The sequence below is a fragment of the Pagrus major genome, chromosome 8 (genome assembly GCF_040436345.1).
Source record: "Pagrus major chromosome 8, Pma_NU_1.0".
NCBI classification, from domain to species: Eukaryota; Metazoa; Chordata; class Actinopteri; order Spariformes; family Sparidae; genus Pagrus; species Pagrus major.
The window spans coordinates 18,856,464-18,928,032 of NC_133222.1; the positions used below are offsets into that span (position 1 = coordinate 18,856,464).

Consider the following 71,569-nt stretch of genomic DNA (forward strand, 5'->3'; position numbering starts at 1 on the left):
CTGGAGATGCTGTCCTGTCTCTCCATGTGTGGTTTGGACCGGTAGTGCACATTGGGGTTGTTGGACAGGGGGCTCTGATGGGCATGCCCATTGGCCCCAGGGCTCCTAGTGTGGTCACCATCGTCCACCACTGTCGATCTGTCATCCCAGTCGTCCCAGTCGTCGTCGTCGTCATCATAGTAACTCTGCTGCGAATGCAGCGTGGTGTTTGGGGTCGAGGGGAAATAGGAGGAGTCATTTCCTAAAGATCCTGCCGGGCTGATGGAGCAGTCGGTCACGTTAGAGTTGGAGCGGGTGCGAATAATTTCCACATAGGAGGCAGGGAAGAGACCCCTCTCCCCTCGGCTGTTCTCGCCCCGAAACCAACCGTCTACTGATTTCTCGTCAAAGATAACCAGTTCCTCATTCTCCTGGATACTGATCTCCTCTTTGTTTTCACTTAGAAAAGTGTAGATTGCTTTGGCTTTCACTGACATCTTGATACTCCAGTGGGTCCTAAAGCAACAACTTCTACATGCACATAGTGCCTAGATGATACTGATGCTACTGTGTTGCTGCATGCTGTGCTGGAAACATCTGACACTAGCTCACTGTAATATTTAAACTCATCTCAAATTACATGGCAGCTGTGGGCTCGGGTGTGTGACAGCACAGGATGTAAATTAATGATATGACAGTAAGTAAACACAGGAGAGGTGAACAGTTGCTCAAACGGTGACTTCTATCTGCCACTAAAATGAAAATGTTCCTCCTGTGACCACTAGCATCCTCAGCCCATGGAGGCTCTCACTCTATTGTCTTATTATCCACTCTGCCTACAAGTCTTCACAATAACTTCAGGCTTTAAAGGCTCTGTAACACACAAGCTCTCTCATAACAGACTCTCTGCCTCTTTCCACATCACAAACACAACAGGTTCCCAAAAAAGCAGAACTGGTTTCACCAAAGAGCTCCTCCAAAAGCACAGGCGGTGGTTTTAATCCTCAGAGACTGGACTGCGACCTCGCGTTGTTCACTTCTGGGACACTTTGAGTCTTCATTGCAGAACCTCAACACGATCCTTGATGAAAACACCTCCAAGACAAAGTGCCATGGCGTGAGGAGGACCGGAGGGATGAGTAATGGTATCCCTGTGCGGTTCGAGCCCGGTTCGCATTCCCTCAGACTGAAACTTGCTGCGTTTTCCTTGTAAACAGGTTCCTGCGCATCTCCAGTCGATCCTTTAAAGAAAACAAAGAAGCACAATGAGCATCCGAGAAAAGTTTCCTCCTCCAGGGCATCAGCTCACATCACGGCTCGGTGTTGTTTCTTTGGGTTTGTTCCTGTGCGCGCTGCAACAAAGTAACTCTTTCCATGACGTGAGGCTCGGACAATTGAAGGCAACATCGCCTCTTTTTTTTTTTCATCAGCTCCTTTATACTCTGTGAGAGAGGAGAAGCTCAACACCGCCCCCAGCAGGAGGAGCAGAGTACTGCCCGCAACACAGATTACAACATCAAGGGGCCACTTTATGTAATCAGGATTTAGATGGAGATGATGTCATGGCACTTGGTAATAATCCACTATATTACAGAGGGATATATTGAGCTTTTTACTGCATTATATCTATCTGACAGCTTTAGTTACTAGTTACTTTACATATGAAGTTTTCCTGCTTTCCTTCTGATAACGTTATTTTCAGTCATTTGTAGTGTTGGTGTTGGTGAGTGTTGGTTGGACAAAACAAGCACTGTGAAGGATGTCACTTTTGGTTCTGGGTAATTGAAAGCATTAAAGCATTGATTGATTAATGGAAAAATAATCAGCAGATTCAATTCAGAATGTAAATAATCAGTTCAACTCAACCAACTCTATAATTTAAATGAAACATGTTTTCAGGGCTCGACTTTTACTTGTAGCAGAGTATATTTTACGGGTAGAAGATTATCAGCCCTGGCTGATTGTCGGGGCCGATATTCAGCATTTTTCCAATTATCAGTGATTTTTCTATCAGATTACTAATTTAAAAATGTGCTACTTTGGCTCTGATGCAGCATCCTCTCACACTATGTCTCGTCCACAACACTATCTGATCGGTAACACGTCACAATAAATAGTCTGTATACACTAAAATAATGTGAATCTGCAGTAAGTAGTAACTTAATTTATCAAATAAATGTAGTGGAAAGGAAGTATAAAGTAGCAGAAAATTAAACTACTCAAGTAAAGTACCTCAAAATTGTACTTAAGAACAGTACTTTGTAAATTGTTCTTAGGTTAATTTCATCACTGGTTGTTTGAAATATCAACACAGAATTTCATTTTCACTGCAAATGTTTTACAAGTTCATGTTTTCAGTTTCCTTGATTTTGAATAATCGGTATCTGTATCAGCTCTGAAAAAGCCATATCGGTCGACCCCTAGTGTAATTACAGTGTAGTATAAGTATTTTTACTCAAGTAAAGCATCTAAATACTTCATCCACCACTGAGTAATACCAGCAGTTGTAGTAGTAGTAGTAGTAGCGGTAGTAGTAGTAGTATTCTGTGTATTACTTTGATATATTTGCATATTATAGTTTTGATAGTGAAAAGTGAAAGTGAAAGCCACCACCAGTTCCATTATAAAGCTGTAATTCATTTTTTAACATAAGATGTTTAAATCCAATCCTCAAATTGTGTTTGCATTGCACCATTTCATATAAAAACAGTTCAAAGTGCTCTACAGAGTGAGAGGATTATTTCAAGTGTGTACTGCTTTACTTACTCCCCTACAAATGTTGCTGGTTACTTTTAACTCCACTAAAGTTTCAGTTTAAGGTTTTACACATCATGTGATCAGGCAGTAATAATTATCATTACAATTAATAATTGTTATGGCTATGTTTTTAAAAGAAAATTTTTATTATGGCTATGTAAACTCAACCGAGTACATGAAAGTATGTCCACTAGTGACTCTCAGGGGCCATTCCACATAATGAGTACTTTTACTTATCATACTACCAGAACCTTTTGTTGAAAATAATAATGTAGTTTAAAGGCAGGACTTGTAGTGTTTACAGTGAGGTATTGCATGTTTTACTTGAATATACGAATACTTCTTCCACTATTGCAACTAGGTATTCATACACACACACAGAGAGACGTGGGCTGCTGAGTTAACTCCGGGATAGTTTGCTGTCTTTACTCGGCCAACTACAAATCGCAGGCCTTCACGTCACGCCCACTTGACTTCACGACACGCCCCCTGAGATTACTTCCTGCATTAACATACTTATTTTAACTTAAACCATGATATTTTCCTAAACCTTACTGATTCGTCGTTGTGCCTAAATCAAACTAACCAGTTTTGGTGTGTTAACCGAACCAAACTGTGCCGGTTTCGAGGCTGTATCATGCAGTAGGCGTGTCCTGTAGTCCCGTGAGTCCGCAGATAGTCACCCACTTCGGAGGGAAACATGACAGCGTGACGTTTCAACATCAGCGTCCCCGAATGTCCAAGGTATGTTTTCAGCTAATGTTACCAGTTATTGTGTTACCAAACGTCCTGTCCAGTAGTTTAGCTTACACCTGATAATTATGTGTGTCGAGTAGGAAATTAAAGCGGTAACGTCCCGTTCTTGAATCAGAGTTTCTAACGGTTGGTCGGCCCACATGATGCTAGCAGGTTTAGCGCAATGCTAACATGCTAATATAAATGACTAGCTAACTAAGCTTGGTGAAGCACTTTGACGTAGTCCCCGGGCTTTTTCCATGTCAGACCCACCAGACAAGGGTTCATCACCAGTAATAGAAGATGTTTGTCCCAGTGATGTGGGTGAAACGTCCTGTCAGTAACAGTCGACATTACATTTTGTCATACTTTTAGCTTAGTGCTGTTATTTGTGTATGTTAGCATTGAAATTAGCTAACAAAGTGAAGCCCTCTCTTCTTCTTCTGTGGTGTCTGGAGTCCATTTGGGGAACCGGTGGTGTAAGGTTCAGACAGGCGAAGGAGTTTTGATGAGCACAAAATCTAATGTTGACAGTCACCAGTAAATATGTGTTTACATGGTGACTGATACTATCAGGAGATAATGATGGTATCCCACTACAGACTGCAACAGGCAAACAGTCATCTGTACTGATGCTGGATAAGTCTAATTACTGATTTGTAAAGACAATGCCACCAGTTTTTATTATCAACTTATTATTTTACTCATGTATCAAGCAAATGTGTATATATTATCTGTATATAAGATTATTCCTAACAACCTAATACTGGTATCTGCATCACCCCCAAAAATCCAGTATCGGTCGGGCTCGAAAGTTAGTATTTGTGGGTGTTAAACTGTTGGTTAAAAAATTTAAGCAATCTGTAGGGATCACCTTTAGGGGCTGCAACTAACATTTACTTCACATTATGATTAATCTCATGATCATTTTATCGATTAATCAGTTCGTTGTTTGCCCAAGCCCAAGGTGACTTCCTTACATATCTTGTTTTGTCCACAGATAATGTATACATATACATCAGGACATCGATGTAAACATGCACCTAAAAGGGCAAAATGGTCTTTCAATAATCCATTTACAATTATATTCTGCAAACACTGCATCTTTAAAGGCTTCCTGTTTCACAGAGGTTTACAGGCGGCACACAAATACACACAGCAACAGCAGCTATGAACTGCCAGAATACACAAAATGTCTGCTGTAAATGATGGCAAAACCTTTGCCTGGGAATACGAAACACAGCGTCATTTTTTTATTTACAAATTAAAATTAAAGTAATCCTAATTTACCATTTTTTAAAAGGAAGAGGCCAGTCAGCCTACAACAGAAGAAAAGACTAACAATGTTACTGAATCTCAGACCAAAGTCTGGCGCTAAATGTTTTATCACTAATTTAATAGATGAAATCACCTTACCAATCAAGATTCTGGCTCACGCAGAACACTGCAGCTGCTTGGCCCACTGTCCCCGATGTGATTTTCCACAGGGCTTATAAATCACCAAAGCGTAATGGTGAGGGAGATCAGTTGCAGTCGTCCCCTCATAGGCAAAGAGGCAAGGAGGTTGGCACCTGGAGGAAAAACAACACAAAACACACACACGCAGACATGCAACACTAGGGCCGTAACAGTAACAAGTGTTGTAGCAAACAGAAATGGAGCCAATCCTGCAAGATGTTCATAAAGGTTCTGAATGTTCTGTTCCATTAATTTTGCCATTATTTTCATTTTCAGGCTTGCATTTTATGATTATTCATGAATTCATCAAACACATCTCCTTACGATAAGAAAAGCACCAGTTGTCTCAGGGAAGGGCATGATGAATCCAAGAGGAAAGGGGGGAAAAGAACGTATATAACCATATTTGTATTGATTGAACAGAGTCCCCATGGATGACCTGACCAAAGCCCTCTCGGCCAGCTTCGCTGTGTCCAAAGAGCCCAACAGTACGGCCGCCCCCCACCCTCGGCTGGCGCAGTACAAGAGTAAATACAGCGTGCTGGAGCAGAGCGAGCGACGCCGGCGCTTTCTTGACCTGCAGAAAAGGTAAATGTCCTTAAACTTAAGTATTTGAACCTGCAGTTTTTAACTGAAGAAGGGACGTTAGCCTAATAAACAGGTTTCTCTACTCCTCTATGACAGTAAACTCATTATCATTTGGTTGGGGACAAAACAAGACATTTGAGAACATCGTCTTGGCCTTTGGGGAAACTCTGATCAACATTTCCTGACATTTTATAGACCAAACAACTAATCAATTAATTGAGAAAATATTCAACAGATAATCATAAATCACAGCTCTAGTTCAGTTCAAGTATCTGAATGTGCCTTTTCTCCATCACCTATCTCAGTAAAAGGTTAAACTACGTCAACCATGCGCGGCGTCTGGCTGATGGGGACTGGACCGGGGCAGACAGCGATGGAGAGGACGACATGGAGAAACAAGAGGAGGGGGAACGGGGGCAAGACGGCACCACAGAGGAGGAAGAGGGGATGGAGGTTGAGAGGAGGAAGCTGCCAAAGCATTACGCAAACCAGGTCAGTGCTTGTGTTATTACCCAGAGCATCTTATTCATGTGTGAATGACAGCACATTAACCTGTGTGCTGTCTTAATGCGTTCTTCATCTTGGCCAGCAGAGGGCGCATGAGTTTCTCGAATGACAGCCCAACAACAAGCTTGTTGACTTCCAACATTTTACCATTTTTGGACTCTTGAATCCAGCGTTGATGAAGATGTAAAGAAAGTTTTTCTTCCTCCGTAGCTCATGCTGTCAGAGTGGCTGGTGGATGTGCCATCAGAACTGGACACTGATTGGCTGATGGTGGTCTGTCCTGTGGGGAAAAGATCTCTCATTGTTGCCTCCAAGGTAAGAACCCATCACTGCTCTTCTACACACTCTCTCGCTGCAGTCCATGAATTTTAGAAGTCATGAAGGAAAACGATAATTATTTCAAAGCACCACATAAAGACCTGTCTGGTTGTGTGAGCTGCTTCTTTCTGGATTTTGAACTATTTTCCACCTCTGCTGCTGTTGATGTGTCATTTCAAGCCCTGATAGAAATTTCGATTTTCGAAATTGAATTAAGATGAACAACAGTAGTCAGAATCTTCTCTAATCTGAATGCAGTGTCACGGCTTTACTGAATCAATATTTTGAGAGGATTGTTGTGCTTTGCTCATAAATCTAAAACTGTTGTAGGATGAGCCACCTTGTCTGGTAAACACTACAAAGCAAAGTAGTAGTAGTAGTACAGTAGTAGGCCAGAAGTGATTTCATTACAATACTGAAAATATGTCGATTTGTGTATCTAAGACGCAAAAAGACTCCCATATGAGTCACAAAATGAGCTTAAATCGAGTCTGAGCTTCAGTGTGAAGTGGTATTATCAATATAAAATACGCAGCTGCATAAATTATCGTCATGCTGATGTAATGCTAAACATGTCGTTAGATTATAACATGGGAACAAAAAGATCATCAGAAAAGATGGATTGTCTTCCAGGTGCCTGGTGAAAAAAGAGACACGAGGGTTGTAAATTGTGTGATGTTTTCCCAATTTTCTCCCACTCTGCATGCCCTCATATTGCCAAAACACCAAAGGTTTTTGTGTGTCATTTCTAAAGCAGTAGTATCATGATCAGATCTAGGGTTGTGGACCGGTAATATCTACAATATGCTTGTTTTGCCTGATCATCACATTTCAAAAACGTTTGACCTTTAATATATTAGTAGAGGCCCGTGAACCAACACTTTTTATCTGTGAATCTGAAGATTTGGAGCCTCTTATCTACAGAAAATGTTGGGAGCCTGGAGATTAAACTTACACTTATCACAGTCTCTTGAGTTGTTGGTATCGATAATCGATTCTGAATATTTAGAACGGCTTCAGTACTGATTTTCTGCAGTATCGATACACAGGAGCCAGCTGCACTTTCTTTTCTCTCTGACACACAAATTATTTTTAAAGGCCTATTCTAAAGAGGAATAAACAAATGTTTCTTGATTTAAAAAAAGTTATATTTATGTTTACCACAGTCTTTCTACTGTTTCCTGCTATCAACCAAGTAAAGACAAAAGTTTGTCATGTTTAGGCCTTGTTAAATCTTTTCACAAAACTCTTTTTAATCTTTATTTAAAGCCCTCAATGTTGTGTCAATTTTTGCACGTGGGATTGAAAATGCTATCGAATATCAATAGTTTTCAAGGTATTGTATAGAAGTTAGAAATTCCAGTATCATGACAACACAACAAAAGAAAATATCTAAATTTGATAGGACGTTTGGATCCAGCGTGACACTGAGTGTCAGTCATCAGAGTTCTGTGTTAATTCATGACCTGTCAGTCAAATTAAACAGACACTCAAACAATCCCATCTTCATGCCTCATATCATCTAAATATCAAGTGAAGTAAAATTTGCTGTCAATAACTTCTTGTGAAGAAAAATCATCTCCATCATTACTTTGGGGATTTTCCAATTTACTCTCTTACAACATCTTGTATGTTATTCTCTGGTAGTGTTGAACGGAAGGCAACTGCCTCATTTACCCCGTACTGTGTCAGTTTTGTGGTTATTGAGTAATAAAATGGCTTATCAGCTTGAGCTGCAGATTACTGGTAACTCTGGTAAAACATGCCTGTCCTGTCATTCTGGCACTAAGACTACAGTTTTCCTCTATTGCCAAACACAAATATTTGTTGTACGAGTGTCACATACACTCCACACCCTGTGATGCAACCACCTGCCTCATCATACTGACAGTCATCTGGTTCCTCAGTCTTTATTTCAAACTTTGACCTCATTGACGACAAAACTGAAGATTGAAAACATGAACTGAAGACGCTTTGAAAAACAGAAACAGCAGATGGTTTCTGGTGCTTGAGGAAAACTGAATGCGACATGTTTCATCTCCTTGCGAGCATTCACATTTATTTTTCAGAGTTACGTAATGTGACACTTTTAGCTTTTTATCTCTCTGAAGTTCCTGTGCAGCTCTGTGGGAACTCTGTGGCACTAATTCTATCAAGAAGTCTATCAAGTTAGAAGTTCGATGTCTGCTGGGATCGACTAATACAAAACAACTCCAAACTTTGTAACTGAGGGAGTCATGAGAATAATGGGAGCTATAAATGGGGTCATTAATCAGACAATCATCAAGTTGTCCTGTGAATTTAAGTATGTTACACTTTTCTATTTTAGGTGCATTTAGGGCAAACAAAATAGAAAATGCACATCAGTTATGAACTATTTCAACCAGGGCTGGGCAATAACTCAGACGTTGCTCTCATATTTCCAGTGAAATCGTGTTGTGACGATTGTCTGATCATCGGATAATCATTTCAGCAAGGATATGATCTGATGTGCATTATATATATCATATTACCAAACTATGTTGTTGTTGTTGTAATGATTCTAAGTAAATTATAATCTAAAAAAGTGAGTTTTGTATCATGTATCATAATAGTGAAACACTGTCAATTGCTTTGAACATCATTTTGATATTTTTATGTGTGATTTTTGCCAATATTTCTCATAGTGTAATAGATAGCAGCCCTACTGTTTTTGAAAGATTCATCCAATCCAATCATAGTGTCACGATGCTATTATGCACAACTGCCTTCGTAAGTAAGTAGAAGATAAGGATCGCTAGAAGAAACCAAATTATCCAATGTTCTGAACCTTTTCTCTTTCTTACAGCCAACAACTTGGCAAAAGAAATTTCCGTCTGAGTTTAACAGTTACAATGACAGCGAGGAGAGTAGCTGCCACTGTGGTAACATCTCCCACATGTATCGACTGTGTTTGTGACTTTTTGTTTCTGTAGGGTTCCACTGCAGCGTACACTAAAAGCGGCTACTGTGTGAACCGTTTCCCCTCCCTGCTGCCCGGTGGGAACCGACACAACTCAGCCATGGGAAAAGGTAGGTGGGTCTGTTGTATGTGGAGCGCAGTGGTCAATTATAGTGGAGAGCTCGGGCAATTTAGCATCACAGGAAAGTTATGCACCAACAGTAGGTTCTACCACTGGCTCCCATTCACCTGTTCAGCTTATTTTCCGGGAAAGTCAAGCTTAGGTTTTATTGTAATAATCACAGATATTAGTTATTTATCCTCTTACACCCGTCTACCTGCTGGTGGGACAGTCAGTACAAAGTCATACCATGGAGTGAAGCTTTGTTCAAACTCACAGAACTTTATTATGAATTCTAGGTCAGATCCCGGATGTTACAAAGCTACCAAATATGATGTAATTATAGGTAGATGTTTATAAAATGATGATAAAACATAGACTTAGATCCTCGACTTCCACTTGGAAAGAGATTTTTACAATCTTAAAGCTAGTACTGGGGAAATAAAAGGGAAAAACTGGACATTAAGGAGGTCAAAAATCACAGGCTTTTTTTTTCACAGCCGTGTTTGTTGCCAAAAGGTCTTGCAGCACTGTTTGTGGTGGTGGGCGGGGGTTGGTCAGAGTATTTTGGAAATCTCCTGGCTACTTCTTGTTCCAAAATATCGAGCAAAAAAGTTATTTGCACAACAGAATATCAGAACTTGTAACTTTTGTGCCACTTTTATCAATCAATAATCCCATCAAACCCCTTGAAGATACAGTATGTTGAGGGTACTTTTAAAAGTCTTCTTATGGCTTTCTATTCAGTAAATAATGGCTAATACGTGATTATGAATGAGTTTTCCACTGGTGTATGCTGTAAATCTATAAATAGCCCTGTGTATGTTTTTCTTTCAGACTACACGATCCTGGACTGCATTTACAGCGAGGTGGACAGAACGTACTATATCCTGGATGTCATGTGCTGGAGAGGCCACCCGGTCTACGACTGCCCGGTAAAACTGACTTCTAATCCTCCAGCAATCCAGGAATGCTTGTCTAATTGCTTAAGTAGCAAAGTCTGGGCCACAGATGTGCTTTTTTGCCACGTTGCCCATCTCATTGGCTCTGGATTCGCAAAAAAGTTTTCTTGTTTACATCGCTTGTTCTCTCATCAACAGACCGAGTTCCGTTTCTACTGGCTCCAGTCCAAAGTTCAGGAGGCGGACGGCCTGTCAGAAATCGCCAAACGCAACCCTGTGAGTAACAGCAGGAATAGAGCCTCTTCATGTCCCAGTTTTCCTTCCTAGTTTTCAGTTCTCAGAATTGTTACATAAGACGCTGTAAAATGTTTATTCAATCTTTGGTTTTCTGCATTTTGTGTTTGTTGTGCTTTGTGCCTCACTGCACCTTGTTTCCACATGTGGGATGAATAAAGACCTCTACTTGAACTTAAACCTCCTCAGGGGAGAATGAGACAAAGGAAAGGCAAACTCCATCCTCAGTCCTTCAGTCTAATTGGGCTTTTAAGTGATTATTACACACAAATCTGGAAGATTATGGTGCTTTTAGGATGCCTGAGTGAACTTTGAGTTCAAGTTCCACCTTTTAATCTTCTGCGTTCACGCGGCAGAGCCCAGTGAGGCTAAATCAGGCTTAGTCCTTGTAGAGTAAACTCGCCATTGGAAAGCAATTTCTCACATTTGACAAGAAGACAAATTGTGTTTGGAACTAACAAGGTGGTGCTCTGGTTTTGTTTGGTCAAACAGTTCCGGTTTGTGAGCCTCCAAAGCACTGACTGCACAGCGGAGGCGATTCAGAAAGCCCTGGCAGCTGAGTACAGCTTCGGCGTAAGAAAAGTTCTCTTGTCCTTCAGCTGTTTTCTGCAAACACCTTAGTGTTGCACACTGCAAGTAGCATTTGAAAATGTGCTAAAATGCTAAGTGTGAGGATTTTGGAGGAGATAATTCATTATCTTTTATGAAACACAAACAGAAAGACATTGTGTTTGCATCTCATCTGGCTGTAGGTGGATGGACTTCTCTTCTACCACAAGCAGACCCACTACACCCCGGGCAGCACCCCTCTTGTGGGCTGGCTTCGCCCCTACATGGTCACCGACATCCTGGGCATAGAGGTTCCCGTAGGAGCCCTCACCACCAAGCCTGAGTACGCTAGCCACCAGCTGCAGCAGATCCTGGAACACAAGAAACCATCCAATGAAGTCCGGCCGGCCAACAGAAGCGGAGGCTACGAGCTAGAGTACCTGTCCACCCCGAGCCAGGACAGCGGGGACACTGTGAACTTTTTGAATCAAAAGCCAATAAGGGAAGCACACATGGAGCTCTGAGTGGGAGGCTTAACGAGATGCAAATTGCTAACTCAGGGCTTCTGAGTGGTGGCGGCCCACATATGGCTCTTTAGAATGTCTGCTGAATGGTTTTGCAGATCTGACCAATTGCAGAGCATGGCTAATTCTAATCCGGCACTGCACAGGACGCCCTCAGAGTGCAGATTAGTAGAGCTATGCTACCTACGTATGTGTTTTATATGGCTAAACAAAAAATCAAGTCTGTCTTTGACATCTTTACCTATACCTGCTGCAGAACTCTGAAACTGATTAGTTTCCTTGAGAATAACTGCACAGTATTTAGCCACTATAATTACTTAGTCACGGTCTTTTCTGCAAATCCCTGTCATCACACCACAGACAGTCATATAAGATCAAAAAAGAGGATGAGAGGTTTCTTATATGAGATCTGCTGCAAAGTGCTGCGCAGTTAATGTTGTGGTCAGGTTGTTACTCTGCTGCTCTGCACATCTTGCACTTGAAACAGATCTCACATAAGAAACGTATTGAGTGTCGTCTTCAACTATCACTGATGCTTACTGAATTTTTGAGCAGATCATTAGCTTGAGCAACAGTAATGGAGAGTTTGTAGGATGTCCTCTGTGTTTCTGAAGTTAAGGTGTTGCTGACCGCCCCGTGGGTTGCGATCATCCTGATCAGCAGCAGTGACATGGACTTTTACAATTTAATGTTAAATTTAGAATTGCTTAGAGATGTTTTTTAAAGTGTATGTTTCTAAATAAATGTTTTTTTTAATTGGCTGACACTGTCTGCATTGCGTTCCCACTGGTTGTTGGATTTTATGCCATTATTTTAAAGGTCTGTTTGAATCAAAGCAGGATGTGTCATGAATTTCTGTAGCTCACAGTGATGAAGTCACAATGACATTATAGTCTAATCACGTAAATGTGATTAGTTCACACCTAATAGATCATCAGTTACTGGATTATTAATCCACAGTTACTTCATGCCTTGTGATCAAGTTATCTTAGTTTCTGTTAAAGTAATGCTCATAGTTAAGTGTTACCAATTTTCTTTATTAGACTTGATGAAGTCGAACAGAAATTCATGAAATTTGTAACATGTTCATTTAATTAAATTCTGCCACCATTCACAAATATACGGACGCCAAGAAGAGCCATGCTTGCAATTATTTTTTAAATGCCGTTATCTTGAGATCACAAGTGAATTATTTTGTATTCAATTTCATTTAAAAAATAATTATTGCAAGCAGGTCTGTACTTCTGTTATAAGGCAGTGACTATATAAAAGCTAGAAAAAAGCTCAAAGTTTTATATAATTTACATTATTTATAAAAGTTAACTGGAAGTAAAGAAACTCCTTTAAATGTAATCTTAAAAAGTGCACAGCTCAGACTTGACTTTACATGTTCTGTCTGCTACATATAAGTGCATGTAGCTGATGTTCCAGTGGTGGTAAGACATGAGTCATTCTGCTGCTGATCAGCAGAATTCATGAGTATCTCTTTCCCTCTGCGCTGTGCTTAGTGTGCCATTTGCGTAACTGTGAAGAGCTGGGCGGAAATTGACAACAGGAAAAGACGTGAAAGCGTCTGGCAGGGCTGTGAATTTGGTTTTAGCGACCTGTACCAACACATCTGAGAGAGAACACGCAAGATCATTTCCCTCACCAGATCGTGGCTGTATGAAGTAGTTTACAGTATCTTAGCAGAGTTTCCTTTGGTGAGAGTAGTTTTTCAGCTAAGTCTACAGTTACTACTGAAAGTCTCCAGTTTTTAAACTCCTTGGATCTGTGTCCCCTTTGACATACTCATTTGATGCTAATTAGCAAATGACAGCATGCTAACACTGGATTTTGGGGCTTAAAACCACGAGCATTAATCTCCTTTGTTAATAAAACAGCATCTTTCTTCGGAAAGATTCTCCCACAAGAAATATGTGTGAGTACAGGGACCGATGTTTGAAGAGAGGGCCTGGCCTGTTTGATGGGGTTGAGGTCGGGGCTACGTGCAGGCCAGTCAAGTTCATCCACACCAGATTCATGTAAGCATGTGTTTATGGGGCACATTAAAGGGGCCGTAACTCCATGTCCTCCACTCTGTGAGTTTGCACAGTCAACCATTTTGTGTCTAATCTGTTGTGGCTCCTAGGTGCTTCCCCTTCACAGTAATAGCACTTACAGTTGAGGTGCAGGAGCAGATCTAGGGGGAAAAAAATCATAAACTGGCTTTTGATTTGATGACGGTGTTCCACGTTTAAAGTCACTGAGCTCTTCACAACCCAGTCTAAGTCTTTGTCTGTGGAGATTTCATGGCTATGTGCTGAATTTCATGCAGTACAGGTGCCATATATTGTATATATTGTGTCCCAATTACAGATAACAAGACATCGTCACCACATTTCAGTATACACTACTATCAATCAACGAAAACTCACACTGTTAGAAAGACAGAGCAGCCTCACTAGACCAGCATGCACTGCAGCCAGAAGACATGCTGTGTCTTGTGTGTGTGCCACTGCTCACTTTTTCTACAATGGAAAAAAAAATCTTGTTTTCTCCTGTTCTTGCTCTTACGATGATGGTATCACTATTGCTCTCACCACCTACACGGAACATCGACAGGTGAAAACAACACGTTCACAACCCCTCTGTGGGGATTGTTTAACTTATTCCTGGAAACATGACTGAGGTGGAGGAAGGTGCACAATGCAAGCAAGGAAAATCTGTATACCACAAATACAATATCTCATCACGCGATGACTCCTGGAAAGCATCAAACATCACACACTGACAAATGATAAGAATAAGTGTAGATAACTGTAGTTAATAGTGGCTGACTATGATATTCTTTTCTGCTTTTTGTTGAGATTTCCTTTCTCCCTAAATGTAAACGAGGAAAAAATGATGATTTGGTTTTGAAGTTTAATGATGCTCCAGCTTGATCTGCGGTCAAATGTGCAAATGCAGTATTTCTGCAAAAATGTCCGGAGTATTGGACTCTTCCACGCTTGTAGTATTTCAGAAGATGTTTGTTCATCGAGTACAGTCGGATGTTTTTTATTTCACATTGAGTCACCCCTAAACCGAGAGCCGTGTCACAGAGAGCAAAGTCAGGCATGTGGTTTCTGCAGGAAATCCAGCTATTAGTCAGCAACACCGATCACTTTCCAGGAACTGAGCACCTGTGAGTCCACAGTTAGACTTCTCAGAGCGCTCCGTCTCCCACACACGCACAAGTTTGGTTACTTTAAGCCTCTCTGATCTCTATGAAAACCATGTCACCAGACTTCTGGGGAGGGGAGCTGAGTTTCGTCTCTGCTGCACCTCTGCAGCACCTGTCAGACATATGATGTTTAGCTTATATGGTTGGTAAACACTTCCGGTGTTAATGTCTGAAATGACATTATGTTGATTAAAATTACACCACTTTCGGTACCAGAGGGAAACAGCTAACATGGCCGGTAGCAAAATCTACTCACAGGCACCTAAAGTTTAATAATTAACATATTAAATCTCACGTCTTTGTTAAATACTTAGACCAAAGTGTAACCTGTAAAGCACAATGTGTTTTTACGCGTCTGTTTTTATTCATTACTGAGTTTCAGAGGTGTTTGTGGGTGGATATTTGTACTACTTGGGCTACTGTACACGCAAACATGGCAGTGCTCCGTGGAAGAGGGCCGCTCCCTCTGTAGATATAAGAGACAAAAACACAATGATTCTTAGTTTCAGGTGATTATACACTAATGAAAACATAATTATGAACATCATATCATATTTCTGCCAAAATATCCACCTCAATCCTCCACACTGGACTTCTGATTCCTTTTCTTACGTTTTATTTGAACTTCAATGAGTGTGAGCAGAAGTGCTCAGTGTAAGAGGACATGACCTCCTTGTCCTCATTAGTAACAGCATGGCTGGGTCCAACATGTGTTTCCCAGGACATTTGTGATTCTTATCAAATCCAGTAAAATCTGATTTTCATGCAGCCTTTTCGTCACTTTTACGTCACTTTAGAATTATTACATGGGGCCTAGAGTTGCTGATGTTGAACCAGAGGTATCTGCCCACTGTATTTTACAAAATCTTGAAGAAAACTGTTTTTGTTTTCTTTCTCTTTTTTTGGAAACTGTAAATAACTTTATCTTCCTCTTCAGCTTTTACCAACCGGTCTGATGGGTTATATCATCCATCTCTTAAACATTTGATGCACTCGATTTTTTTTTCTTCTTCTCTGAGTTGACATGACGTGGGCAGTCCTCTGGCTTTACCAATCACATTTTCCCAAATGACATGATGTCAGCTGGTTTGACAGGAAGTCTATTGTTGTCCACTCCCTTTTCCCTTTGGTTTTCAAGTCAGACTTTCTCACGCCTCATTATTTACAGTTCGCCTATTGTGGGGTCTGGTTATTTGTGGGAAAAGAAATAGACACAGCATGTGAACGTACCTATAATTTCCGACCTTTCCTTACCAAAACACTTGAAGTCAGAGAAAGGGATAGCCTAAGTGTCTTTATCTCCAGGTATAATAAGAAATCTATGATGTGAAAGTTAACACAGCCTTGAGAAATTCAATGCGGTCCATGTTATACATAAGAATACTTTTAAAGCCTCATTAAAAACACATCAAGGTATGAATTAAAGGCCATCAATAGTCTGGCAGGAAATGCAATCTCCTGCCTGCACTTGAACTAACCTCCCTGCTGAAAGATATCTGCAGGCTATAATATTCCTGTCGAGACCTGCCTTGTGTTTGTGGGTCATATTACAGTGACTTTATCGTGCTGTCGGGTATTTTCTGTTTCCTATGATGTCATGCAATTCCTGTAAACTGTACCGGGTAAGAATGTAGCCAGGGGGATGCATGAGTCGAGAGTTTCACTAATTAAATTGCTATTCTTGCAACAGACTATTACGAAAGGGACCTATTAGTTATTTCCTCTCACTTTATTTCATGCATCAGTAATGTGCAGTGATACTGTAGTTTGGAGATTGCTGCTGTGATGAAGACTAATAGCTAACACAAAGATGTACACAGATAAGAATGTTTCAAATATAGGCTACAGTGACAGATAAGCAATATATTAAAGGAATGGTTCACACAGAAAAGAAAATTCAGTCATTATCAGCTCGATTCCCCCATGCCGATGAAAAGTCGGGTTAAGTTTTGTAGTTTGTAGTTTGTAGTGTTGCAGCATTCTCCTAAACAACTAAAGTGGATGGGGACTTGTTTTAAAAAGTTATAAAACAACTGAAAAAAAGATCAGTGGCTCTGTACAGCTCATCCGGTGTAAACCAAGTCCCTGGAAGCCCCGAGATCTCAAACTGATTTTAAAAGTTATTATTATTTACACCCTTTCTTCACTGTAGCTGCTGAGCTAAAAGCGTTAGCATGCACAATGTCTGGAGTGGGTGCACGAGCACGAACATGCATCAGGGTGTAAATAAGATAAATAATATTTTAGCTCAGCAGTTACAGCGAAGATTTGGACTTAAAAAGGGTGTAAATAATATCTTCCAGAGACTTCTTACACTGAAGGAGCTTTATGGAGCCATTTTATGTTTTTTGTTTTAGTTGATTTTTGCATTTAAAAAAGTCCCCATCTACTTCAGTTGTTTAGGAGAATGGCACAATGCTGTTTTGCTGTGAAGCTCCAGAAATGTTTTGTGAACTTCAAAAGCTCACCCGACTTTCCACCGGCATGAGGGTGAGTAGCCTAGATAATGACTGTTTTTTCATTTTTGGGTGAACTGTTCCTTTAAGATCCGCTCCAGACATGAAAACATTCAAAAATAAACTCAAATTATTAAAAGTGTGAAGAAATAACAGTGTTGACCTTATGTCAAAGGTGTGATGTATTGTGTTGCAGAGATATCTACTGAATTTAGCATGCTAACAAGCTAGCACCAGCCCTTTCCGCTACAACAGTCCTGTGCTAGTGGTGTAAACACCAGTACTCCCCTTGCTAACCCAAGCACGTTATATTAATGTATTGCATCACATCATGTTGTAATTACATGGTTTGGCCTCTACAAAAGATGGCTTTGACTCCTGGTGCTCTTCCTGGAGGCTTTGTCTGACCACTAGATGCACAGCTAATCAAGCTCACTAGCTAACGGCAGCTACAGTTAGCAGCAGTTAGCGGTCACTCGGGATAGGCCATATGCTGCCCCCTGTTTGAGTATGAATTCGACAGGTGGCTAATTCTTACATATAGCAAAAGCTGCATTTTAGGAAATACACTTATTTACTTTCTGTTAGCATGAGAGAGCTAACAGTCTTCGTAACTATGCTATCGCTATATTAGCTAACTCTTGGCAAGAAAGAGAATAAGCATACAGTATTTCCCAAAATGCCAAACTTTTGCTGAAAGGTAAGTGCAGATAAACTTTCATTAAATGTTTGCTTCCCAGTGTCAAACTCATAACGTTAAATTAAAGGTCTCGTATTGTACAAAGTGAGTTTTCATGTCTGTTTTTATTATAGCATAGTATAAATACTGTGAAAGTATCAATACACAAGCCACAGAGAAACGCACACACAGCATGTTTTCAGAAACTGTGCCTTTAAACGAGTCAACAGGACTTCCATAGAGTTGTGATGTCACAACTATACAGTCACCGCCCCCAGCAGAGCTGTGGTTGCATAAATACTGTCAGAGCTGATGCATAGATTTATACAGAAGAGCTAGAAACCAGATGGAAAGTTGGCATCCATTCAAACCACTGAGAATTGCTCGCCTAGCGCATACGCCCAAGAACTTTTCAAGCTTCTGCATTTACTTCCTGGTTATGTGGCCCACTAAATAGAGCAGTAGAGTTTCCCCCGCTGGCCCAGCCCACGAGGTCCTGCTCAGCCTCAGCCAGACTTTATACTGTGATGACATCACAGATTCTTAAAAAAGTTTTTTCTCAGCTTGAGGGAAGTTGTTTAAATGTTAAAACTCCATGGATCAAAAATTCATAATAGAAAGAGTCATAATGAACCTCGCTTGCAGTTCTTGGCGTTCTGTCAACAGTTTAACAGACATCTTTGGGAAAAATGCTTTTTAGGCCACATGGGGAATTTTTTGGCTGCAATACCGCGAGTGGCCACCAGGGCAGATCGGAAGCAAAGCTGAGCAGATGCAGCAAAATGGTGGGTGGTGCCTGCTCAGGCCTGTGAGAGCTGACCAATCAGAGCAGAGTGGGGCGTTTCTAGAGGGGAGCCTTAAAGAGACATGCACTAAAACAGAGCGCTCACAGGGGGTGAATGGAGGTGCACAGTGGACATTATGAGAAAAACACTGTGCTTTTTTGAACATTAAAGCACGTAAACATTTTCTAGTCGACGTCCAAAATAAAAAGTACGAACCTGAAAACGAACATAATACGGGACCTTTAAATTAAAATGACAAACATCCCAGTGAAAAAGCAAAAACACATTTTGAGTAAAAGGAGAGTTGAGTTTAATAAGAGTTAAGTTATTTTGTTGTTCAGGTTCACACTGAGTCTAGATTTCCTCCTCCTGCCTCAAGACGCAAACTGACACTCAAAATGGTGATTTTCCTGTTTGGTTTCCTATTTTTATGAATGAAGGCGGAGGTCGTGGGCTCCTGTCATGTTCTCCTCTCAACCACCAGGGGGTAGAGCGACATGCAGAAAGAATAGCCTCCAATCTCTCTCACTGTTCAGGGCTGTGTGTGTGTGTATATGTGTGTGTATGTGTGTGTCTCCACAACATAAAGGCGACGTTCAGGGCGAAAAACTTGCAATTCATGGCATGGAGGAGTCAGCGGGCAGCCGCAGCCCTGTGATCTGTGCTCGGTGAGGTGGATGAGGAGCAGATCATGGTCTGAAGACACTTCTCATCGAGCCTTCCGAAGCACAGCCTCGTCTAGCTGCTCGAGTCGAGAACTGTCCTCATTTTTCCCCCCTCCTGCTCCCCTGTCTTCTTTTTCGCGTGAAATCTGACCCAACATCCGCGGGTTTTCTTGTCTAGTTCGGATGGCAGATTGAAGCGACTCAAACATTATCCAGAGAGAGAGAGGAGGGGGACCAGAAAGGAAAAGAAAGAGACATTCAGGCTCATACTGCAGCGTTTCAGATGCCTTCAACTTTGAGCCACAGGGACAACCCCTAACCTCTGTTTTTACACGAGGGACAGACGCACAGACATCTCCGTCATCTTCCACTTCATGAGAAGGACTCGTCTCGGTTACAAGCTGATCGGAGACTACGCGGGGACCATGGCAGCTACTTTATCGGCGGATGAAGAACAGGTAGGCCTAAAGAGCTTTTACTGCTTCTTCCTTTCTGTGTCACATCGCCCTGAACGCTCCAGCCTCGGCCCCACCTGGAGGTACTTTGGCCCTGTGCGTTGCGTGTGTGCGCACCGAGGCGAGCGGCGGTGGCGCTGCGCAATGGATCCGTTGCGAAATGGTCTCGAAAAGCGGAGCGGAAATATTGTATCGATTTCTGGCGCTTTATTGCTCCGGTTGCATCACTGCCAGTTCCTCTCCAGCGGCTCAGCTCAAGTGTTGCGAAACAGGCCGAGTTCGCCTCCATCAGCCCCCCACCAACAGATGTAAAATATCCATGTCGGCTTTTTTGGAGTAGATTCGTGGGTACAGACCGTGATATGACAGGGGGGAGAGCTGGAGACGCTGTCTGGCTTCCACATTTGGCCCATTCAGGAATGTATACAGTAGAAACTTGGCTTGCTGGTGATGTGGCTGTGAAAAACTTAACATCCAAGTATGTTTTATGAGGCATTCATTCACACGTTTACGCCAGTATCAAGGATGGGAAGTGCATTTTAAAGGAGCACTATGTAGTTTTGGAGGAATTTTGATATGTACAATTTTAATGAGGTGAGGCTGAAAACATAATTTTTCTGCCATTTTTGCATGAAAAAAATCTATAAGTCGATTAATCGTTGCAGCTCCGATCATTAAATATTATATATTTCTCGATAGTTGCTTGTTAGTTCGGTACATATTGCTTAAACTAAATACTGCTTTAGTTTCAGCTGGGTGTACCCATTAAAATGGCAACCAAGGCTGCAACTAACCATTATTTTCATTGTCGATTAATCTGTCGATCATTTTCTCAATTAATCAATTGGTTGTTGGGTAAATGGCTTAAAATGTCGATCAGTCCTGTATTGTTTTGTCCACCACCCAAAGACCTTCAGTTCACTGCGACAGAGGAGCACAGAAACCAGAAATTATTCACATTTTAGAAGCTGGAATCAGAACTTTGACTTGCTTTTTCTTGAACAATTACTCAAACCGATTTTAAAAGGTTGTCAAAGTAAGTCAATAGCTGACAACTAATCGATTAATCATGGCACCACTACAGGCAACCCAGTGTAAATGATAGCATTTATCTTGGTTTGTAGTTTAAATGTTGCCAGTCAAACCTATCGTGGCATAAACGTTACCAGACCATAAGAAAATCTAACCTGAGCAGAGCAGATAGACTTTTACACATTGTTCATTTTGCTCTGTACACAGAACAAGTTACTGTGGGAGAAAAACAGTCAGTTTTCACTGGTTAGATTCTGAATCCATGTATGATTTAGTTTCTAGTCTTCTTCTTCAGTGCAGGTCAGGCTCGTGCCTTCTCTTCCCGCTGACTCCTCTCATCATCTGGCCAGCAGAAAGCCTTATCTGGCTACTCCATTTCCTGTGTGAGCCAGGGCCCCCGCTAGGGTACCGGACGCCCTCATTACATCCACAGCCTTGTGGGGGGTGTTTGGGTGGATTGTGTGTGTGTGTGTGTGTGTGTGTGTGTGTGTGTGTGTGTGTGTGTGTGTGTGTGTGTGTGTGTGTGTGGCAGGGTGGCTCTCGGGAGTGTACACGGGTGTAGTGGAACTTCATTCTAAAGGCAGCTGTTAAAAGCATTTCCACTAGACTCGGGGGAAGGGGGAGTTTATGAGTTACAGAGTGTGTGTGTGTGTGTGTGTGTGTGTGTCTATCATGTGCTTTAGAGAAAATGTGTGTGTATGTGTGTGTGTGTGTTGAGTCTACTCCCAGGAAGCAGTGTAGTGAGAGAAATTGGGGAATAAAGAGAGTGACGTTATTGACTTCCTGTTTTGGTATCGACCCGTGCCAAATGGAACTCGCTGAAGTGAAGTGAAGCCGCTTGGCAACAACAGTCCTATATTTGTAAATAGATTAGCGTTGCATCTGTAATCAAGTAGATACTGGAAAAGACAATGTCTGGGGCAGCCATGACTCGTCTTAAAACATTATAATGAAGAAATGCATCGGCCCTGTCTGTGGGATCATGGCGTAATTATAATGCGCAGTCACCCTCCACGACTTCCCATAACCCTTCAACTGAATGTCTTTTAGCTGAGACATTAATACAGTCACCATGTACAGCGTGACTCCGTATGGCTGGAATGTGAATATAATGGACAGCATGTCAATACTGAGACATTAATGACCAATTCTTGTAACAAAGCATCATGGTGGTAGTTAGTAACTAATAAAAACACATCAAGCGGTATGCCAGTAAGCCAGCATGTGAAAAAAACCATCACCCTGACATTGACGCATCCAAATGAAATGCAGTTATAAACCAGAATGGCACTCAGTAGAGTGCATACCTCCACCAAGGCCCAACAGTCCTCTTATATAGTCACTCACAGATACCAGATACTTTAATACGTCTGATATTTTTCATCAAGATACATGCATTATTCTCTGAGAAATTAAAGAGAATAAAAAACAACGGCCTATCTCGCAGTGTTAAAGAAAGTGAGAAAAAATTCCAGGACCCTTTATCCGGAGCAGCACCAAAAGTTAATGGGGTCTATTCTGGGCCGAGACCCATCCTCCATCCAGGTTTTGTTGAAATCTGTTCAGTAGTTTTTGTGTAATCCAGTTCACAAACCAACCAACCAACAAATGGACACAGGTGAAAACATAACTTCTTTGGACGGTCTATAGAGTTTTATCAGTGGTCGGAAATACAGATAAAATTTGTGAATTTCCCCGGTAAGTGATCAATTAAATCTTACCATAAAAGCATCTATTACAGTAAAGGTAGTTTTTTAAATCGTAGAAAAAACCCAGTAATTTAGTGATAAAAATATTATATCATGTGCAGCTGACACAGCTGTTATTGTATTAGGCTTTGGTTTTTGCATTTAACTCCTAAAACACTTTGCATTTTGTATATTTGCAAAGAAAACACATCCTGCAGTGTGCAACATTGCACAGTGAACAAAATAATAAAAACCATCATCAACATGTGTGGTCATGGTTAGCAGCATGAAGCTGGAGGATTCAACAGTGTGGGCAGCTGTTGCATAAAAAGCCTGAATAGAAGATGGTGGGATGAGGCTCAGCACGAAGGTTGTAGGTGGAACAGTTTCTGAAATGGAAATGGATGAAAGCACAAATATGATTAAGAAAGATGACCCTTTGATTAGCCAGGGCTAACATTTGTAATTGAGTTATGATTCTCCTGAAATATTGAATAAGTGAGGGTGAACAGCCCACAAGACTACTCGACTAAAGTAGTCTAAAATACTGCCTGTGATGGTAAAATTAATCCTGTTCAGCTGTTGCCTTCAAGCAAAAGTGCTGAACGTTGATGGTTCCAGCTTCTCAAATGGGAAGATTTGTGCCCTCTTCTTGTCGTCTATTACATCAGATTTAACATCTTTTGGGTTCTGGACTTTTGATTGTACAGAAAAAAGGCTTTATGAAGTCATCACTTTGACCCTTTCCTCTATTTTCTGATGTTTTATTTGAGAAAGTAGAGGCTGGTTATACACACATCTCATACAGTAGGTGCAAGGCTGTTAGGAAATCGTGAACAGAAGTTAACGCTTGCACATTTACTCCATGCAGCAGAAGTTTAATGAAAACGACATTTTGATCACACTTAAATCTTCATCAGGTCAAACTGAAAAACTTTGTCAAACAAAAAAACATATACACCCACGCTCTATGATGACAGGTGTGGTTCATCATCCAAACTGCCCTGAATAATAAACATCCCGAACATTCAAAAACACCTTCGTATATAATACATTAAAAACAAATACACAAGGCACCACAGAAATACAAAGCCTTATATCAAAACATCAAACATAAATGTTGTATATAATTAAATGTTTTATCAAATCAGAATCAAATTGGTCTTGTGAATCAAGATCCAGGATCACCTGCTCCTGCAAATATATTAAAGATACTGTTTGAAGCTGGAAAGGTGGCAGAGTCCGCCAAATATAAACAAAGTAAAACAGTATGAAATTGTGTCGTCCTTAAAGGTCAGTTTGTTCATTCAGTCATGAAAACAATGAGTTTGTTTATTTAGTTTGTTTAAGCATTAAAAAACTCAAATTAATGAAGATCTTTCCTTTCTGATAAAAATTTCTACACAAAACTACATAGTGCACCTTTAAACGATGATCTCACTTTCGTTAACGAGTAAATAAATGAATACGGGAATGATTTCAGATGCAGCCCCCGTATCCCTGTGGGAGCAATTTTTCTCCAATTCAATAGTTTTTCCTTGTAGTAGCAAGTTTTCTGGGACAGGGTCAACATATTTGGACCTGTGGACTTGATTTAAGAAGTATTTGGCAAAGAACCAACCACAACTTCATCCACTAACTCACTGCAAAGCAGGTTCCAGCCACAGTGAACCTAATCAATTAGTTATCGACGGTCACTGTCAACACCACCGATGAAAAACCCCTGACAGCAAACAGGATTACATAATGTCAGAAACCATTTGTTTACAGTGTCCGCACCAGTATTTCAGAACAAACCGAGGATGTAAAGTCAACAGAACCAGTAAAGAATAAAAAAAAAAGAATAATTGTGATCAGAGATGCCCTCTTTCTGACCTCTCAGTCTATTTAGATTCTTGTCAGGCAGTATGAGCCAGAATGAAGCATTTTAAAATCTGTTATCAAGAACTTTAAGGAAAAACTCTTCCTCCATATCAGAGCTGGAGCGAGCCAAGCAAATATTTATGCATCCTCCAGGAATTAAATAAGTCACTCCTCCGCAGTGAGTCTTCCAATGCAGTCTGGTGTGCTATCATGAAAACAAACCGGTTCATCCTCAAATTCCACTCTGGCGGATATGGCCCCTAGTGCAGAAAAACCAAACAAGACCGGCTTCTCCAGGAACAGAGGGTCACTGCCTGGAGTTGGCAGGCTCTCCTTAAAAGGCTAAGAGAGAAAGAGCAGCTGTCAGAACAGTGAAATCTTGGAAACCCGAGTGTACCTGACAGCAATCTGACAGGAAGTTGTCTTTGGCCAACAGCGAAGGATTAAGGCTTCGCAGTACAACAACAAAGAGCAGACGGCTCATGTTCAGTGGGACTGGTGGACTTTTTGTGAAAAAGGCAGGACCAGAAAAGTTGATTATTCTTTCGGTAAAGTCCAAAATATTCTTATGATATTATGACATATTCTCAAAATATGCATTTTTACCCCCAGAAGTAATCCTTGGTAATCTTTTCACTCAAAACATTTTCTGTCCATCTGGTTTAGTAAGCCGACAGTTTGATTTTGCAGCAGTTCAGCTTTGAACCAACTTGAACTGAACCCACATTTAGAGGACAGAAGATTTAAGTCAGCCACTCATCAATCTTCTCAGGCCCTGAGCCATCATCTTCTTTGTGATTTCCAACCAGATCAATGGCTCCATTAACTGCACACCCAGCTAGCTCCGAAGACTTGAAAAGAACGACAGTGAGTTCACCCAGTGACCCAGTGGAAGTTAGATGAAAGGGAGAGAAGAAACTACCCAAAAACATGTTTAAATAACACTTCTCATTTGTCTTCTTCGGGGAATGGCGCTGGCTAAGCTGCAGGGCCATCATGGAACATTTAGGTCATGTGGTCAGAGGTTGCCTGGGTCCAGACCTTTCAAGTCATATGTTCAATGGTATTCTCTGCCGGGGGATGTGGATGACCTCCCTTGATCTTTCTCTTGCCGTCTACAATGATTTAGACCCTCTCCGAGTCAATGCTGTGGCTAGTTCTGGTCTGGTGTTCACATACAGATGATGTCAGAATGCTGTATTTGCTGAAGACCATGACATGTGGTTAAAAACACTGGAAAGCTTACAAATACTGTTCCCTAAAGTAAATAATGACCTTCTTTCCTTCCTTTTTAAACTAAGCATAGTTGTAGCCTACTTGACTAAAAATAGACACCTAGTTAGATATTAAAGTACTGCGAGTTTTCTCGTTGGGCCATTGAAACGCCCTGTAGATTAAATACCAGACTTAGAATAGCCTATGAATTTCTCCATTGGCACCTTTAAAACACAATATTGCATTAAAGACAGAGTTCTTTCTTGGCACAAGCTCATCATCCACCATGCTGGAAGTTTGGAAACAGAAGTGCCAGGACATTAAATACCCACAACTCAAATATGTCATTGCAGGAGCAAAGCGTGTCTGAAATAGGTCTGAAATATTCACAAGTCAACTGAAAAAGGCAATATTTTATGCCAGTATTGTTGAATCAGCTCAGAATTATCAGAGATCCGTTCTCTACTTCACTGAAAAGCTCAGAAGTCTGAAGAACGCCCCTCCACATTTCTCCCCATGAGAATCGGATATGAAACGACGTCAGCCCTGTCAGGTGCAATCATCCCTCATCCCTTGCATGTTAAGGCATCTGAACAGAGCAGAAGCTGCAGGCCCTCCTGTCTGTGAAAGCACTGGCTTTCCTGAGGGGAGACAGTGGCATCCTGTCTTTAGGCTCAGCGCTCGTCAGTGATCGTTTTGTATTCCTAAAGAGCCGTGGACTCCCAGAACTTGACTTCCTGTCTCCCTCGCCTGCCCCTCCGCTGCTGTGGCTCGGCAGAGAAGCGGAACCCTGTGTTTAAAGTGTGAGCTTTCACTGCCTCCTCTGTCGCCTTTTGACGATTCACTGGGTGCTGACTCGCTAACTCTGCGGGTGCGGAGGGTGGTGGGGGTGGGTTCCTGAGGGAGAGTATAATAAGAGCAGAGGGGACAGGAAGCCTCTGAAAGACTGCTGGCTACATGCATAAGTTATTCACAACATGGGGAGAAGGCCTTTATGGTCAACACGATTTCCAAATGACAAGTGCAGTGTATGATATGAATTTGATCAGTAACATTATGTTCGATTTAAAAAGTGTCAGCTAGCAAACTTTTCTTTAATTAACTAACCTAACTTTACCCTTACAGGTTCTAATTTTGGCCACCGCAGGCAGCTGTTTTCATAGTGAAAGCTATATGAACTGATTGTATGCTCCCTTACGCTACCAAATGGCAGACAGACACAGTTAGCCACTTGCTGGTGAACAAAGAGGTACATTTAGTGGCTGAAGAGCCCGATTTGGTGAGTTGGTGGAGACCAAAACAGAGCTTAAAGAAGAGTGAAAATTGGATTATATTCACCAGGTGGCCAGAAACGGAGCCTAAATGAATGCTAATGTTGTTGTATATCTGCAGGAAACTTTACCAACACTGGTATTTTTTTTTACTTACAAATATTAGGTTTCTGCTGCCTCCATATTGCAAAAAATCTTGCTAGACTTAAAGCTGGTGTTTGTAGAAACATTGTAGAAACTAGCAAGAAAAAGCTAAATTGTGAAAGCTTACTGCCCTGTAGCTCTCACTAGCCAACTGGGAGATGTGTCAGGCTCAGTCGCTAACTGTATCCAACTACCTCGTAATCATAGTGAATGTAAACAATGAACATGGCTATTGTTAGCACTCACCACTGTCCAGTTATTGCCACATAGTCATCAGTAATGTTTTGCTTTCCTGAGGCTGCAGCCAGATTTCACAAGAAACTCATTAGCATCTTCATCCTGACACGTGAAAGCTTTACCATCACAGGGTTTAATGGCCAATTAATCATGGTCGTCCAGGTGAAGAGGAATAGAAAGCCAGCATTGTGTTCTGAAAACAAATCAAACCTACAACCCCATTAATTTGTGTCATCCTTTCAGCAAACATAACTGATGTTGTTGCCAATGAAGAACTGCTTTATTAGCTGATGCCTCAGCACTTGATAGCTGCATGCGACTTGCTTTACTGCCAACTACGATTAACAGTCTCAGGATGATGCCCTGTCATTATTGCAGCTTCAAGTCATAACCAGCAGTCCAGCAGGAATCCATCTTCTCCCCCTCTCTTGATCTTTCACTCGCTTTGTTCACTCTAAACTGGAAGTTTTCTCTTATTGAACAAAACTTCCATTTACATGTGTCACTCCTTGTTCATTTCAGCTCAACCATTCACTGGATTTTTTATTTTTTTTTGTGCCTTCATGGCTTCCAGAAAGTGCCCAAACTTTCCCCAAGATAGCTGCGGTTAACACACGAGATGAACCAGCAAAACTGAGAAATAACTTGTGTGAAACCCATCGTTATGGATGGCTGCACAAATTATAGTTCACACATTGTGAGCGAGGCTCCGCTCACCCCTCAGACTATACAACAGCATATGAAACGCCATCATAGACGTCTCACCAGGCCATAAAATGATCAAATATTCTGCGAGGCTTTAGATAGCACTTCCTCTGAGGATGTATCGAGTTTAAAGCCCAGTTTCACTTCCTTCCTGTTTGACCCTTTCGATTATGTGAGTACAAAGTTTGTGACCACATCTGTGTCTGTTTCAGGCTACCAGGCAGTTTCTGGAGGAAATCAACAAGTGGACCAGTCAGCATGGAGTGTCGCCATTGTCCAGGGAATTGGCCGTCAAGTTCCTCATGGCTCGCAAGTTTGACGTCCTCCGGGCCATCGAGCTCTTCCACAGCTACAGGGTAAAAAGACTTAGTTTGTGCACTCCGCATGTGGGTGTTGGATTTTGCTACTGATATTTCATTTTTAATGTCAGCATAGTAATTAGCTGACCAAGTGGGCAGCTCGCACTATTATCACTTTATAAACCCCTACGGACTGCACACTAGGTCACAATATTTAGTCGAGCAAATTTTGGTAATTATAAATATGCAAATGTGTCCATCTTTGAGAACATTAGGCCTCGTTCTCAAACTCTAGATCATTCCCACCGGGTCGACACTGGAAGTTGGAGCTTTTAATGAGACAGTTCAAATTAATAACCAAGAAAAATCTGCTTCCTGTGAAACCTGGGTATCTTTTGAAACTTTAGCATTTTGAAAACAATGCAATACTTGAATTTAGGCGCTAATATCAAAACACATTTTTTTAGCACCTTAGTTTTGGATATATAAACATTTTAAATCTGTTTTTGTCATTTGATAAAATGTGAAGAAATCAGTGCATCATTGTTAAAAGCTTGTGAGAGAAGTATTCAGATAGTGTAGTTGTGTGAGGTAATAGTAACCTCGTTATATACTGTTGGGTTGTTTAATCTACAGCAATGAATCATATTCTATAAAATAATCCGATGTTCGGAGGATCACTGTCTTGTGAGAGCCACATATTTCTAAAAGGTCAATTCTGCACGAGCTCAGAAAAACAGCATGTTTTCAGTTTGGTGACGATGCATTTTCCAGCTAATCCGAGAAGGTTTTTAAATAGTTTATCTAGCTCAAGAAGTAGGAGAATTTTCTCAACCCATAAAAAACACTTCAAAATCACCAAATTTGGAGGTTCATGGTTTCTCCTGGACAAAGAGAGAATGGAAAATTCTCGTAACTAAAGCTATTCTTCTTTCAACTAAATGTCAGAGGGAGATATAATAGTAAAAGTTATTCAAAAGTCAAGTAAGCAGTATCTCAAATTTGTACTTAAGTACTGCACTTGAGTAAAAGTACTTAGTTACATTCCACCACTGAAGAATAAGTAAACAAGCCTAAACATTCAAAATAGTCGATGTTACCAACACTTTTCTGGTTGTACTCTTTGTTGATGTTAAGATTTGATACTCAGCTCTGTTAGACTAAAATAGTGAATATTACAAAGCCAGAATACATAACTGTGTCACTGTGCAAAAAGGTGTTGTTTATCTAAGACTTCTACCTTTTTTCTTTTTCATAAGTGGGTCAAGGCAGGGAGGCCTCGGGGACAGTGATGCTCAAGGCACAAGCTCTGGTTTCTGTCCACAGATTCCACCAAAGCTAACAAGCACCCAAAACCTGCTTGCTTTGATATCTTTGACCTATCAGAGAGCCAGAAGAGGCAAACTCATCTCAGCTATAACTCGGGTTATTTTGGTGAAAACATAGTTTCCAGTTTTCTGGAAACACATAACTCATCAGTGTACACATTTTCTGATTCAATGTTATCAAACTAATCTACACCCACAGTGGAACAATCTCTCTGCTTTGTTTTTCTTGCTTATCACACTAAAAGTTAGTCATTATTTCCACAACTTGTTGTAAAATAGGAGCCTCTTGTTTGGACGATTGTGACATGTAACTGCAGTCTACTATCTTTCAAATTATTTCAGATGAACAGAGATAACTGGTGACATATTACAAAGGACAATGACTAAAATCAAGACGGCATATGATGTTACATCCTACAATCCTCATTATATCCGCTGCATTTGGCATTTAAAATCTATTTGCACCAAAAGAATAGCAGTCGAACGCCACAGAGGCCGACCCAGAGGTAGAAAGGTAGATGTCATGGAGACACACTTCACTACACCCACAGCACAGTAACACGAGGCCTTTTCATTGAATACATGTCTTCAGAAGCCAAGTAAGAGATTGCTGGAACAGATGCACCAAAACCCTGGAGCCAGACACACACACACACACACACACACACACACTGAATTAAACACTGGGAGGGGATGTCTCAAGAAGCAGCATGCAGGCTTATTCAGCCTCCCAGAGAGCTCAGAGCTTATCACGAAATAAGTGTTCATTGGTTGGTACAGCTGAGGTTATGAGTTATGAGGTCAGACTAAATGAGGAACATGAAGTTTCACAGCCTTCGTACAAAACAAAATTAAACAATGATAGAGTCGATTATTTCTAATATATGGCTGATAAGAGTTGAGATGTGGATGTTCTGTGCATAAGCTTTTTTAGTTTTGGCATTTTGATGCTTTCTTTGAAGAACTGGAGCTGCTCAAACATTAAGCAACGTTCTTGAACATTGTTCTTCTCCTTTTTTGTTTCCTGTTTGTTTGTTCGATTGTTTGTTAGGCTTTCAACCACCTCCCTTTGGAGAACAGAGAATTGAAACCATTTTTAAAACGTGCATTAGAGTTTATCTATAGCATCCAGCTGTATATCTGCAGTAGGGTCCAAAAGGCTGTTAGTTGAAATACTTGTATTTTGCATTACTTTTTTCATTACAAATGATAATGAAAGCCTAATAATTTGATTGAACTGTTTAATTTAATTTCGGTATATCATAGTATTTGGTATGTCCCACTTTTGCTTTAATGACAGCATGCACTCGAGCTGGCATGGACTCCACAATATTGTACCGATTGAACCACATTGAACATTTATGGGAGCACTTGAAGACTGAGAAAGCAAAGCATTTTGTGACATAACAAGAAGCTATATGGAGCACTGTCGAATCATGCTGGGATAACATGAGTCATCAAGTTTCACAGATACTTGCGGAGTCCATGCCAGCTTGAGTACATACTGTCATTTAACAAAGGGGGAACATACAAAATAGATATTCTGAAATGTATGGACATTTTTTGAAGTTGTGAAGCTTTTATCATAATTTGTAATAAAAGAAATAGTATTATATTTGAAACAAATGCAAAATAGAAGCATTTTGACTTATGATGTGGTATTTTGTAATTTCCCCTTTTGCTTTAATGACAGCATGCACTCCAGCTGGCATGGACTCCACAAGACTGTGTAACTTTGTCATGTCATGCTGGGATAACATGAGTCACGGCAAAGCCTCTCGTGATGTCACAGACAGCCTGGCTTTCTCAGTCATCAAGTGCCCCCATTAATGTTCACTTGGGTTGAGGTCAAGTGACTGTGGAGTCAGCGAGTTCTGTACAAGCTTGTGGAGTCCATGCCAGCTCAAGTGTATGCTGTCATTAAAGCAAAAGGGGAACATGCGGACTACTTAGATACTCTGAAATTCATGGACATTTTTCAAAGATTCAACTTTTCACTCAACCTCTACGGTCATTTGTAATGGAAAAACTAGTATTACAAAGTATTTTGACTTGTGGTCTCTCTGGTTTTGGACCCTACTGGACCTTGAGAGGCCACCTGATTGTGCACCACAGCTGAGACCCAGATAGGTGCAGTCTGAGGACTCACTGAGTACAGATTATAATCAAATGTAGCAGAAAAAAGATGTCTGTTCCCTAAATATCACAGAAATAGCAGTCGGTGACCTTGGTGATATTATTACCATCAAACCGGAAAACGATGATCAAGATGAAGCCTCGGGGGCAGGGCCTGCAGGTCTCATTTACTTTATGATCTCAAAATAACATCTAGATAATAACATAATCAAGACCTTCTCCTGCGAGTCATTTCATAACTACCAGGGAGTTGAGGATAATGTCTCATTTTCTCCCTAAATGGTCTACGCTGCTCTAAATTGCAATTCTGGCCAAATCTGAACATGCAAAATGGGATTTATCTGCTCAGATCTGCTCCGGTTTATCCACTGCAGCTAACGGAAAGTTCCCAGACGTCTCGCACAGACTCTATAATGACCTGAATAGCTTCAAGACGTGGCAGGATTTTACCACCTACCTTTAGAGCAAAGGCGCTTCAATCACCAAGGTGGGTTCTTATTTCTCCAATGAATAGTTGGCCTGCATAAACGCGACTCATTTATGAAAGCCTTGAATTTGACTTTGAAAAGGATTAGTCTCCCCTGCCACGCCACAGTTCATTTAACTCGGTTTAGTGCTATGTCAGCACCAAGAACAGAGGCTGGGCACAAGTAATTTGTCAGAACAAACTAAGGAGGAAAGTTTCCAGTGAGGTGCTTGTTTGGTGGTGGGGGACGTGCAAACAGGCCAAGCTGGCATTCAAAGTGAGGTTGTTAGTCATGTAAGCAGGGCCTGACATGAAAAATCTGTGTTTTGTTTTGTAGTCAGCAGTTAGCCAATTAGCTCAATGCCACAATCAAGTGCAAAAGTCTTTATGAAAACCAAGCCCTCACCTGTTTTGGGTTTCATGACACCTCCAGGGAGGTCAGGTTCATCCTATATTTAGGGTGAAGTTTGTTTAATCACAGTTGAGAGCTCATATTGTTTTAAAGAAAGAAATAGTAAATCCAACAACGTCCTCCTCCCCATGTTTGGCCCTAAAAATGAGTTCAAGAAACTCCCACACAGCCTCAAGGGGGGGAGAAGAGGAATGGAAACCTTGCAGAGAGGGGATCCTCCTGGCAGGAAAGGGGGGCGTGTAACTCTCCATTGTTCACAGAGAGGAATTCACCTCAGAGTTGACAGCCTGTTATAGTGACTCCACAGCCTGACTTCACCTGCTGTGATCTGTTTTCTGCAGGAAACACGTCTTAAAGAAGGAATCGTCAGACTTCAGCCTCAGGAAGAACCTCTGCGCTCGGAGCTGCTCAGTGGGAAGTTCACTGTGTTGGTAAGAGACTCCTATAAATCTCCTTAACATTTTGCGGCCCCTAAAGATATAACATGTAACACTTTCACAATAAATGTCCAGACCAGGGGAGGCCAAAATGGGGTCTGGGTGCAACATTTGGCCAGCCTGATGAGCAAAAATCTTTGAAATAACTATAATATAAATCGGTTTATGCCATTTAATTTGTTTTAGGTAAATATGTAGGATCCTTTTAAATGTATTAATTATTTTTCATAATCTGAGCATGGCGGGCAGAGTGACCCTTTAGTTTTAGTTTGTGCCCTAAAAGGCACAGTGTTTGGGCACCCCTGGTCTCAGCAATCGTCGCATATTTCGTTGAGTAGTGTACTTAAAATGTCCCAAACGTTTCCATCAATGTTCAAACCCAGAAAAATCAGTAGCTGTGCGTTTAATTTGGTCGTCTGCTGTTATAACTTGCGACATATGACAGATGATATGTCGGAAAGTGAGGAAGGAAGCTGGCAGTGTGACTAAACATATTGTGAATAAAACTTTCCTCGTCCGAGAAGCTTTCTGTCTGAGTTATGTCAGATAGCTTTTCATCAGCGGCGGCGGTTGTTTGACAATGAAGAAAATAACTCCCATAATCCCACACTACTTCACGACATCATCGAACTGTGTCTTTTGTTTTCATTGCTTTGATGGGGGAGACCACAAGCAGAAATGACATGCTATGCTTTTTAAAAGTCTAGTCTGATGTCATATTACAGAGCAATTACAGAATAAGGAAGGCAAAATTCTATAATCTCCTTATAATAAACAAATAAGATTAAAAGACCAAAGTCAACTGAATTAATCCTATTAATCTGTGTATCCAAAGCCTGATATACTTCCTTTGTTCTCTGTTGCTGTCCAGAATCTTCTGAAAACACAACAAACAAGACAGATTATATGCCAACTAGAGAGCCAAAATGCACTATTTACTCCTGTTTGAGTAACATTTGCTACAAACTACAGCGCCCAGCTCTTTTAGGAACCCAATGAGCCTTTCTTAAAACTGACACTGTACACTTGTGACCTGTTTTAAAGATTTACGCTGCAGGCATGGTGGGACAGGCATTGTTGGTTTTGGTATTTCTACCGTTTCAGCTTACTATCCCTTATTCAGCTGTTGATCCTCAGCTTTTATGTGAAATGTTAGTTGTAAACGCTGCTTCTGTGATTGTGGATTTAGTACAATTCAGTCTTTTCTGAATGATGGACGATGTAGTTCTATACTGATAAACGTTCCCTGTTTAACATGTTGCAGTTGTCTTGCTTTGGATGCGTTTCCTTTTCCCCTTGAGTTAAATATAGCTTCTTCTGGACCTGTCAGGGAAGCAGCCTCCTTTGTGGATCAATAAAATTACACTTCAAAGAACTTGTTAATGTAATGAGCTCATTGTTTATTCACAAAAAGTTTTAGGGAACAAAGTCTAAAAGCAAGCTCTCTTAATGAAGAGTTAGAGGTCCTTTTTAGGTGCAAGTTATTGACAGACTGATGTGCCATGTGGATATCCTGTGCCAGATAAATTTAGCCTTTTGTCAGCCAAATCACAACCGTAAATGATGCCCCCCCCTCCCCACTTTCAGCACACACCCACACAAACACACTCTCCTGCGCTTCCCCTCTTCCTTCCCCATTGACGTGCCACAGTGGCATTGATGCTGCACATCCTCTTGTCTGACGTCGGAGTTCTCCAGCCTCAGCAGCGGGCTTCATATCCTGTCTGAGGTATTTTTAGCCCCTTTGCCCGAGAACACAGGCTTATTTGCTTACAAAGGGCCGTGTCGTTGTGTGTTTGGTCTGTGGCTTCATTCAAGTGAAGAGCCTGCAGTTGCTTTGACACCAGCAGCCTTCAAACTGATCAGGTTTGACATGAAATATATGTTCCGTCTCAGGAAGCAAAAAAGAGCCGTAAGACCTGCAGCATCATTTTTTGACAAGAATTGTTCCTCCTGTTGAATTGTCGACAGCCCTTTTTGGTACCGTGCCAGTAATCAGCACATGAACTGAAGTGCCCCCCTGTGGTCATTGTTCATCCTTCTTTTTTTTTCCTGAACAGCTTCCATTTGGCTGCCTCGTTGTCACACTTTAAACTCAAGTCAAGTGGTTAAAAGTACCACATGACTTCTTCGAAAAACACGTCTCCTTCTGGTAACATTTTCTTCATAGAATTCATGCATTTAAGGAGAAATTGGGTCATAGTTACTGGGAAAAGAGAAACGGTGAAGAAAGATTACACCTTCAGAATACAAAGAAAACATTTTTTTTCCTGTTTTTACCAGAAATGTGACGCATTGCACTAGAGCTGCAATGATTAGCAGATGAACCACTTAATTTCCTATTATTTCGATAATTGACTAAATCGTTTCAATTTTAAAGCAAAAATGTTAATACATTTTCTGGGTCCAGCCTCTTAAATATAAGGGATTGCTGCTTTTCTTTGTCAGTTGTGATAGTAAATGAAAAGTCTTCGAGTTTTTTGACATTTTATTGACGAAACAATTAATGATTATGAAAATAATTGTTAGTTGCAGCCCTAACAGCCTCCTTTCTCAGGGATTTAACCCACTGCTGATATTGTCAACAGTTCTGTACAGACAGTTTGAGCTGGAAGTGAAAAGCATGTAAATTTGTAACACCAACTTGAATGCTGGTATAACCGGTTAGTTTTGTGTATTTCAGAGTGTAAGGGACCCATCAGGGGCTTCCATCGCCTTGTATACGGCCAAGCTTCATCACCCAAACAAGACAGGCAACCACGTGGTGCTGCAGGCCCTCTTCTACCTCCTGGATCGGGCGGTGGAAAGGTGAGGACAGAGGGTTTTTGTAGCCTGAATATAAAGGAAGTTGAAATAAAATAGCTATCTGTTATCTGATCGATACTTGGCAGCCATGTTTTTCTAGAATGTTAAATCCTCCTTTAGCATTGGAGTCAGAAACTTGCTTAAAATATTCTCCAATTAGTTTTCCATGAGGGAGTCCTAAACATCCATGGCAACTATGCTGTATTTGAAGTGTTCCTGTATTTCAAAATGTTGTCTATTTCCTGTGTTGCTGCATACTTTAGCTGTAATCTGACCTGTTTGTTAAGAATAACCAAAACATTAACACACATGCCTTAACTTATGTTCGCCCACAGCTTTGAGACCCAGAGGAATGGCTTGGTGTTCATCTATGACATGGCGGGCTCCAACTACACAAACTTTGAGCTGGACCTGAGCAAGAAGATCCTGAACCTGCTCAAGGTTGGAAATACAGACACGTTAAATGTTTTTACACATGCACAGTTAATGCCAAACAAAGAAAACGAGATTAATGTTGCTGAGAAACGGTGTATCATTCACAGGGTTTGATCTACCTACTTATTTACTCCTCTCCAGGACCAGGTTAATACATAACTGTGGAGTTATGTCCTTATATCCTGAGGAAGCAGATTGATTAAAACAGGGTTCATGTCTTCCACACTACAACATAAGGTGTAGAAAGCATAAATATCGTTTGTTTTCAAGGACTGATTAACTAAAAGAGGGTGAGCTTATGTGAAACCACTGGCCACATTGTATTTTGAGGATCCCCCTTTATCTCAAACCAAACAAACTGGCACATGATTGTCTAAATCTTGATTTTCAAAGAAGAGTGAAACAAATTATAGGACCTGCAATTACCAAGGGAGGTTCTGTGAAGTCTGGTCTGCTTTTTTGAAGCACATAAAATAAAAAGAAACTGTTCTGTTTGCTTCGTCAACTGTTCCTCACTCAATGCGATGTGTTGATCTGCAGCGCATTTGTCTGTTTCTGTGGTAGAAAACTTGAATTACGAAAAAGGATGAAACATATTCTGTTGATGTGTAATGAAAATTATGGTCTGTTCTAAGTTGTGCTGTCCTCTCTCCACCAGGGGGCGTTCCCTGCCAGGCTGAAGAAGGTGCTGATTGTCGGGGCTCCTGTTTGGTTTCGAGTGCCCTACAATCTGCTCAGCCTGCTTCTCAAGGAGAAACTCAGAGAGAGGGTAAATCCAGGAGCTCGTTGCTCATCTTCTAACACTTGCACTTATCAAGAGTTCTGAAAAAGTCTGTCTAGTTTATCTGGAGTGGTATACAATGAGTTGAGAAGGCAATTCAGAGCCATTGATTGTTGTAAGTGATCATTTGATAGGGTGAGTGTCTCTAACCACTAATCTACGCTGTTGCCTCATGTGTCCCCCGGATGTTCACTGAGGTCGATCACACTTCCACATTACTGTCCCTGAAGAATTTCATTAGTATGGATTTCTGTAGAGACAAAGTCACCTGATTGCTTTCTGTAAATTATTACAAGAGTATTAATGCAATCAAGAATAAACTAACAAATACTCTTTGACATAAAGTATTCACATCTTAGATACATGTTGAGCACAGGTATTGGCCTGAAATTTACCCATATTGGCTCCTGTCGCCCCCTTTCTCTTCCAATTCCAGGTCCAGATGGTGAAAATGGCCGAGCTGCGCCAACACCTCCCCAGAGACTGTCTCCCCCAGCACCTTGGAGGCCTGCTGCCACTGGAAACGTACAGCTGGAACCAGCAGCTACTGGCGGGCCAGAACGGCCGTGTGGATCCAGTGGACGAGCTGGTGGGCATCCCAGTGGAAGATGCTTCCATTCATGTCCCCGGACCCGAGTCCATGCGCCCGCAGGAGCTGCTGACACACCTCGGCAGGCTCCAGCGCACGGGCATCCATCTAGAGTATGAGGAGCTCCGCAAAGAACCGCCGCCTGGAACCTTTCACTGTGCACAGTGAGTTTACAGCAGCAGACATGCAGTATATATCAGAAATGATTCAAACCTGGGACATCAGGCTTAATATTAGTGGATTGTCATTTTGAAGTATTGGATACAAGACTTAAGTGTCATTGGTAATTTTTTCTCTTATGTGTCTACAGATCAGTCTACAATCAGGAGAAGAATCGTTATGGAGATGTGCTGTGCCTTGATCAAACAAGAGTTCGTTTGAAAGCCAGAAGGAACGAGGTTGGTGCTTTTTAAAATATTACATGTGTCATTAATATCAAAAGAAAAAGACGGCCAGTTCCATTCATGGTCACTCTCAGCTGCCAAGGCTGCACACTGCCAGTACTCCAGCTTCACAAGCGAGCTGGTAAATGTCCAGCCAGGGAGAGTTTAATCAAAGGATTTTCAACCTGTTGTTTTTTATTATTTAATACCCCGTCAGCCCCATGTAGACAACTGAGACAATTTCATTCATATCTTAGCACGATTCACTTTGAGTGATTTCTTTAACATGATGATACACTTCAGAATTTGAAAGGGTTCCTGCCATCTTTATGACAAAGTTTCATTGTTCCCACAGAGATCAGACTACATCAATGCGAGCTTCATGGACGGCTACAAACAGAGGAATGCATACATTGGTACTCAAGGTACAACAACTGCCAGATATTTTTAGATAATGCTCTTTGGATGGTTCTCTGGAAACCTAAATATTCATTTGTGTGTATAGATGGACACACAGATGGTTACGTGAATAGTTTGCCAAGAAAGTCCGTAATTTTGCAAACAAAATGTACGTAAAACTTATGGAATTTAATTTGTGATCATAAGGCTCAAAAGGTAAACACAGGTGTGGGTTTGGGTTTCCTGAAACCTGTTGATCCGCACAATATTTAAAGAAGGAATATTTAATGGTCATTAGCAATGGACCAAGTACTGAACCTTGTGGTACACCATCATTTATGAACATTCAGAGATTATCTGTGAAACATAGCAGAACATAAACTATGAGTGTGGGTCCATAAATGCCAGTATCTTCTAAGTACTGTTTTTACTGAAGATATCAAGGGTGAACTTCTCAGTCTGACAGAAGAAGCTGGTGGATGTACAAGTGCTTGAAGGTACATACTGCAATATTGACTGACGTCTCTTGTTGAACTGTGTAGGACCACTGGAAAAGACCTACAGTGACTTCTGGAGAATGGTGTGGGAACAAAACGTGCTCGTTATCGTCATGACAACCAGGTAATTTCAGTAGATTTTTGTGAAAATCATTCATTCTTGTTTGTTGAGTGAAAAAGGGTGCCTTCATGTGATTGGTAAGGATTGGAACTGTGACCTAAATATATTGAATCGTCTCTGTGCTGCAGGACAGATGAGGGCAGCCGGAGGAAGTGTGGACAGTACTGGCCTCTGGAGGAAGGGGGGCAGGAGGTCTATGGCCATATGGCAGTGGTTAACCAAAGGGTTGATCACCACACCCACTACAACCACACCACCCTCGAACTGCACAACACTGAGGTACAGAGATGGACCACTGAGAGAATATGTGGGGAGGTTTTTCATACAGCAGCAATATTCAGTTTGTCAACAAACAACGTGGGGAAAATAGAGTCAAAGATAGTTTCAGTGGAAGTTGCTCCAGTGAGATTTGTTTTCCTCTCTTTATCTGGGTCAGATGGAAGCAGGATAAGTAATGTAGCCCAGACGTCCTTCTCCTCCAGGAACCCTGCTGGAACTACTTCTTGACTTCATGGTGTCTTGTCATCACCATGAAGTTGCCAGGAATCCAGCAAAGACGTCAGGAAGTCCTCGTTTAAAGCCAAGAAATAGTTCTAGCACATAACTCTCTATGAAACTACAATGTTTACCTTTCTGCGTACAGCGTTAATTAGTACAGTTTACAGGTGCCATTCGGTGGGATTTCTTTAAATTAGCACAGAGCCAAGCTAGCCGATTCCCCTTGTTTCCAGTTTTTATCTTATGCTAAGCTAAGTTAAGCTAATGGTGCATTCATGTGTTGTCAGAATTATCAAAAAAACATCTTTCTGACTGGGGAAAATCACTATCAAGCCAACTTTTTAAGGACAAAGCAACTAAAAGTGGCAACCAATGTAAAACAAGCTTGAAACTAAAAATATTTTTGTATCCATTCAGACATGTGAACAGAGACAAGTGAGTCACTTCCAGTACCTCAGCTGGCCTGACTACGGCGTTCCCACCTCAGCAGTGACTCTCATTGACTTCCTGGGAGCTGTGAAGAGGCAACAGAGGAAAATGGTGAAGGCTTTGGGACCTCAGTGGACAGGCCACCCACTGGGACCCCCAATGGTGGTCCACTGCAGTGCAGGGATCGGGAGAACAGGTGAGGTCCTGAGATTGTATTTTTCCACAAGCTTGACGTATGATTATTGGCATTATGTTTTCATCTACGGATTGTTTTGAGACTTTTTTAAAAAAAAGCTGCACATATTTCACTTTAAAATGTTTAACACCTAGTTTTGAAATCCTATCATGAGCTTCGATGACTAGGGAATATGGTAAACACAGAGATGAGGAGATCATAAAGCTTTACACAAAAAGCCTTCATTTTAAGATGAACATTTGTGCTTCATTGTAAAAAATCCTTTCTTTTTTAAGTGTCACTGCTAACGAGCCCTGTTGTCGGCAGGTACCTTCTGTGCCCTGGACATCTGTCTGTCCCAGCTACAGGACGTAGGCTCACTAAATGTGTGCCAGACGGTGCGACGCATGAGGACACAGAGGGCCTTCAGCATTCAAACCCCGGACCAGTACTACTTCTGCTACAATGCCATTTTGGAGCACGCCCAACGGCAGGGCCTGCTCCCGACCAATCAGTGAGCTTCAGCCCTGACTTCCCAAACCAGTCCATGAACCCTGAGATCTCTGCAGTCAATCTGTAAACCCCGAGCTGTGTTGTGTGACCAATTAGTGAGCCCAGGAAAGTTAAACTTCCTCACAGAAGTGGTCTTTCGAAACTATGCCATTCTCCATTTGCAAGACAGGACAGTGACAAGAAAAGCCTTGAGTGTTGACATTAAGATGTTTCAACGTGATAACATTCTCGCTTCCAACAATGTGACATTTAGTTTCTGTCGCTGAACATATCTCGTAAAGTATGCAGCAGCGAGAACAAACTGCTCTTGTGTTGTGCAGTTTTGTGGCTCTGTGGTCAGGCACATTGGGCGAAGTGATTGAGATCATTTTCATCTACCTTTTTTTTTGTTTATCTGCCACTTTAAATTAATTGTTAAGGGGAACTTATTTCACCCCAAAATAAAAGTTCTATCAGTATCTACTCATCCCTTATTGGTTAAAACTCCACTTAAAGGTGCAATATGGAAGAATTTTGGTTGAAAACATTCAAGACCTCACTAAATGTATCAACAAAATATGGAGGAATAGCAGTTTTGACATTATGATGTATTGTGTTGTAATGTTTAGCATGCTAACCAGCTAGCCCTGGCCCACCCGGGTTCAAAGCTCTTGTGTCAGCTGTGTTAACACCAACATGCCTGGACGGCTAGCCGCACGGCTAACTGAGCTAACGGCAGCTACAGTTGGCAGTAATTAACAGTTACTCAGGTGATATGCTGCCCAGTATTTGTTGTGAGTATGAATTCAACGAGTGGCCATTTCATTGATATTGCACCATTAAGCTTGTAATACTGCATAACAACTAATTTAATTTTAAATTGCATTTCAGTCAAATCTAATCAGTCTAATCAAATCCTGTGCACGTACGGACGGATATCTCGGTCAGATGCACGAAGTAAGCATTAACTTAATTTTGAAAAGAGCTGAAATGGAACTACAATAGTAAACTTTTATGCTTTTTTGCATTTATTGGAGTTTCAAGTAACATTATGAAAGAAACTGACTCAATTTTAGTTTTGGGGTGAAATGATCCTTTAACTACTTGAAACAATTTTTATTCCAAACAGCAAGCTTGATCTCCACATTCACGCAACAGTAATAGGTTGAACTTTACTGGTAATTTTTTAGGTAAGTTGGGTAAGTTTTTACACCTCCTGTGTGCAGGAAATACTGTGGTCACTGTAGTGCGTTTTCAGCATACGGTATGGGTCACGCGTAGATGGTACGAGCTAGTTCTGCATAGTCTCAGGAGTGTCGTACTGAACACAAAGAGGTGAAACTTTCCAAACATATCGCCAAAAAAACAATTCAGTGAAGAAGTATTTTGCCAGGAGGTTGCATGATTCGTTCTCCTCTGCCTCAGTAAATACCCCTGAACGGCAGGAAAGAGGAAGCAAAGCACATCCAAAATGATCAGGTTGTACACTCCCCTCTTTGTGATCACTCATTAAATCGCTGTCCATGTGAATTCATTTTTAGTTTTTTAGTTTTATTTTGTTTTCCTAAATGTATTCACTGAACCCCAGACCTTCCATCCCTCTGGAATATTTTAGATTTCCTGACTCGCAGTACAGATAGTGACCGGTGTCTGGCCGCCTTTGCTCACTAGCAGTGCCATCATGCTTTAGCGAATGTGGGAATGTATTGCTCAGTGCCCACACACATGCACACGCACACATTTAGAGCAGTCTAAAGTGACTATGCCAACTGAAGCGTACGTCTGTGTACATCTGTGGAAGTCATCAGTTAAGACCTCATGAGTAGTGCAATACTTTTGTTTATTTTTTTTTTACATAAATCATGTCTTAGCACTTTTAAATAATTATTCCCGATGTGATCTGAGATAAGACTTCATTGCGATATGATGGGATGACAAATAAAAACTTAATAGTAATTCTGTAGGTCTACGTGTGATGCTGGGATAACTTGATTGTTAAATTTAGTAATGCTTAAATATAAAACATTTAGCAACGTTTTGGACTTACTGTAAACATCTGCATAGAGCTTTACTGAGACAAATCGAGAGGATTTTACAGGGGAACCACAAATTAAAGACAGAGTAGCTGAAGAAGCATGCACAAATCTGTGCCTACACCCGATTAAGTCCTTCTTGGGCACTTGAGAGTCAGAAATTTTGTCTGAATTATATTTTCATTATTGTTGTGTTTCTTTAAGTTCTACAGACTGTGGTTGTAATCCGTGCTTTCATCTGGTCCCAGTATCTTGCCATTATTATAGAGTACATGTACAAAAACTGAGTGTCTGTGTCATACGTTGCATTATGTTGTTGCTGGGTGAAAAAAAAAAAGTGTTCTTTACTACAGAATTCATATTGAATTTGCTTGTAGTGAAGCATTTTTAAGTCTGCCATCCTCATGCACTCTCATTTTTTCATTAGAATTATTTTTCCTTTCAATGATGGACGCAAAATGTGCCCTATTTTATTTTTCTATTGTATTCAACAACTGTTTTCATACGATTACCCAGGATATACAGTTATCTACATTAATTTTATATTTGTTTTATTATAACCTATTACTTTATCATTCGTATGACTATTGAATCAAGCTATACTGTATTAAATACAAACTGTCAACATATACATTTGTTAAGTGTTTGTGTGTTTTTAATGACATACTGCACTGATTTTAAATGTAATGTTTCCAATCAAGAGTTTGTTGATTGAGGTATTTTTAATTAGTCTTTGGTCGTACACTTAAAGGTGCAGTATGTAAGAACTGGCCATCTGGCAATTCATACTCCAAACAAATATACTACTACGGTGACTGCTAACTGTAGCTTATCAGCTCAGTTAGCCACGCAGCTAGTGTTACAGACTGGTTGGTCTTGTTTACATCACTAGCTAAGAAGTATTGGCAGGGGTTAGCTGGTTAGCATGCTAGCTTCTGTAGATATCTCTGCAACACAATACAATGACATCTTTGGCCCAGTGGCGAGGACAAAATGTGACATTTCACATTTCTGCAAAACACGGATACATTTGAGTTTGCTTGTGCCATGCTATATGTGTCACATACATTTCTATAATACGTTCACATTACATGTATATGAGCTGACTTTCATGTAGGTAGGTGGGGCATTACAGCAAGGTGAAAGGAGCTGCCAAACCAGAGAGCACTGTTTGAGCTGTCATTTCAACATTTGTAAACATGAAACCATGGACATTTTTGACGAGGCGTTGAGACAGTTTGCAGCCATCCAGTGGGGGCAGAACCAGGTAAGCCAAAATATAGTTGTTTCTCAAACAAATCCAAGTGGGGTTTTTTGCCTAACCAGGTCATAATCACAGTGTTGTCACAACATAAAATTGAACATTGAACCTGAAGAAACGTAAAGTTGCAAAATAAAGAACCTTAAAGTTTCAACACATCCGTGGCCTGCAGGAACATACATTTCCAACATTTATTCTGGTGATTCGGTTCATTATCCATATCAGCCAGATCAGCATAGCGTATATGAGACAATGGATTTCAACCTTTCAACACATCCTACACCGAATGTTTCCTAAACCAATTTTAACTCTCATTACAAGGCTAGCTAATGGTTACCAGTCATTTCAGCTGACAGCTAAAGTTCATAAACATCATTTTTCTCCTAAAATACAGATTTGGTGGTTGCAGTCCCACTCCTAAAACTGCTACAAATACAGTGAACTTAGCGAGACTGTGGGGTTCACCGCCACATCAAACGGTGTGAACCGTAAGCAGCAGTGATGAGAAGGAAATACCCACAAAATGATGTGTACTCCCAGTGTGTTGAAACACTGCACCCGTGAAGCATGCTGGGAGTGTGGGTATCTCTCTCTCTCTCTCTCCCAACAATGCTTATTTTTGGGTGTGGTATGACGTCCTCAGGGCAAATTATTGCTCTCTATATTGCAGCAGTAAAGCTGACTGAGAGAAAGATTCAGTGTGTGCATATTTCTTCCATTTAATATTGCTCTCACTTTACCCTGAAGCTGAGTAAATGTTTTTTTGGCAAGTAGACACTTTTTTTTTCTCCCTCTTTAACAACTTGCTTTTATGTTTTTATCTAAAGGTATCATCTCAGTTGAGACTACCGTTTATCATCAGCCTTGTTAGACTGTTAGTGTTCCACTTGGAGCTCAATGGAGCTCCTTTAAAAAGGACCGTTTTCAAAAGGTATTTGTCGTTAAAGACATGCCAACATTCCTGTATTACACGTGTCACTGCATCAAAAGCCCTGAATCCTGCACCTGCTGATATGGTGACAGACTAAACAGTAACAAGAACGATTCATTTGAGATCTAAGACCGCTAATCCTCCTCCTTATTGCATCAAACGGGGATGATGAAACCAAGAAAACAAACAATTTTTTTTTTTTTTTGCTGCAGTCTTTGACATCAATGTAGGAACGAGTACACAGAAAAAGGCTGAAAATTATCGAAACGATACATTTTAACCATCATAAGACTTAATTTAGTAGATTTTAGTGTTTAACAACCTAATAAAAAAAGCCTCACGGTCGCCTTGTGAATTCCTCAACTTCAGAATTTCTAATTAGACAGAAACGTATAAAAGGTTGAGCCAAAACTGAATACACCAAGTATTTCTTTGTGCAGGCCTCCCTTCTATAAAGGACTGGGGGCAGGTTTACAACAGAATGAAGCACTCTGGAGTGTGAATGCAGCCTCATGAATGAAGCTGCTCCATCAAGTATAAAATCCTGAGGATGAATTTACTAACCTCACTTATTAATTGTGCGTTTTTCACACAAGTTTAGTCTTCAGTTATAGAAAGTCAACCCATTCATAGAAATAGGCAACTTTAAAATAAGTTTTTAACATGATTGTCTTAATGCATTTATCCAATTTACCATAACTTTGTTAAGTTTATTTAGTGACTGTCACGTTGTCAGTAGGAAAAATTGACAAACAAACCTGTAGGAAGAGAGAAAAGCGTCATTTTGAGGACTCATTAACAGTATAACTAAGCAACAATCGTTCCAGACTATTGTCAATTAATTACGCTACAGATGCATGTATGGACCCACTGCCTGAAAGGCCCCAGCTGTGACGTGTATTAAGATGTGTGTATGAAACTCAAATGAAAAGGTTAGGATTATAATACAGTAACGTCAAAAGTAAAGCCACAAGATGCACAGTTATTTGAGTCAGACCAAAATCAAATAATAAGCCATTTTATATTTATAACAAGAAGGAAGGTATAACTCTATTAGACATAACAATACAAGACCATAATGTTTATTATGGAGATTTCCTGGGGAGGAGCAGAGGAGCAATATTCTCTCAGGGGTCCGTCATTTTCTCCTCACGTCTGAGGCGATAATTTGGACAAATACAAACAGAAACACATTGCTGGTAAAAAAGTTACTTTATGTGACAAGTTCAATAAAAGTACGGACAGTTGTCACAGTGTTATGAGCAGACAGACGTATGCCAATTAAAGAAATTCTGCAAATAGCATTCGAAGAAAGTACTCAGATCTTAAAAGCAGTCATAACACAATATAAAAAAAAATACTTTGTAAAGTAAAACTCCCCATTTGAAGGTTTACTTATGTAAAACTGAAAAAGTATTATCAGATAAATACACAAAAAACAAAACAAATGAAAAGCAGGCTACTTATATTATATGCCTTTTATTAATACAGAATGACCCCTTTCAAAATCATTGTATACTAATTTTAATATATAATATATAATTAATCATTAATTATATTATATATATATAATTAATATATATATATAGTTTTAATACATCTGGAAAGTAAAACAGACTCATTCTGTCTTATCTTATACATCTCATTATTTCTGATCCATTAACATGTTCGCAGCAAATCACTTCTTAAAACCCACTTTTACAGACTTACTTTTATTTGAAGTCGCCCTTTTAAATTGATTTTTCATCTTTCTGTCTTTTTATTCCATTCCCTGCTCTTGGTCTAATTATGTTTTTAATTCCTCTCATGTGACGCCTTTTTTCTTTTGTCCTTATCTGCTTTTATTTGTTTATTTTTAATCTATTTATTATCCTTTATTCTTTTTTTTGCTCTTAGTCTATTTATCTGTTTTTATTCCTCTCATGTGATGGTTTTCTTTTGTCCTTAATTGCTTTTGTTTATCTATTTATTATCCTTTATTCTTTTCACTGCTCTTAATCGCTTTCTGTTTGTAATTCCTCTGATGTGATGTCGTCTTTTAATCTCTTATCTCTATTTCGCATGACTTTTCCTCTCTCGTTCTTTGTTTTATGGCTTTTATTACTTTTACTTGTAATGACTCACATCGTCTTTTTGTGTTTTTTACATTCTCTGCTCGGCCTTCCTGTTTTAACTCACCTTAGACTCGGCTTCCTTGTGTTTGGCTCGACTGTTGAGTGTCTATTTCTGTAATATTGCTTGTCTGTTTGTAAACTCTGCTTTTAGAATAAACTCTATTATTGTTTTAATGACGGTCTAGGTAGAGCCAACTGAACTACTTATACAAGCTTACATTGCTGAGAGGTTTAATCATTGCAATGCATCATATTTTATCTGCTGATCACATCGTTTGTGTGTTAAATCTGAGTGTGCCGAGTCTCCTGTAGCTGCCAGAAGGAGCAGAATAAGTATTTAAGTACAGAACTTGAGTAAATGTACTTAACTTATCTCCAGCACACTCCCCAGCCACTGTAAAGAGCCTGAGTTCAGATGATATTCACGCCTGCACAGTTTTGATGAAATGGAGACAGACAGTGCTGCTGCTCAGCTGAAGCTTCCTCTGGTTTTAGCGCGCTATATTCAAAATAAAATGACGCGTACTGTAGTATGCGCCAATGCCAACGGAGGGGGGCGTCTCCAACTATTTTGTTACAAACACGAATCCGGAGTAAGGAGTCTTTTTCCTGGGTATGTAACAGCTGCTTAAACTAAATTATATTAACAGGATTGCTGCTTTAACAAGCGAACGGTGTTTGTATTGAATCTGAAAGCGTTTAGTGGCCAGCGGCGCCTTTTTGTGCGCGTAAATGAATCGGAGGGGGCTTTTTATGGTCGTAAACGTCTACAGAAGAGGCAGAAACATAACGTGGTAGATGGCCAAATCTGCAGGACGTCATTTTGTCGGCTAGTAAACAATCTCCCTCAGGGCTGTGTGCTGGTAATCGGAGGCATCCCGCTGTCTGGAAGTCGAAACATTTCGTCTGCAGCGTTGTGTGAGCATGTAACGCCAGTGGATCTGTAGGGGGGGGGGAGGGAGTTGTTGTGGTGAGGACAGGTTAGACATTTTACTCGCGACTATTGAAGTAAACAAAGAATATGATTTGTAAAGGAGCGCGGTCGTCCTCTCTGCGGGGAAAATGGGGCTGCGTGTTTGGAGACGAGGAGGGGGGGACGCGGGGAATGGCGAGGCTCCGATGTTTCCATAAAGCGACGCCGTAGTTCCCGTTTCGTTTGACTTTGGCATTGTTTAGTAAGGGCAACCCGATCAGCTCCCGCCGCCTACGAAATAAAAATAAATAAATAAAAAAGATGCAGCGTTCAGCCGTCTAGGCCCACTTCTTCACCGTGCCCCGCCAGCGCTCATGCAACGCGTCAATTACCAGATGATGCGTTTTAGTGCCGTGAACCTTTTGTTTGGAGAGTGCAGCCCTGCACACGTCGACCGACGCTGGCTGCACGGGGCCGGCTGATCCTCTCCACAGCCCGCACTGCGTTGTCTTTGCATGCTTTTGCACAAAACTTGGGAAAAAAACATACTTAAGCTGTCGAAAAACACCCGTGTATTGTTGGTGTAAAGGCGTCAAAATCAGCTGGGTTCAGTCTGGATGGTGTGTTTTGTAAAGAGGCACGCGATTATGTGGGGAAAAACAATCGGGGTAGTGGAGTACTGTGTATGTATGTGTGTGTGTGTGTGTGTGTGTGTGTGTGTGTGTGTGTGTGTGTGTGTGTGTGTGTGTGTGTGTGTGTGTGTGTGTGTGTGTGCGCGTATGTGTGTGTGCTGCAGCCTACGTCCGCTGCTGAATCCTCCACCCGGGCTGGAAGGAGGAATCCCGGGCTGGTGTAGCAGCTCCGCCTGTCGTGGGCGATGGTTTATTTTGGAAGTTCCACCTTTTTGGGATTTGTAATGATGGTTGCATGCAACGATTGGCTGATGTGTCCACAAAGAGGAGGGACCCGAGCGCACAGGCAGACTCCCTCCTACAAAGTCACGTGTCTGCAAACTCCAGGAAGTAGATAGTTCAAGTGGATCTGATACATGTAATAGGCAGGGCGCTCAAACTGTGAACAACCATTTGGTATTTTGCATGGTTAAAGGTGCGCGATGTAGTTTTGTGGAAGAAATCTTCCACCTGCCCCCCATTCGGTTTCATATAAACCCCACAGTGTTGGAAGGATATTAACAAGTTGATTTCATAAGTTGTTCAAAATAGTAGAGATAAGATTCAACTTAAAAAGGAGCACTATGTAACTCTGCGGACAAAATCTTAATCAGAAGTCAAAGATCTTCATTGACTGATTTTTTTAATGCCTAAACAAACTAAATAAACAAACTCTCTTCGCTTCCATGACTGAATAAACTGAATAAACTGACCTTAAAGGAGAACTCAACTTCATACTGTTTTACTTTGTTTATATGTGGCGGACCCTGCCACCTTTCTACTTTCAAACAGTGTTCTTGGGACCTTATTTTCCTCTGAGAACAGCTTGTTTATTCACTTATGGAATAAATAAATATTTCTGAGTTTGTATTATTACCTCATTAATACTGTAAATATTAAAATTCTGAGTTTGAATTTCTCCTCCAGAACGTCATAGTGCCCTTTTAATGCAAGTCTAGTCGATATTGTGTATTATGTTGTATTCTTGTATGCTTTGTTGGACTGTTGGAAGTAACTAGAAAGTGAATTTCTCTCTATATACAGTAAGCTATATACATGTATGTAATATACACAAAGCTGGATCACCAACTGGACAAAGTTGGCAACAGGGCCCCAAATGTCCCCGGAGCTCAATGTGTGCATTCATTCTTTTTTAAAATAGATCCCCTGAAAATGTCTTTGACTTGTAGAGAAACACTGTGTTAAAATATAGTTGTAATATCTGCATTAGCATTTTTCCTAAATTAAATTGTGTTTCCTCAAATTGCCACAGAACAACACACTGCAGAAAACTCAGGGCCATGAGATATTTCAGTTTAAGAGTAATTGTTTTGGGGGTCTTTGTGCAGAATATTATGAAGCTGCCAAGTAATGTGCACGTTGTACTTCATGGAAACTTGAAGGGAACGGGGCCCAGCAGTACGTTTTTGTCGAAAGCTCCCCCATAATGTTAGTTCAGACATGAAAATACAGGGATACACACACACAAAAAAAAAACACAGTTGTGGCTATGGTTTTGCAAGTAGACAGTATTTATTCAGTATTCATTATTGAGTGAACAGAGATAAACAGATATAATTAAAATCACAGAATGTACATGCATGTTAACAGCTTCTCTGTTAAAGTGGGGTATGTAAATAAAACTGACCTTGTTGCTTCACCGTCAGAGGAAAGATCTTCTCACTAAAGCCAAACACAATGGTAACAGATGCATGACTACAATTATTAACCGTCACCGCTGTCATTATTACATGGAAAGGCGGGGGGAGGAGGCACAAAGTGTACTTTTCCAACACAGTTTTGATAAATAAATGTTTCATACACTGTTGCTCCCAATACATAATCCAACAATTTTCTATTGTTATTACAGAAACAAAAAAAAAAGTCTCTCTGGAATATGTTTCAGTTGTGAAGGAGTCTTGTTATGCAGATATTACAGTCCTGGAATGTCAAAGATGAAGTATAACTTAAAGACAGGACGCATTCACATTACACCACAAAAACAGTTAACTAGTGTCCACACATACCGCGTTACAAGCGGGACTCCTCTGCTGGCATTGTCGCGCTTCAAGTCAAAATGGGCGTGCTTGGTTGCTGCGCGATGAAGCCTTGATTGACAGCTCGAAGTCACAATCCAGATCCATCGCCCCGCCCTTCTGTGGACCCTCTGAACTAACCGACCAATAGCATCCGTGGGGGGCGGGGCTATATCTGAAAACCCCGCCTCCCTCCACAGCTAACCGAACGGAGATTGTTTTCCTCGCTCGGGGGGAGATTTTCACTTTGCAGCCAACAGCTTGAATTGTTTATTTTAATTCGCACGCCACTGATAAGTTGCTTTTAGCACATACGCTACTTTGGTACCTTTCCCAGTCAGAGGTGTAGCGATTTACCCACAGATAACGGATTATCAAAGCATCACTGGGATCTTCTGCTTGGTCTTTAGGAGAGGGGTGAGTTCAGCTGAATTCATTCAGCAAGCTAACACAGCTAGCTACCTACCTGCCGTTAGCAGACGTTTTAAGTAAACCAAACGGGGAATCGACGTGTCTTTGCATGTCAGTCACTCGTAACTAGACCTGATACGGGCACTCTAATAAATCGATAGCTAATGCTTGCTTCTTAAAGCCTGTTTCAGCTACAGCGGACCAGATCGCTAATGGTTAGCTGCATGTGCTTCCCTGCTAGCCCCGGACGGTGCTCGGTGTCGGGCTACTCATGTTGTTTACATTAGCTAGCAGCTAACTGGCAGCTCACAGCCCCTGACGACAAAACAAGTTCTCGGCGTGGATAATAGAAAAAAACCGCATTGTTATACTTTAAAGATAGGTGGCCACTCAGACGGCTGGCAAGTCAGCTACTTTTCGTGCTTACCTGCTTGAAATGGAGTGTAATTTGCTGCACTCCTGCGCCACGCTCTAAATGGCGGGCGTGGGGGAAAGCGTCGTGCTGTAACTCGAGGTCGGTGCTTGTGTTGCCAGGCCATAAAGGGGATGGTGAATCGCTGTTGTCGGCTAACGACTGTTAGCATGTAGCAGACATAACCGTATTTGCCTCTACTGCGTGAGCATAACGTTACTACACCAAGTGAAGCTGAGCTATCTATAGATACTGCAGCCTCGCTTGCTTTGGCGGAGGGTTTTTGTTGGTGAACGGCTCAGTAGAGCTCCGCTGGCGGAACACGGAGCGATACTAGCACACGGGCACTTCAGTTTGACAGCCATCGTGCCACTTTTTGCTCGATATTTTGGTTTGAAACGTCATTTATTGTCCCTCTCGACGAGTTTCGAGCTTTGTCTCTCCGTTCATTCAGATGATTAGGAGTTGTTGCTGTCTCGAGGAAGTTGTGAATGGCAGACCGACTCCCACGTTCCCACAGCACCTGTTTGTTGCATCGGTGACGTAGGCTGTCTGTATTTCATTGGCTACGGAGACTGCGAGTTTTACATTCAGTACATGTTAACATTGAGATGCATCAAGATGAGCCTCGCATTGACTCCTCGCCTCAACTCACCGACGTTATAAGAAAGGCGTTGATACACAGAAATGCAGCATTTTAATAATAGTGCAGAGCAGCATTGTGCAGGATGCGCCCATTCTGTTTCATATAAACTCACACTTTTTAGAAGGATATGCACAAGAGATTTGTATGAAAGGCAACAATCCCATCTCTGTTTGTCTGCCTTACTTTTGAGCAAATCAAATTTAACCTTATTTCCCAAAGAAAGACATTAGTCACACAAAAAATATCAAAATAAAACTGCAGAGACTGTACTAATAAAAACAAATATTTACATAGTTGTGTTCTGTCTTGTATATTGCCTCTCCAATCTGTTTGTACATACAAGTGTCTTCATTTCACAGCTCAGATATGCAGATATGAAAACTTTTTACAGTGCACAATGCAGAAAAATGCTTGGAGTAACTTTAAATTCTTAAACTCCCAGCAAGAGTCCCTGGTTCAGTGCATTGATGTCATTTTGGACAATAAACTTTATTGTTAAACTGTAAAGTATCCTTTCTTCATCACATATCTTTATCATAAGTTAACAAGATAACCACATTATAGGGACAATGCAAAAATGTGTGTATATCGGCCCATTTATTGACAAATCTGAATATTTTGATATTCAGTTTAAGTATTGACAACAGCCCCAAACATTTTAAATAGGTGAGGCTCTGTCCCACACTGTTCTCCACCATTTCTGTGTTTGTGCTGATCACATCTGCAAGTTCAAATAAAATTGTGATCAGACGCTTGAAGTCTTCCGTCAGTATAACTTTGGCATAGTTCCCCAAAAAGAAAAAACATACATAAGTATAGCACAGACTGAAACTGACATGCGCTATCAGAGGTTAGTAAATCAATACAAGCAGTTGACCTCTGTAGACCCTCAGGCGCCTTTGTGCCGCTAAAAGCATTAGATGTTTCATTGGCTATATGGTCAGAACCCATGTTATAATTCACCTCCTACGCCAAACAACAGAAGTGGATAGCTGGCACTGTGTGTATCCATAAATTCACAGCTGAGGGGGAAAAAATGATTGCCATATGTTCCCCAGCAAATTATTGAATGAAATCTGGAGGCTGATTTAATGTTTTCTGATAACTTGACAGAGACCTGCCAGTGTGAAATAAGGTCCATATGCTCTTTATCTCCAGGTCTCTCAGCTCTTACAAGTATGAGTTCATAATGAAGCGGCGACTGGAGGATCAGGAAACGGTTTTTGCGTCCCAGCAGCGGCGCCTCGCTGGCAACGCCGAGGCTTTCCAGCATCGTGTCCTGGCCCCTGCTCCAGCCCCAGCTGTATATGAGGCCGTGTCTGACAACATGCAGCCCACAGCAGGCGTCCAGTACTCCGTCCCCCAGGGATACCAGGTATGCTCTGCGTGTCCTCTGCAGATTTGTTCGAAGCTCGCTGTGTTTTGGAGTCAAAACTAGATCAAAAACAGCAGTTTAAAATTGCCTGTCGCTCGTAACTCAGGCTGTCATTTTTGGCTTTTCCTTTTATGACACGGTCATACTGCGAGCCATCAGACTTCTTTCTTCTAAAGTATTATTCATCACACCATTGTGTCTGCTTTCTCAGGTTCCCACCGTGGCCCAGAACAGTGGCGGTCATGGGCATACTCCGAGCCCAGCCGTCCATGGCGGGTCCCACCACCACAGCCCGGCAGTCCAGTCCCATGGGCCCTCAGTGATGTCAGGGCACAGCCATACAGCTGCTCCTCAAGCCTCTGCACAGGGCCAGCAGTTCCAGAGGCTCAAGGTTAGTCAGCCCATTTTATTTTGGCAGGTTCTTACTGTTGTTCCATCCCTCGTAAAAACCTGCAAAGTCAGGCAGTTTTCATGCCAAAGAAAAATATACAGATATTATTAGAGGTTTTAGGCAAATTTATGTATTTTTAGACACTTGGATGTTTAGTTGATTGATTGGTTGCTGTTAGTTTGAACTAATTTTCTAGTTAGTTTATCTTAATCACAAAAAAATCTGCCTCATGCATGGTCTTTAATATCAGAATCAGGGCTTTGCTGCCAAATATGTAGAAGGAAAACAGATTAACAGATTGATGAAATTGACTTTCCCCTTCTCTGTCCCAAAGGTGGAAGATGCTTTGTCCTACTTGGACCAAGTGAAACTGCAGTTTGGCAACCAGCCTCAGGTCTACAATGACTTTCTGGATATAATGAAAGAGTTCAAGTCTCAGAGGTGAGGCCGCTGTTTGATTTTCCTTTAAAATACTGGGAGCAATTAGAGTGCACACCCAAAGTCATTTCTAGTTCAAAATGTGCATTTTATGAGTTCTTGCCCTTTCAGTCATACTTTGGACAGTGGTCATGGCACAACTAACTTGCACAATGCAGCACTAATTATAATAATACTAAAAATGAACTTATCTGCAACTTGCAGTCAGATTCTTTTTGCAAGATACAATATTGTTTTAACCGGAATGATTCCTAAGTCCTAAGGTTTTAGAGCAGTCCTTCAATAGTGGAAAAAGAGTAATAATTATATTTTCCCTGTCCCTGTTTGCCGAGACTGAACGTCTGTTATCCCTGTCACAGATGGCAGCTGAAAGTTGGCATTTGTTCAGAACAATATGAAGTTCAAAGGGGGCGAGCTGCTCTTGCTTTGGTAAAACTCTTAATGCCACACAATGTCGGCAGCTTTTGAATGCACTCTGAGTCACATCCCAGGTATAGTAGAATGACTGTTCAGACGAGACAGATGCCGTCGCAGATTGGGAAATACTTCACACAAGGAGAAAATCATGACTGAATTATAGACAGATATCTATTTTTTCATACATTTATTTATTTATTTATTTTGTTAAGAATCTTACCTGAAATAAATGCATCCATAATCCATAATCCATTCCATTATACATGAAAATTCTAAAAGTTTAGCTGCATAAATGGTCCCACAATAACTAACATGCACATCCTGATTAATTTAAACTATTTATTTGAGCTTTGTTGGACTGCAATATGGGTTTGCTGTGATCGTTTGTGTTTTCACTTACATGTATGAGGTGCTGATAAAGTTTGACACAGTGCAATAACAACATATAGATACAACAGTGCTACGACAATGTACTGTGGGCATAACTGAACCTTCTTTCTTTCAACAACAAAACTTCACAGACTAACAAACTTATATTTTTGGAGTCAGGGTGATGGTAATCATTCATGTTGTTGTAGCAGTAATGATGTTTTGTTTTTATGCAAATTACCAATTTGACTAACAGGAGGACAGCACGGAGGATTTAAATTCACTCCGTTTCTGTTTTTCCAGTATTGACACCCCAGGGGTCATCAGCAGAGTGTCACAGCTCTTCAAAGGTCACCCCGACCTCATCATGGGCTTCAACACTTTCCTGCCGCCTGGCTACAAGATCGAGGTCCAGACCAACGACCTGGTCAACGTGACCACGCCTGGTCAGATCCACCACATCACCCCGCATGGCATTTCAGTCCAGAATATCCCCATAACAGGAACAGCTACCCAACATCCGGCCCAGCTCCCACCTGCTGCAATCACCACTGCTCCGCCCCTTCTGACGCAGCCCACGCCTGCCAAGTTGAGCAAGGTGAGTAATCAGAGTGAGAATTCACGGATAGATGCCAGCAGAGTTATACAAACAAACGAACAAATCTAATGTTTTGTGGTGCGTCATCTGGTTTAGAAACCCCATTAAACCTTCAATGTTGTGGTCTTCCACAGCCTCCTCAGCCCCAGGCACTGACACCGAGCAGTCAGAGCAATCCGTCCATCCCTGCGTACACCTCTCCTCGCTCCCCGCCCATGCAGCTCCACCCGCCACTCAGCGGGACCCCCACTGGGCCACCCATTCAGAATAACCAGCCTGTGGAGTTCAACCACGCCATCAACTACGTCAACAAGATCAAGAACCGCTTCCAGGGCCAGCCCGACATCTACAAAGCCTTCTTGGAGATCCTCCACACGTACCAGGTCAGTAGCTGCAGCTGAATAAAGTATCATTGTGGCTTAAAACAATTTGTTTGTGTCCGTGTATGAGCAAACACATCACACTTAAAGGCTAATTACACTCACAGGAGGCATGGTCTCGGCTGTGTAGTGTGTGATGTGGAGGTGTCAGGGGACATGGTGGAGACTACCTGACTGCTGCTCAGTGTAGCATTGACAGAACTGGCAGTCAAAGTTACTGAAGCCACTGAAGAGGAATAAGTGTTGTTTTTCCACAACTGTCTATCAGGCGTTCTAATGCTAACACCAAGGCAAAGACCGGTCAGCCAGTTTTCTGCTAATCATATTTGGCGCGGCAGCTGATGCACAAAACAGACGTCTGTTTCGTCACAGTTAGAGAGGGGCGACAGAATTCGGCTGAAATTAACTTTCAAATACGAGCAGAGAAATACAAGCTTTTATTCATGGAAAGATCTCCTGTATTAACACATACACAGAACACACAGAATTTATGCGATTATGTGTACAATGCAAAATAAATGTATTTTATGTGGAGTTCTTGTTTATGGCCTCTACTTGACCTCATGTTTGTAATGAAAGTGTTGACCTTCAGTAATGTAACCGTGGCCAAATTCACTTTAAGTACTTTGTAACCTCTGATATTTGTTCAAGGTTTCAGCCCTGACTTGACAATAAAATGTGTTCTTCCACTACAGAAGGAGCAGCGTAACGCTAAAGAGGCAGGTGGGAACTACACACCCGCTCTAACGGAACAGGAGGTGTACGCTCAGGTGGCAAGACTCTTCAAGAACCAAGAGGACCTCCTGTCAGAGTTTGGACAATTTCTCCCTGATGCCAACAGTTCAGTGGTAAGTCATGATATAAAGTAGATCCTTCTTTGCTTTAGTGCAAGTATGGAATAATAGAGTTGCTTTTACTGCGCGTTTCTTCATAAAATTCTATTAACTTCTCAAGACCTGCTAGAATAATCCCACTGTATCTGTAGTTCTTGTGATCCGAAGTTGACTATAGCATGTTCATGTACGTTGTCTTGATCAGTGTTGTCTATTCCCCATAGCTGTTAAGTAAGACCACCGCCGAGAAGGCAGAGTCTGTACGAAATGACCACGGCGGCACCGCCAAAAAGCTGCAGCTCAACAACAAACAGAGGCCCAATCAGAACGGCTGCCAGATCCGTCGTCATTCAACTCCAGGGTCCACACCACCTGTCAAGGTACATACATGCATCTTCATATTTCTTTGTTTTGCGACTGTCACTGTTGAGTTGTTTTTTAAGTTTTTCTACCCGTGTCTTCTCTTTTCTGTTTTGGTAATGCTACAGAAGAAGCCCAAATTACTGAATTTGAAAGACTCCTCTGTGGCAGAGGCCAGCAAGCATGGAGTCGGGACAGAATCACTGTTCTTTGAGAAGGTGAGGTTATAGTTGTCTGAGTTTCATCTTTATGTTAATGTGAAAAGAAAACAGTCAGTAAATAAAAGGATGACGGAGCAAGACGGAGACTCAGGCTTTAAGGTATGTTATCAAGAATGCCCCAGTAATGACAGTAATACTTTTTTAATATTGTTTTATCAAATATGTGCTCTTTAAAGTACATACGAAGTAGACTACCTAGTCTAATATAATTTTAACATGTAACATGTGAAAATATTGAAATAGTTAGGTTAGACTTTTAATTTGACTAAAGATAACTTAGAAATGCTCAACTATTTTGGTCATTTTATGTAGCTCCAGATTCTCCACTCAGCTCCATCACCTACTGTCCTGTTAACCTTTATTTCTCAATACAGGTGCGCAAAGCCTTGCGAAGTGCGGAGGCCTACGACAACTTCTTGCGATGTCTGGTCATCTTTAATCAGGAGGTGATCTCCAGGGCTGAACTCGTGCAGCTGGTGCTGCCCTTTTTAGGGTGAGTGCTCAGTCATCTCACCTGGCAAATGACCTAAGTGTTGTTTTTTTTCTCTACAGTACAGGGTATATATCCTACATATGACAATCACTTAATTCTGTTATACAGAAAATTCCCTGAGCTGTTCAACTGGTTTAAAAACTTCCTGGGATATCGGGAAATGTCCCACATCGAAACATACCCTAAGGAACGGGCCACTGAAGGCATCGCCATGGAGATTGATTATGCTTCCTGTAAGAGGCTAGGCTCCAGTTACAGAGCTCTGCCCAAAAGCTACCAACAACCCAAGTGCACTGGCCGAACTCCACTTTGTAAAGAGGTAAGAGTTGGAATGATACCAGAGAAACTAAACTTAAGAGAAGATACAAAAGGATTTAAAATCATTTGTGTGTAATCAGTGAAGTTTTTGTTTTAACTCTATGATAAATTGTCTGGTTACTGAAACTGACAAACATTTGCATGAAAATGCCTCATGCACTGCAGATAAGATGTGCTATAAAAAAAATTAGATTTTATTGGGGCACATCATCAGACTGATAGAATACTTGTGTGTGGTGTGCTTAAAACTACCGGCCATCATTTCTCACATTGATAAGTGTGTGGAACTTAAAGATGACAGTGTTTTTTTCCTGCAATGCCCAGGTCTTAAATGACACCTGGGTCTCCTTCCCCTCCTGGTCTGAGGACTCTACATTTGTCAGCTCCAAGAAGACTCAGTACGAGGAACATATCTACAGATGTGAGGATGAACGCTTTGAGGTGAGAAGGAAGATTAAAGATTTACAAATTGTCTGTTGAAATGAATTGTTTCAATAGATTTGGCATTTTCCTCTTCTCCTGCTCTTTGTAATGAAGTTACTGAGTGGTGAGCTGCAAACTGTAGATGAGGATATTTAAAAATCAGACACATTATGAGCTTTTTGATTATAATTATAGACTGTGCACACACAGCAGTGGAAATTAAAACAGCTGTGTTTTTTCTTGCCCACAGTTGGATGTAGTGCTGGAGACCAACCTGGCTACCATCAGAGTGCTGGAGACGGTACAGCGGAAGTTGTCCCGCATGTCTGCAGAGGAGCAGGCCAAGTTCCGTTTGGACAACACGCTGGGCGGCTCCTCGGAAGTTGTGCACCGCAAGGCAATCCAGAGGATATACGGAGACAAGGCGCCCGACATCATCGATGGCATGAAGAAAAACCCTGCTATTTCTGTCCCCATCGTGTTAAAGAGGTCCGTCACGATGTTATCTGTTACCTCTCATGTGTTTTTTTCCTTTAAAATTTGCCGATATATGTATTCAGAGGGTTTCAGGTTTGATCATGCAGTTTTAATAGCATGGCAAAGAATCAGAAAGGTGCACACACGTTAACACACAAATGTGTGGCATTCACAAGCTCTCTGTTTACAGAGTGCAGTTAATGTGTGCACACCAGCTTCTTTTGGGCCCAGGCTGAGGTTATGAACCACAGCTTATAAACCCGATAATCCACACAGGGGAGGAGAAGCCAATATCATGTTGGAGTGGTGGTTTTAAAAATGGCTCCTGAGATTTAATATGTGCTTTTATAGACTACATTCTCCATTTCTGCAAAAGGATTTGTAAAGTAGCCAGTTTTTCAATTTGGTTCTTCTGCCTCAAATGCATCAAATTTCAGCAGATGTTTGTGTTTTGTTTTCCTGCGTTTGTGCACTTTACTTGATTTTGTCTTGTTTTCTAACCAGGTTAAAGACCAAGGAGGAAGAGTGGCGGGAAGCCCAACGAGGCTTCAACAAGATCTGGAGGGAGCAGAACGAGAAGTATTACCTCAAGTCTCTTGACCATCAAGGCATCAACTTCAAACAGAACGACACCAAAGTGCTTCGATCCAAGTCGCTGCTGAACGAAATCGAAAGCATTTATGATGAGGTACGTGTCTTTCTTCTATACTTCAGTAAACTGCCAGTACTAACATGAAATATGGAATAAACAGGAGACTGTAGAACCACACCCTCCATTTCTGTGCTTCCAAAATGCTGATTTTGAATTGTTCTTGCTCTGCAGCGCCAGGAGCAGGCCTCCGAGGAGAATGCCACTCCACCCACAGGCCCCCACCTAACGCTTTCATATGAGGACAGCCAGATCCTGGAGGACGCTGCAGCGCTCATCATCCACCACGTCAAGCGGCAGACCAGCATTCAGAAGGAGGACAAATATAAGATCAAGCAGATCATCTACCACTTCATCCCCGACATGTTGTTCTCTCAGCGGGGCGAGCTCTCCGACGTAGAAGAGGAGGAGGAAGAGGAGATGGATCTGGAGGAAGGCGCTTCCAAAAAACACAACGGCGTCCCCGGCAGCGGGAGCCCCTCCAAGTCCAAGCTTCTGTTCAGCAACACGGCGGCGCAGAAGCTGCGCGGCTGCGACGACGCATACAACCTCTTCTACGTCAACAACAACTGGTACATCTTCCTGCGGCTGCACCAGACGTTGTGCTCGCGTCTGCTGCGGCTGTACGGCCAGGCGGAGCGGCAGATCGAAGAGGAGGTCAGAGAACGAGACTGGGAGAGGGAAGTTCTGGGACTGAAGAAGGAGAAGAACGATAATCCAGCCATCCAGCTGAGACTGAAGGAGCCCAGTGAGTAAAAACAGATCAGCCCGCACACGTTTTCTATGTTGTTAATTAACCAGACTGCATTGTGCTTTGTTTCTCATTGAGGACGGAGCATTAAACCTCTGTTTCCATTGACTGTTGGGCCAAATTCCTGCTCTCTGAAAGATTCATTAACATCCCTTTTTTTATTTCAAAATGTTTGTAGCAGAGTTCGTACAAAGTCTTTAAAGTTTGGAAGATGCTTCATTTAAGCGTTATGCTTTCAAGGTCAGAAATAAACTTGAATTTGAGGACGGAGCATAAAACTTTTGTTTCCATTGAGTTTTGGTCCATATTCCTGCCTCTTCACAGATGATTCAAATTACGCTTTTTTTTCTCAAGAGAGCTATTTAAAAAATGTTTGTAGCAGGGTCCGTACAACGTCTTGAAAGTTTGGAAGATGGTTAATTTTAACCGGTATGCTTTCAAAGTTAGGAATATACTTGAATTTGAAAATACACATATAATACACTTCAACTTAATATGAGCTGCTGATAAAAAAAAAAACAAAGTTACAATATACATTGATTGTTTTGAATGGACAATATTACAGGACATCTACAGTTTTAAATGTGAATTAACAAAAGTTGACAAAAAAGTGAGTAAAGAAATATAAAAGTGGATGAAAGCATGAAATCTCCTCTGTGAAATAAACACGGGAATCACTCTGATTTGGGGAAATATAATTGCTGCCAAAATGAGCACCACTTGCCAAAGATTCATTCAAAATGCCGCCAGTGCTTATTTTATGTGCCGATCCACTCATCTGTCTGATGTTTGATCATATTTCCTCTCCCTAGTGGACATTGAGGTGGAAGATTACTACTCAGCCTTCTTGGAGATGGTGAGGAATCTGCTGGATGGAAACATGGAGGCCTCTCAGTATGAGGACTCGCTGAGGGAAATGTTCACCATTCACGCTTACACCGCCTTCACCATGGACAAACTCATCCAAAGCATCGTACGGCAGGTGAGCATCTGTTTGTTCACTCGCCTTCAGTTTTCTAGCAGTCGCATTAAGCCTTTGTTAGCACAGTCATTCAGTAATTCTGACACTTTTAAATAATCGTTTTCCACTCTGTCACAATGCCTTCTCTCCATCCAGCTTCAGCACATTGTGAGTGACGAGATCTGCGTCCAGGTAACGGACCTCTACCTCTCAGAGAGCGCTAACAGCGCCAGCGGAGGAACCATGTCCACCCAGTCTTCACGGAGCTCTGCAGAGGCCATTTACCAGCGGAAAGCCGAGCAGCTCATGTCTGATGAGAACTGCTTCAAGGTAGGGCCAGGCGATACGGGCAAAAAATAAAATCTTTATGTTTTATTTTTTCAAAAACGTTTCTTGTTTTTCACTGAACAAACTTAAAAAAGACCCAGGCATAATTAAATTAAGTGTCTTCCATATCCAAAAAATTAATGAGCCTGTATCAGCAAGATCTGTTATTAATCCAGATATGGAAGTTTGTATGCTGCAGAGAGAAACATCCCACCCTTACCGACTGAGACCATGAGGATTTCTCACATGGTTTTTTTATTTAAATTCTGTTCTCGGGTGTGTTGACAACCAATAAATCTTCTCAGCGCTTCACCACTTTCTAACAAATGATGAGTGAAATGGAAGCAGTGCTGCGAATAGGAGAGAAAGCTGCACTCACCAGTGTCAGATCCTTTTCCTCGTCCAGTAAGAGACTAAAATGAGGTCTAAAATGTACAAATCAGCCTTGTAATGTGCTGTCTGCAATGTGTAGAGCAGCCACCTGTCACCCTCAAGCACATTTCTCTTTTGTACAGTTAAACATCTGATCACGTCATTCAATAATATCCAGTTTTGTGGAAAAAAAATACAGATCTAATTTTGAAAATGACTTTAAACTAAATTACAGTTAAAAAAAAAAAAAGAAAAATCTGTTGTTGTCAGATATGCACTTTACTCAAGTGGAAAGTGAAGTAAGAGATGTTCCACAAAATACATGTTGCATATTTGCCATGCTTTATTGTTTTTACCTTATCTTGGGTCACATAACTGGTAAAAGATGGCAACAAAGATTCTGGATTCAAAAGGGATTCTCACCTTCTGAACCCTGAGGACGTCCTTGCTTTTTAAATCTTTCTCACACTGAATAATTTCACACTTGTTATTTGTCTGTCACTTTGTCAGGTGATGTTTTTGAGGAACAGAGGGCAGGTCCAGCTCACTGTGGAGCTGCTCGACACAGAAGAGGAGAACTCAGATGAGCCGATGGAGGCAGAGGTAAGGAAAAGAATATCGGTGTGAAGGTTTTGGTTGTGGACAAAGAGTTTGGATAAACGCCGGAAAATAACTTTAATTCACAAGTCACACAAATATATACACAACATAGGCCCTTTTTTATAAAATCAGTTAGAATTTTTAAATTCTGCGATGAAAACTGCAAAAAGTTGTGCAAATTCCCACACTGAGGTTTAGTGGAATTGAATGATGTCATGGCCACTACAGCTATCAACATGTTTAATCACACGGTGCAATATAATACAACACATTTTCTTTGTTGCTGTTTCCACATTCCGACTTAAAAGCTCATGAACGCACCAAAGTCGAGAAAAAACTTTCAAACGTGTATTAAGAATCTGTCATAAATTTTGCTTCTGTACTTGTTTTCTTTGTTCACAGCGTTGGTCTGATTACGTCGGACGCTACTTAAACCCAGATTCCACCACACCTGAGCTGAGGGAGCATCTCGCTCAGAAGCCAGTTTTTCTTCCCAGGTGAGCTGTCAAATAAGTTTTTTTAATTGTGAATGTAATTCATTTCCTTTTACTCATAAATAGAGTGACGTTAATGGGCATGATTTCTTTTAAGAGTATCTTGTTCAGTAAGCTGTCCGACACATTTCATCCCATGAAAGTCAAATGCAAAAGTCGAACACGAGTCCTTAAATTAAATTAACTCCAATCGATTTGTTATGACACGCTCCCGCTGCATCTCATTAGTATCTCTCATCATGTTCGTCTTTGCTCTTGTAACCAGGAATCTGAGACGGATCAGGAAGTACCAGAAGGGCCGAGAGCAGCTGGACAAGGAGGCCTGTGAGGGAGGCAAGAAATCCCTGGAAAAGGAGAAAATGGAGTGCATGTTCAAACTCAACTCGTACAAGATGGTCTACGTCTTTAAGTCTGAGGATTACATGTACCGACGCACTGCCCTGCTCCGAGCTCACCAGGTATTCACCGTCTTTTCCTGCTACTGTTATTACCTGGCCTCCAAATTGACATACCTCAGTACTTTGCCAAAAAGATTTCTTGGATGATGAGGTTATACCTCTGAGTTTATTATGTGGCTGAGGGTATGAGATGGCCTGTTAAAACTTTCCCAGCGTATTTTCTTCTGCAGATTTAAAGATATGGAGAAGTAATTTTATTTTTTTCGAACATGTCGGAAACCCTGTCAGACAGATACTCAGTGACTCAATAAATCAAAATCCAGTATTTGAATATAATTGTTAGCAGTTCAGCAAGTTGTTCCACAGTTCTCTATAAGGTGGGTTCAACTCAAGATATGCATGATGTCAAATCTTCTTGTCGTCTTGTCAAAGCAGATACATTAACAAGGGTAAGGGGTTTGTGTTGGAGGCAAATTAACAAAGACTGACAGTCCTCAGTTCAGCCTGTTAGGTTTACTTAAAGTTTGACATGTGGGAAACACATGTATTTTGCTTTTTGCCAAGAGACAGATGAGAAGATTGATAACACTTTCATATCTGTTTGGTAAATATGTAGCTGCTGGGACATTTGGCTGCTCAGCTTCATCCAAAGGTGGCTGTTAACCGAACAGATGAGCAAGTGACAGCAGTACTTTGATCTGATTTTCAACAAGTAAACGATTTAAGCATATTTTTTTTTATTCCTTTAAGTTCAGCACAAACTGTTTATAGTGCCAGTAGCCTCGTGGAGGAACCTAAAATACTGTCAGTTGAATGTTGTTGCTCCAAGTTACCACTGAGGGGAGCTCTAATGCAAAAAACTCAGAAAGCTGCTCAGTCAGTTCGGGCTTGGCTTCACATATACAGTCATGGAAAAAATTATTAGACCACCCTTGTTTTCTTCAATTTCTTGTTCATTTTAATGCCTGGTTCAACTAAAGGTACATTTGTTTGGACAAATATAATGAAAAATAGCTCGTAAGAGTTCAATTTAAGAGCTGATATCTAGCCATTTTCCATGGTTTTCTTGATAGTAACCAAAATCACTTAAGTTCTTACATCAATAGCTATGGCACTGTACTGCCAAAAACACTGCTTTTAAGCATTCCATGTTTTCTTTTCTGTTTGCTTTAAACACATGATACACACAGGAGTTAGTACTTGATTGCGTAACCATTGTTTTTGATGACTGAAGCCATGCGTCTTGGCATGCTCTCCACCAGCTTCTGACATTGTTCTGCTGTCACAGCAGCCCATGCCTGTTGCACAAATTCAAACAAATTTGCTTTGTTTTTGGGCTTGTGGTTCTCCATTTTGAGTTTGATGATTTTCCATAGGTTTTCAACTGGATTCAGATCTGGTGATTGAGCAGGCCAAGGCATGGTGCGAATGTTGTGGTTCTCCATCCAGGCTTTAACTGACCTTGCTGTGTGGCAAGGGGCATTGTCTTGTTGGAAAATCCAGTCATTCGAGGCAGGAAAGAGTTTTCCAGCTGATGGAAGAAGACTGTTTTCAAGAGTAGCCCTGTACATGACCTGGTTCATTCGCCCTTCACACAATTGCATTTGCCCTGTTCCACTCATACTGAAACAACCCCAGATCATCACTGATCCACCCCCATGTTTTACTGTAGGGGCAAGACAGTCTGGTTTGTAGGCTCCTCCAGGCCTCCTCCTAACCAGTAAGTTAGCTGGAGTGGGCATCAACTCAAAATTGGATTCATCACTGAAGAGAACCTTAGCCCAATCATCAACAGTCCAATCCTTGTGATCCCTAGCAAAGAGTAACCGGGCCTTCCTGTGCCTTTCGTTGATGAAGGGCTTCTTCCGTGCTCTGTGTGACTTCAGACCAGCTTCAACAAGTCGGTTTCGAACTGTCCTTGCCGAACAAGTCACATTTCTCGACAGTGCCCACTCATTTTTAAGGTCCCTGGAGGTCTGACGACGATTCCTGACACAGGAACGGACGAGTGCACGGTCATCTCGTGGGGTAGAGAGACGTTTCCTGCCGCGGCCAGGTAGCAATTTGGTAGTGCCGTGTTCGGCTTGTTTTTTCTTGTTGTAATGAACAGCTGTCTTGGAGATCTTTAGTTTTTTTGCTACCTGTCTCTCACTCATGCCAATTTCCAGCAGTGCCAAGATGGCTGCCTTTGTGGCTTCACATAATTCTTTTGTTTTAGGCATTATGTGAGAGCTGACAACTTCTGAGTTGTGCTATGGCTTGAATGTAAGCAGGAAACCACTCTAAGCCTTTGCATGTGCAGTGCTGCTTATGACATGAAATGGCCTCTTATATACCCTGGGAATACAATTAAGCTTAAGAATGTCAAATAGGACATAAAGTATTATGTGATCAGCTGCATTTTTTGTCGTGTTCATTGTATTATACCTTTAGTGGTACCAGGTATTAAAATGAACAAGAAATTGAAGAAAACAAGGGTGGTCTAATAATTTTTTCCATGACTGTAGATAGATACTATATCATTATTGTTATATGAGACCTTGGGTACTATTATATCTCAACAAAGCATAAGTGTTGTCTCTTCCTGGTTGTAAAGGCTGTATTACAGTAAAGCGATGTCATTTTCAGAACTTACCAGACTGTTCTAATTGTTCTAACACCTAGTCATTATAGCCATATTACTTAGGATTATTTATCAAAGTTCTAAGTATAAAGCCATATCTTGTCTGCAGTTCAGCCTTTTCAAACTTAGTTTAAGTTTGACATTCTGGGAACTACATGTATTTGCTTCCTTGGCAAAAGAGTTAGATTCAGACAAGTTAATTAAAGTTTGAACAGCTTGCCATGCACACATACTAAAACATACAGTAACATGTAAACACAGAAATAGATGAGTAATAAATAAAATAAGAATATAATATTAATAGTGCTATTTAAGCACTTTATATGATGCTAATAGCCATAAAGAGGGAAAGAACATAATGTTTGGGCTTTCAAGTGATGAGAGCTCTGATGCAAGAAGCTCAGACATTAGTCAGTGTCATTAATGATTCATTACACTCGTTTAGTTTGTGGATTCAGTGTTAAAGATTTGTTCTCTCATGTATTAATCATCTCTAGTCAATTGAGAGTCATATCCCCTCGTGGTGTTTTCAGTTTTTTTAAGCATTGTAACACCTTAATAACGGGAGTGTCCCATGTGTTTTTCCTCAGTCACACGAGAGGGTGAGCACACGGCTGCACAAACGCTTCCAGGCCTGGGTGGATGCGTGGGTCAAGGAGCACGTCACTCGCGACATGAATGCCGAGACCAACAAGTGGCTGATGGGCGAAGGGCGAGACGGCCTATTACCCTGCACCACCAGCCGCCAGCCAGAAATCCTTCACTTCATGAACATCAACAAGTACCGAGTCAAATACGGCTCGCCCAGCAAGGCGCCGTAGCCGCAGAGAAACAAGAGAGAGACTGAATTCTGGGGGTGTTTGGTCTGAAGTCAAACAGGTCTAGAGGTAGGGACGAGGGCTTATTAATGTGTTTTTAAGGCCGACGTGGGAGCACAATTAAGCTAGCTACCGTGTCTGTTGCACCCGGGGCGGCAGGATTACTGATTTTACCAGCGTTTTTAGCTGGGCCCATTTTTTTCACAGGGCCTTCGGTGCCAAAACTTAGGAATGGTCATGATCCAGTCGTCGCAGACCTGAGCTCTTACCAGCACTCAGAGCCACTTCTCAAACTTCCCCGACCCTTTTTCGACAGAGCTTAGCGACGTAAACAGTGAGCCTGAAAGAGATAGAGTGGTGCTTTTTGTACTTTATCAACGACTGAGCTTCAGTTTAGCTTTCTGACTGACCATTTCGCCTGAAGCCATCAGAGTCAGAGCTCCATCAAGCGTACAGGGATTTCTTAACGATAGTGTTATTCTACAGAATCCATGGAGAACAATATGGTGGACAAGTGCACTTATTTAGGAAGAGGAAAATGTCATTTCAGAAGTTTTGTTTCCCAGATTTGAAGGTTTGGAGGGAGCACAACAAAGTCTGAGAGATCTGGTTCAGACATTCCTGCGTTGAGGCCAAATCACAATTACTTACCTGTCACTAGACGGAAAGAGGGTCACATTTCCTTTTTCAAAACACATGGCAGCATTATTAGAAACTGTGCCTGAGCCCCAAACAGTATTGTCGGGTTAACATCAAAAAGCACTGTTGCATTTATGTAAAAAAAAAAAGAAAGAAAAAAAGACAAAAAAAACTAGCCTCACAACACTGTTTGGTCTCAGACTGTAAAATTGTATAGCTTGTGAATGTCAGATACTGACATGTATTCCAGTGTATGTGTTGTGTATATATATTATATATAGTTCTATTAACACAAATGATCCTCGCCGCCCTGGAAGTCAACCTTTTTAAAACTGCCCTCTGCCAATACACCAGCTTGTACACACACACACACACAAACACACACACACTCGTCTCATTCTGGGAGGACTGTCCACATGCCGCTCACGTTGTAAATACACTGTATATAGTCTCAGACTTTTTATGACAGATCTGTGTTGTTGTGCTAGTAATACTTTCCAAGCTTACTGTGGACTTTAGTGATAAATGGCTAAAGTTAGTATGTATATGAAAAAGACAAATGCAAGACCATTTATTACAGTTTTTACCAAAGGGAGTTGATTATAAAAATAGCTGTTTTCCCCCCTTTGTGTGTTCCTTTATGTCTTTTCTTTTTAATTTCTGTAGTAAAAACATGTGGAAAAGTAGAAATGTATCCAGGTCTTTCAGTTTTTATATATGAAAAATAACATTTTTCTTTTCTTCTGAATGTGACATTTGGTCGGTAAAAAAAATCACTGCCCCCCCTTTTGACAGCCGACACCGTCCGTGGTGATGGTGGGACTCATTTCAAAGTTCAGTCTTCAACGGTCTCACCTCGTGATGCACGCTTCCCTCCCTGGATAGATTTCTGCTGCAAACATCACCCCACACACCATATTTTTGATAATGGAAAAAGTCACTCGAGCATGTCTTTAGTCCCTTTATTTAGACATTATTTAAAGTAATAATAAAAACGACATTTGTAGCCTACAGAGCCCTTTGTGGAGTTGTTTCATTTTTTATATCTGTCTCCTTCAGTCACTTCTGTTCCGTTCACCTGGCCGGAAAGAACATTTTCTGTTCACCGCTTCTCAAACTCACACAAAATACACAAAGATTAGCCTTGGTTTTCTTGTCAGATGTAGTTCTTAAATTGTATTTCGTGGTCCTCAAGACTACAAGAAGCAAATACACCTTATTCACATTCATTAGATCAGTCCAATTAGTAGTATATAATATGGAATATACAGGGTGTCTGCAGGTCCTTAAAAAGTTTTTAATTTTATAAATATTAGCCATTAAAAGTCATTAAAGGTCCAACTTGTGAGATAGCTGATGGACACTTTGGGTACGTAGGTCGGACCACCTTCAGTATTTGACAAGTTGAGAATGAGACTCATAATCAACAAGCTTAAAATTAGACCTTTAAATAGTCTTACATTTGGATTTATATGGTCTTGATTGCAACAAACATGTATTTAATGTAATTTATTCATCTTTAAATTTCTTTTGTCAAAATCAATCAAGCTCTTCTGCATTTCTGATTTTACAAATGTTTGACCCTGCCACTTAACCAAACACTTTATTGTAACTTTACACTGATTAACTCTACTTACTCTAATAACCACAACCCTACATAAAACATGGGACCATATACAGTGTATACTACAGAAGAGGAATGAAGAAAGAAGTTAAACACACTTTAACCCATTCACAGCCTGTCCTGTGCGCTCACAGTAGGGTATCTAGTATCAGGAGAAACTTCAGACATCTAGTCCCGGCTAATCTGGAGCACACAGATTTAGGCAACAAACTTTTTAAAAATGAGATGGAGGATATCTCAGAGAATATTTATCCCTCTGTTATTGGCATATTTTAAATTTGAAGTGAATTTAACTGTCTGTATTATTTGACTGATGAAGACACACATGGCATCGAGACGTTGGTCGTTTAGTTGCCTTAATCCATGTGCTTCAGCATACATCGGACTATATTTCTGAAGTGTCACCTGATACACTAGTTACCTCTTTGTACTTAACCTGAACTGCTTAAATAAGAAACAGGATTTGTCAAAAGAAAAAGGTCTTAAAAAGCATTAACTCAAAGTGTCTGATACCTTTAGACACCCTGATATGTTCCAGTTGTAATCTGTCCATGCTGTTTAAGAAGTTACAGCATTCAGAAAGATTCTCACAAGAAAGGTTTGTAACACAATTCTTGATTTTTAACCACCATAACACCTAACCAACACCAGCTCCAGTGTCTGGTCTGTACATGCACAGTTAATTCATTTTATTTTGAGCAATTTTTGTGCAAAATCTTAGGAGCATTTTATTTTTTATGAAAACCTCACAGCTGTCATTCTGCCGTTTCTTTGTCAGTTTTTTCAAACAGGCTGTAGAAGGTATTTAAAAGTCTCAAAGGCGTTAAGTATCCAATTTTTAAATTTGTAGATTTAAAAAATCTCTAAGATTAAAGAAAAAGATTTTGGACTTTGGATTTAAAAGGTCTTAAATATCCAGGAGATGTTACACACCCATAAACTAAAAAGGGAATTGTTTGAACAGTCAGCACCATCAGACCTGTAGCTAAAAACAGTCACTACTGCAGCTACAGTCACTAGAGAGCTCATCTTCTCAAGTGTCACTTTTGGCCAAAATTTTAATGGATTAATTTTTTTAACTGGTTAATTCATCCATCTATTCTCTGCCTCTTCTCCAGATCTGGGTCACAGTAATTCAATTAATTAAATCATTAGGAATTATTGTTGTATACTGCTGGGAAGTGCTGAAAAAAATTAGATTTAATAATGAATAATTCTATGATGTGCTGTTTTCCATCATACTTTCACCCATATGACTATGAACGTAGTATTAAACTGCATTCTGTGTAGTATTAGAATGTCTTAAACTTTTTTGAGCACTCACCTCCATGGATGTGTCTCCATCAAACAGTCTAATCCCTTTAAATCCAGCAGAGGGAGCCCTCTGACTGTCCACCAACATGAAGCATCTTGAACACACAGGATTTTACTGGATATTAAGCCTGCTTAAAGATGAATTAAAGGCACTTAGAGACTTGACTCCATTACAGCTTCACAGGTTATTAATTAGCTGATTAACAACATTATGACTGAAGATTAACTGCTTTCTTGCCTCCAAGATTATTGGACCAGTGCCAGTTTACATCACAGCAGAAGCAGTAAGCATCAGGACTGATACTCATTTCTATTTTCTTCAAAAAGTAAAAATGTCCACGACAGTAACTTGTGTACTAAGGCCAACAGACCAAACATAATTATTTTAATTGAATCAAACAACGAAAAGCTGCAAATCCACACATTTAAAAGGCAGAAACCAGTGTTCAAGAAATCTTTTTTTTTCTCCACAAGAAAAGGTTCACAACTGAAGAGTGCTTGTTTCTTTCTTTTTGTTGACAAACAAGTGACAAATTACGCAAACTAGACGAACAAAAATACACAAACATTAACACAAGACATTACAGAAAGAGATGGCAGTGTTACCTGCCGTTTTGTATGTGTGTGCCTACTGTAGGTTTTCCTGTTCTAGGTGCAGCACTGATCACCAACTGAGGCTGTCACTTCTCTAAGAAGTTCTCTGCAGCCAAATGTAAGTATAGCCCTCCAGCATATCGAGGCGTA

General features: G+C 41.0%; 4 protein-coding genes across 5 annotated transcripts in view; 3 read left to right on the top strand and 1 right to left on the bottom strand.

Moving 5' to 3' along the window:
- Window positions 1-1,312, bottom strand: part of snx33 (sorting nexin 33) — a 19,964-nt gene extending 18,652 nt beyond the window's left edge. Inside the window, exon 1 of the mRNA XM_073472921.1 lies at window positions 1-1,312. This exon is cut by the window's left edge and continues 956 nt beyond it. Within this exon, the coding sequence (XP_073329022.1) occupies window positions 1-476 (476 nt within the window). The 5' untranslated portion in view covers window positions 477-1,312.
- Window positions 1,313-3,259: 1,947 nt separating this feature from the next.
- On the top strand, window positions 3,260-12,413 carry snupn (snurportin 1). The gene is made up of 9 exons (XM_073472556.1): window positions 3,260-3,480; window positions 5,353-5,517; window positions 5,823-6,009; window positions 6,235-6,339; window positions 9,297-9,393; window positions 10,221-10,318; window positions 10,484-10,561; window positions 11,072-11,152; window positions 11,332-12,413. Exons 2-9 carry the CDS (start codon window positions 5,360-5,362, stop codon window positions 11,650-11,652), a joined length of 1,125 nt encoding a protein of 374 aa, XP_073328657.1. The 5' UTR covers window positions 3,260-3,480; window positions 5,353-5,359; the 3' UTR covers window positions 11,653-12,413.
- A 6,926-nt stretch (window positions 12,414-19,339) lies between these two features.
- ptpn9a (protein tyrosine phosphatase non-receptor type 9a) lies at window positions 19,340-43,396 on the top strand. The gene is made up of 13 exons (XM_073471808.1): window positions 19,340-19,900; window positions 28,265-28,408; window positions 33,035-33,124; window positions 35,814-35,938; window positions 36,271-36,376; window positions 37,029-37,139; window positions 37,588-37,904; window positions 38,051-38,138; window positions 38,479-38,548; window positions 39,065-39,143; window positions 39,269-39,419; window positions 40,056-40,263; window positions 40,570-43,396. Exons 1-13 carry the CDS (start codon window positions 19,817-19,819, stop codon window positions 40,758-40,760), a joined length of 1,764 nt encoding a protein of 587 aa, XP_073327909.1. The 5' UTR covers window positions 19,340-19,816; the 3' UTR covers window positions 40,761-43,396.
- Window positions 43,397-50,923: 7,527 nt separating this feature from the next.
- sin3aa (SIN3 transcription regulator family member Aa) lies at window positions 50,924-68,023 on the top strand. Of its 2 annotated transcripts, none has more exons than XM_073471760.1 (21): window positions 50,924-51,110; window positions 53,321-53,537; window positions 53,749-53,928; window positions 54,263-54,369; window positions 55,456-55,750; window positions 55,885-56,133; window positions 56,826-56,978; window positions 57,188-57,343; window positions 57,452-57,541; window positions 57,919-58,037; window positions 58,146-58,356; window positions 58,680-58,796; window positions 59,029-59,267; window positions 59,760-59,943; window positions 60,079-60,652; window positions 61,468-61,637; window positions 61,773-61,946; window positions 62,826-62,918; window positions 63,318-63,412; window positions 63,675-63,867; window positions 67,021-68,023. In XM_073471760.1, the coding sequence occupies exons 2-21, from the start codon at window positions 53,352-53,354 to the stop codon at window positions 67,249-67,251; spliced, it is 3,816 nt and encodes a 1,271-aa protein (XP_073327861.1). In that variant the 5' UTR covers window positions 50,924-51,110; window positions 53,321-53,351; the 3' UTR covers window positions 67,252-68,023. The 2 variants fall into 2 exon arrangements, with proteins under 2 accessions (XP_073327861.1, XP_073327862.1); XM_073471761.1 differs by having other exon boundaries at window positions 51,023-51,110; window positions 57,455-57,541; window positions 67,021-68,021.
- Window positions 68,024-71,569: the final 3,546 nt, after the last annotated feature.

Coding starts and splice junctions, on each gene's coding strand:
- snupn (XM_073472556.1), top strand. CDS start 5,360: ATGGATGACCTGACCAAAGCCCTCTCGGCCAGCTTCGCTGTGTCCAAA. Junction 9,394..10,220: donor CAACTCAGCCATGGGAAAAG/GTAGGTGGGTCT, acceptor TTTTTCTTTCAG/ACTACACGATCCTGGACTGC. Junction 10,319..10,483: donor ACCCGGTCTACGACTGCCCG/GTAAAACTGACT, acceptor TCTCATCAACAG/ACCGAGTTCCGTTTCTACTG.
- ptpn9a (XM_073471808.1), top strand. CDS start 19,817: ATGAGAAGGACTCGTCTCGGTTACAAGCTGATCGGAGACTACGCGGGG. Junction 28,409..33,034: donor AGCTCTTCCACAGCTACAGG/GTAAAAAGACTT, acceptor TGTTTTCTGCAG/GAAACACGTCTTAAAGAAGG. Junction 39,420..40,055: donor TCGAACTGCACAACACTGAG/GTACAGAGATGG, acceptor GTATCCATTCAG/ACATGTGAACAGAGACAAGT.
- sin3aa (XM_073471760.1), top strand. CDS start 53,352: ATGAAGCGGCGACTGGAGGATCAGGAAACGGTTTTTGCGTCCCAGCAG. Junction 56,979..57,187: donor CTGATGCCAACAGTTCAGTG/GTAAGTCATGAT, acceptor TATTCCCCATAG/CTGTTAAGTAAGACCACCGC. Junction 60,653..61,467: donor GCTGAGACTGAAGGAGCCCA/GTGAGTAAAAAC, acceptor TCCTCTCCCTAG/TGGACATTGAGGTGGAAGAT.